Source organism: Xyrauchen texanus, chromosome 22 (assembly GCF_025860055.1).
Source record: "Xyrauchen texanus isolate HMW12.3.18 chromosome 22, RBS_HiC_50CHRs, whole genome shotgun sequence".
NCBI lineage: Eukaryota > Metazoa > Chordata > Actinopteri > Cypriniformes > Catostomidae > Xyrauchen > Xyrauchen texanus.
Genome location: NC_068297.1, coordinates 34,345,062 through 34,417,150, shown reverse-complemented (window position 1 = coordinate 34,417,150; position 72,089 = coordinate 34,345,062).

Sequence of the window (72,089 nt, the reverse complement as noted above, 5' to 3'; positions counted from 1 at the left end):
TTTTTTCCCATTTCTCTTCTTAAATTTTCCTTTATCCATGAACTTGTTAGCCAAATAACAAGCAAGAAAGTGAGCTTTTGTTTTTGTTTTTTTCACAAGCAAGCAATGTATTTTTTTATGAAGCTGCTTTTTCGTCATCCTTAAAGTTCTGGTTAGATATTATATACTGTAGTTGTGATAAAAATAGCATATTAATAGATGGCATTTTGCTTACACATCAAATTCCACTAACTAGCAATTTTATGTCTATACATTTTGTAGCTTTCTTTGGCAATTTCTTTGCACTGGATTTTTGAAAGAATAAATAATAAATGTGAATGAGAAATAAGAACAGTCTACAACAGCAAAGTTGTGTGATTGTTAAAAAAAAAAAGTTACAACCTTTGAAATTTTCCTTTTTTATCTTTTGTTTCTCATATTTTAAAATATGCATCTGAAACAATGTTTTATCTATGAGTTGTTACATTAAAGCAGAAGCTGTGCACTATAATTGCGTGTTTTTTTTTACCCTCAGCTTTCTCTCGTCTTGTTTGAAATGTTCTTCACCTGACATCTCATGATAACCTGTCACCATCATAAAAGTTTGCCATGCAATTTCTTATCCATTAATAGTTTCCCCCATTGTTGCCTTCTAGAATTCTTTTATGACATTGTATGGCTCTGTATTTTTAGCAGTGGTAACAATAATAAAAAAGTTTTTCTTGTTAAACGGGTCTGTTATGAGGTAACAAATTTAACAAAATTTCTTTTTCAAATTATTATAAAAAAATAATTGTACTATATAAAAAAAATATTTTCAGAACTGAAAAGTTCCTTCTACAGTCAATAATGAAGCATTTATTGAAACCAAGCTAGACAAAAAGCTTTTTCTGATATCTTACATTTTATTTCTGCCTACATTTTATTTCTTAAGTAAAAATAATTTAAATCATTTTAAATTCAAATTACATTAATATTATGCTAAATATAACATCTGTAAATATTATTATTATTATAATTGTTTTTTTACAGACAATTCAATCATGTTTTAATCAGTCACATCAGCTAGCTAACATAAAGTAAACCAATAGCAGGGAATGTTGCTATTCTGACTGCTGACAAAAGCTTTGTCACACTGCAGGAAAAATCAATTTTTTTCTCAAATCCAATTTTTTAGACTGACTGCACGAACTGCAGCTTATATGTGGACAGATCATATTTGTTCTGTTCAGACTGCAGTTAAAAACATGCAAGTACAACCCCCCCCAATATTTATACAATGATCAATGGAAATGTGTTAATTCTTCACACTGAAACATCCCCAATGTTCAAGCCAATTCTACGCCCTTGCTACCATCAGAATATTTAAATAAGAAACATTAACTGATTTTGTTTTATTAATTATTCTTAATTTAATTCTGTATGATGTGAGGGCATTTTTTTTATTTTCATTTAAATTAAAATGCTACATTTTGTTTCTTTCTTTTTCTTTCTACCCGTCAAAGATGATTCAGAGACAAAACCCTGCTGCCAATTGTCGCTATAGTAATGAACATAACTGCCCCACGCCTCTGGTTAACAGGTCAAATTGGTGCTCTGATTTCAGTTAATTTTGTGGTTATTTTTCATTATTTCAGCAGACTGTTGCTTCATACATTCAGATCAACAGCATTAAGTTAAAGAGGGTAAACCTTATCATTCAACTGAACTGTGCACAAGCATTTAGACACTTAATTTATGCGCTCATGTGCATGCATTGAATGAATGCGTGTCCTTGCAATCACTTGAAGCGCTTAGCCAATGTCAATGGTATGGCCATTTTAGGGGTGGCCCAGATAACACTGATTCATGATTTATTGATTTATTATCAATTAATTATTGAATGCCAAATTCAGAAATCACTTGAGTGCATCAGGTAGGCAATAGGTGCGTAAGAGTTTAGCAACAGATGCTTTGCCATTGTATATGTTTTTCATGAAGGCAGTATCCACTTATTAAAACATTCGCCACAGACAAAGGCTTAAAAATGGTAGAGGTGGAATATTATGCAATGGTTGTTGCTGCTATGGTTACGGCGTCCCAAATGAGATGCCTATTGTCCTATATATTAGCGGGCAGAGAAATGTCCCATATTTAGGCTTTGTGTACCATTTTGAAGCACAAAAGTGTCAGACAGCGAGACTCTTAAAGAGGACCCGGGACACCTATTGTCCTGTATTTTAGCAGGCAGTGAAATTTCCCATATGGAAGGCTTTGTGTCCTGAATTGAAGCATAAAAGTGTCAGCCAGTGAGAATCTTGAAGAGGACCACCATCCTGTGTTAATGTGCTCAAAATTCTCAAGCATCCCATATTCTGTGAGACATTCAATACCTGATTGCGTTGTGGCAGCTCACAGCCGGTGTGTGTTATCGCAAAATACATCTCTTTGTATGGGCAAAGTTAATGTCTGTATTATTGTAAAAGAGGTTTGCACTGCTTTGGCTGCTCTATAACATATACATGACATATGGGTGTATTCCTTTTAGAGGTGATCATCCTTATGCCCTGTTCCCATCGTAGACTTTACCTTTCATTGTGACAGTTTAGGAGGGCTGAAAGCTATAATAAAATTTTCTTTTTGTAATCATGTTTTCTTTTCAAAGTACCCTTTGAAGACATCATGCTGTTTGTAAAGCAATATAGGGTCCCAAACCACACATTTCTACACTATTCTACGTAATTTTGAAGTGAAGCAGTGCAAGTAGTATGTTTACGCTGAAAATGCAACAAAAGGATTATAAGATAATTTGAATAGCGAAACTACTGTGAAGATAGCACCTTACAAATGTAACTGAATGCTTTACTATCACCCCATGTTTTGTGAATATGGACATTATTTGAGATACAAATGTTGATCCAAGGTTGGCTAATGCACACTTAAGTTAGCGGCAACACATTGCAAGCTTTTGAAATTTAATTTCCATCAGCTGTTATAAGGTGTATGCTTCCATGTAGTAAGAAAAAGTGTATATTGTAAAAACAAAAACATAACAAAATCTGATTTTACAAGCCTGTTCCAAACCACCTAAAAATGTGGTTTGGATCAGGCTTGTAAAATCTGATTTTGTTATGTTGTTTTTTTTTTAACATTGTTAGTAATTGTTGTGATATAAGCATCACTGTATAATTTTGTAAAAAAAAGAGTACAGACTAAATAGCTTACCTAGAGAACTAACCTGTATGGTATATTATGCATACTTAAAAGGTTTTTTTTTTGTTTTTTTTGTTTTTTATCAATGACCAGGGCTTTAATTTAATTTAATTAATAAATTAATTAGCATTTTTTGTGAATAACTGTCAATGTTTTATTTTTAAATTGGGAATAGATGGAAAAAATATGTTAACGGGACCTCTGATTACCACCTGCAGAATTTTAACTAATAATGCATATTTTGACACTTGTCACAAATGATTCAATTTAAAAAAGAAAGATCTAAGTTGTAAAAAAGATGGCCCACCCGGAACTTTTTCTGACCCACACAATATGGAAATTCTGGTGTCAGTACTGATTTGAGTCAACAGCAAACCCACATTCTTGTTGAAAGAGCAGCAATCCAATGTTGCTCATTTTACATGCATATGGGGCTTTTCAGGCACAGCACAGAGGCAAAAACTGTTTCATTCAAAAGGTCAGAGAGAGAGGGTGGAAAATGGTAATGAAAAACTAATTCATGATATACAGAATATATAAAAAAGCTGGACCTCAGGGAAAAAAATTAAAATAAATTAGCAATAAGGAACTAGAGGCTGTGATATATTATGAATATAGTCACGGCTGAAGGTCGTTGTTAGGTAATATGCGACGCGGAGTGCCTGCAACCCCTTCAGCAGTAACAACTGCATGTTAACAATATGGCTCAGTCTCGATTGTCTTATTGCTTTAACACAATGGTTACCATATAAAACATTTTAAGTACACAAATGTATGTAAAATAAAATGCCTTCCTTCGACTAAAAGATATATTATGTGTTCAATCCAAAATGTTATTGAACCACAAACCTGAATGTTTAATAAAAAAAAAGTGAGTTTTGTCTTTCTCAGGGGAATATATAAGTGTGCACAATAATTAGGCAACTATTAGTGTGCACAATTATTAGACAACTAAATTACAAAAATAATTTCTCCCAACTCAATTGTTTATTCTCAATTTTTAGAGAAGGTGCAACAAATAATTAACAGAAAATGACAATTAAGTAAAATTTTTGGCCTTTCAAAAATATTCAGTGACCATTATAGCCACCTTTCTTTCTAATAACTGCCATGAGCCTTCCATCCATGGAGTCTGTCAGTTTCTTGATCTGTTCACGATCAACTTTCACTGAAGCAGCAACCACAGCCTTCCAAATGCTGTACAAAGATGTGTATTGTCTTCCCTCACTGTAAATTTCACATTTGGGAAGGGTCCGCAAGTTCTCAGTTGGATTTAAGTCAGGTGAGGAAAGGGGCCAAGTCATTATTTGGGCATCTTTGAGGCCCTTGCTGGCTAACCAATTAGTGGAGTACTTGGATGCATGTGATGGAACATTGTCTTGTATAAAGATTATGGCCTTCTTGAATGCTGAGGACTTCTTCCTGTACCACTACTTGAAGAGAGTACATTCCAGAAACTGGCAGTAAGTTTGAGAGTTGAGTTTCAGTGCCTTCAACTCAAAAAGGTCCAACTACCTCATCTTTAATGATAGCAGCCCATTCCAGTACCACTCCTCCACCTTGCTGGCACCTGACTCAAAGTGGTGCCCTGTATCCATTAGTGATCCAGCCACAGGCCCATCCACCTGGTCCATCAAGAGTCACTCTTATTTCATCTGTCCATAAAACCTTAGAAAAATCTTCATGTATTTCTTTGCCCAATCTTGACGCTTCAACTTGTGAATATATTCAGCTAGGGCTGTCGCGATAACCGCAATATTGTAATACTGCGCTATTGACCAGCCAACCGCAGAGGAAGGAAAGCAACCGCAGAAACCGCTGCAATCGCAGTGTTCAGTTTTTTTTCTTCCATAAGGCAGTGGCCTTTTTGTTTTACAATTTATCACTGGGCATTTAATGTTAAATAAATTAATAATTATGCAAGAGTGTTACGACATTTTCCCACGAACCATTGTAGCTCTATCTGGTGTTTAGTTTATTTTGAATAGGCCTACTGAAACGATGGCAGTCGCTCTCGTCCCAAAACCTAATGTCACATCGCCAGTTTGGGAACATTTCGGCTTTCAACCCAATGAAAAGGGCGAGCCAGCGAATTTAGATGAGCCGATATGCAAAATTTGCGGCAAAAAGGTTCCTGTGACACGCGGCAATACATCTAATTTGAGGTGTCATCTCGCTAACTGTCATCCAGCCATTAATGCACAGCTGGCCCCTCAAGCATCAGGTCGCGGAGCAACATCAAAAAGAACAGCTGAGACCGGTACCAGCCGACAGTTAGGAGTAGCTGAAGCCTTTGGGAAATCTGTAAAATACATCCGTGAAAGTAACAGGCATAAATGCCTTACAGACGCTGTTACCCAGTATCTAGTTCAGGAGATGGTTCCATTCAACACGGTGGAGAAACCTGCATTCAAGTCAATGCTTCAAAAATTTGACAAGCAGTACGAGTTGCCGGGCAAAACCTACTTTTCAGAAACTGCTGTGCCAAAAATGTACAGCACGGTAAAGACATCGATTAAAAGCAAGCTTATGAATGTCGACTACTTTTCTGCCACAACCGATATGTGGTCAAGTGTCAATATGACTCCTTATATGAGTCTAACGGTTCATTATCTCAGCATAGAATGGATTCTGAAATCACGTTGCCTCGAAACAGTGTTCATGCCCGAAAACCACACGTCCGACAATATTTCGGATGCTCTCCGGCACACATTTGAAGAGTGGTCCCTGGATGAGAAGAAGCTGGCCTGTATCACTACAGACAATGGGGCTAACATAGTTGCAGCAGTCAAAAAGTTGAACTGGCCGTGGCTGAACTGCTTTGGTCACAATTTACATTTGGCAGTTACAAACGCAATGGCAAGCGTCAAAGACCACACAGCCCGAGCAATGGGCCTGTGTCACACACTGGTTAGTACATTTTCTCAAAGCTGGTTGAAGAGAAGTGATCTAGCGAAAGCACAAGCTGAACTTCAAATTCCTCAGCATGGCCTCATACTGGTAAGTTATCAAATTTAAACTATTTGCTAACTTATTGATCATGTTATTAGCCAATAAATAAAAATGAAATTATACAAATTAAACAAAATAGCCTAATGTTACAATACTTGTCTTTTTCTGGATTTAATGTATTTTTCGTTTAAAATAAATATTTTGAAACGAAAATTATTTCAAAAGGTAAGATATATTGAAGAAAAAAACATATTTAGGTTTCAGCTCGATTTAACGTCCATAAAATGTCTGTGCACATTTAGTCTAATTAATATGCATTATTTTGCAGTCGGGATATTTTGAATTTATTTTTTGTTTAGTAAAAATAGCCTATATTGAAACGAATAAATAATTAAAAATGTAGCCTAGTCTATAATTTATTTTGGTAGGCTAATTAGTAGATGATGTCCTTGGCTAATTTCTATTCAATGATTTAACGGCCAATACTCTGTTCAGTCCTGCGCTACGAGATGGGGCACCAAACAGAAAATGGTGGAAAGGGTTTTAGAGCAAATCCCGGCTATCAGAAGAGTTTTGGATGACCGGAGACATCAACATCTAAATCCAAGCTGGCAGGACATCGCTGTCCTTGAGTCCGTGAACGCATCACTGAAACCCGCGGCTGAATTTACGGATCTGCTGTCTGGCGAGAGCTACATTACAGTGTCTTCAGTCAAACCCGTCCTGAAACTCCTGACAGAAGATATGCTTAAACCATCATCTGAGGATACCACCTTAACATCGGACAAAAAGCACAAAATGTGTGGTGTTTCGCGGACGACCCACCGGAAGGCCAGTCCACCCCTGATCGTCCCCAAAGTGCATTAGCCCAAGCCCCATTATGCCAGATTGCCAGTTCAGCCCTGATATTGTCACGATTCCCCATTGTCTGCTCTGTGTTTCTCCCCTGTCACCTGTTCTAAACTACACTTCCCATAATCCCCTGCCCTCATCGCTGCCAGTGTCATTGTTCACACCTGTGTTTCATTTAATCATTATCCTTCTGTGTATTTAAGCCCTGTTGTTTGTTCATTCGTTGTCGGTCGTTATAATGTTATGGTTGTCCTCTATGGTTCTCCTGCCCATGTTCCATGGATGTTTCTCATGTTTATACTTTGTTTTCCCCTTGTGGATGTTTTGTTTGTTCCCTGTGTTTTGATTTATTCTGAGTTTTCTTATTTATTTAATAAAGAGCTGCATTTAGATCCTCACTCCTCGTCTGCCCTTGTCTGAATCCTAACAGATATCCAGTGAAAGGACACTTTATAATTTTTGGTTTTTCTCACCTAGTCTTTTATGAATCCTGAAGATTTTGACACCCTACACATTTGCATACTGTTTTTAGACATATAATATAGAAGGAAAGTATGCATATTAGAATGCAGCCAGAGCCCCTGACGTAATGGTCAGCTTTTCGTGCTGAACAGTGATATTGATAGAAGCACAGTGAAGAGCTATCCATTATATATATATATATATATATATATATATATATATATATATATATATATATATATATATACATGTGATATGATCACTTTAAACTACTAAATATAATTTAAGGGTTTAAAGAAATTCTCACCAAAATTATGCTAATCTATCTCCAAAAATGTTAACAAAGAAATAAAAAGGTTACTTCATTAAAACACAACTGTCAAATTAAGAAATACTGAAATTGACAAGCTACAACTGTTTGGAGGATAAGGAAGTGACAGCTCTCCCTTGCATGTCTGGCTTTCTGAGTAGAAGACCCATGTCTACTGCTGGAGCACCTCTGAGCTCCTTTTTTGTCAGCTGCTGAATATCAAACGTGCTCTGCATAACAAGCAGCCTGGGATTCGCTGGAAGTGCGAGCTGCAAAAATCCTGATTTCATGAGAAGAGAGACAGAAGGATTGCCTCCAATCAACATACAACCCTTGCTTTGTCTCAGGCCACTCTTTAATTATCATGCAAGGCTGCTTCTGAAAAGCAGTTTGGCACAAGAAATGAAAAAATATATTAAGTAATAGAATCGTCTCAGCAGTGGTTAATCAATACCTGACAAGTTGCAAATATGTTAAGGAACTAAGAGTTTGACCTAAAAAGGTTAAAATATTTCTGTGTTCAGGGTTGGGTGGACCTCATTTTTGGGTGACCTATAGCAAAGAAATACTGAATTTGTTTTTTAATTTAGAGCATAGCTTTTTTTTGACTGCCATTTCTCTCCCTGCAGTTGTGAATTCACTAGCCATCAAACTCTTTTCAGTATGTGTATTATTCATTTTTAGCTAAGGCAAGCATCACTATTACTGTTGTTCATGATTGGGGTTAGATTTAGGACTAATACAATATTTACAGATAAGGTTTGGGTTGATTTTAATAGAAAACGTAAAGCCATGGGCAGTGGTAGGGGTGAGCTACTGGAGCGTTAGCCAAGAATGTTTTTAGTAAAGCTCTTAATGTTTTTTCATGTCCAAAAAAATGGTAATGCCATGGTACTTTTTGATGTGTTTTAATGTAGGCTACAAAGAATTTTAATACTCTTTTGGTTGGAAAATGTCTTGACCGCAGTAGTCGTTCAAAAGCGGCACACATGTTGAACGTAATAAAGACTTTCTTCATCACTTGCAAATGATAGGACACTTTTGCAGGTTTGGTTTCCATTGATTGTAGTTACATATCCAATTCAACCAGTGTTATCTTTGTTTTCCATGTTTTAAAGTATTCCCTTAGCATGTTGGAGAGTGACAGCCCACTTCAAACGATTCAGCAGCATGCCCGCGAGCTTTATGAGTCATTCAGATTGAATTGCGAACCGATTTTCTTTGCTATCATATGTGTCCAATTCATTGCAAGGAACCGACTCAAATAAGTGACACATTTTTCTGAATAGGACTTCTTTAGTTCTGATTCAAAACTGGTGATATCAATAGCCTTTGTCTACGCTACACCATTACTAATAAAACAATTACATATCTACTGAAAAGCTACTTGATTTAAATACTAGCGACTTAGTAGTTAAGCTAAAAGCTTCACTAATTGTAGCGAATCTACTGTCTATCACTGAACAAAATTATATGAAATTTGTATACAGTACTTTGGCAGATCCAGCAACAATCTTTTCTCATGATCACCTAATTACAGTCTGTTAAGTTCTAAACTATCTAAAAAAAAACACAAATCAGTTATATAAAACTATCAAGAGCTGCAAACTTCTGGCAATATATTTCGGCGAATCACAAACTAATCTGCATGTGAAAATAATGAGTGGCAAAGTTTGTGGCTAGTTTATCAGAGCTGCTTTATAAATTTAATATAGTTTTTCCAGCAGAAGTGCTTGGCATGGTATGAAAAGGTCATGAGAAGATGCAGTTTGTGTTTTAATTTCTCAAAATAATGAAAACCCTTAACATGACTGATTGTTATATATATATATATATATATATATATATATATATATATATATATATATATATATATAGTTCAGGTATGTCATTTTTGTCTGCCAGTTGTCAGAGATCAACCAAGCTTGATTCCACCCTCCACACACAACGAGCACTCTCTCTGGATTACTAATCACACACACCTGTTCACCATTAGCAGCCTCATCAACAAGCACTATAAAACACTCACCATAACCCCAGTTCAGTGTCAAGCCTCCAACAGGAACAGACCTTTCACTGTTGTCTTCTGAGCCTCTGATGCACCCTGGTTGCTAAGACGTAACGTATACTCACCTGCAAATCTCTAACCTCTGTGTCCTCGTTCTGTTGTCTCCAGGACTCCTGTTCGAATTGCCTATCGTCAGTGATCCTGTATTCTTCCAATCCTTCAGTGAGTCCTCCGAACCTGCTTGCTAGTGACTGCATCCATAAGAGAGAAGACTAGTATCAATGAACTGTGACTACTGGTATCTACATTCCTGATGTGGGTGTGCTTACCTGTTTCCCGTCCTGCACCGAGTGATCTTCACCGTATCTGCACTTGAACTCACTAAATACTCACCTAGCACTCTTGCCACTTTGAATAAAGCTGTGTTTGGATTCACTTACCTCTGCCTCCTTGACAGAAGGCTTGACCGTACACCGCTATGAATCCTGCACAGCCCGAAGACGGCGCTTCCGCAAACCTCGCTTCCTCTCTGGTTTATGTCGCCAACTCCGCCTCCCGACCAGCGCCCTTCTCAGGCCGGGCGGAAGATTGCAACGGGTTCTTGCTGCAATGCTCGCTCGCCCTTGAACAACAACCTCAATTATATCCAACAGAAAGATCAAAAATCTCCTTCATTATCCAGCAGTTATCCGGATCAGCGTTAAGGTGGGCTGAGACGTTGTGGTTTCAAGGGACTTCGGTCACATCCTCATTGCAGAGTTTCATAACTCATTTCAAGGAAGTGTTTGGGTGTCCGGCAGGAGTTTCATCTGTCAGCGAGCAGCTGTTACGGTTGCGTCAGGGTAAAAGATCCGTTTCTGATTACTCTCTGGAATTCCGAACTCTAGCATCAGCAAGTGGGTGGGACGAAAAAGCTCTCCTTGCTGAAGAGGATTGAACCCCACACTTCATCTCCAGCTTGCCATATACGATGATACTCTAGGACTTGAAAAATTTATGCAGCAGACTCTCCGAGTGCATCAAAGATCCCAGAACTGTTATCTAGACATTCAGCAACCAGCCTCCGTACTTCATCAGGTTCCACCTGAATTCTACTCAGAACCGAGGTCAGAAAAGATGCAAGTAGAAACCCATCGACAGTCTCAAGCTGAGCGCAATCGCCGCCGAGAATTAAGATTATGCTTATATTGTGGGATTGAGGGCCATTTCCTCCGTACATGCCCGTCACGCCCTCCTCGTCTACTTGTAAGTTCAGTTCTTAACCACCCTTTAGTATCAACCTCGTTAACAATATCAGTAACCCTGAAGTCTCCGAATTTCCACACTTCAGTCGCGGCCATCGTTGATTCCGGGTCGGCAGGCAATTTCATATCCGGAAGTCTCTGCAAGAAACTCAAACTTCAGAGATCCAACACATCCAAACCATACTCCATCCATGCAGTAACTGGCAAAGTTCTCAACAGGGGGTACGTAACATCTCAGATAACACCCATTACATTATGTGTTGAGAACACTCACCAAGAATCGTTTGAACCGTTCATTCTCGAGAATAGCCAAACTGACATAATCCTTGGTTGTGCATGGCTCATCCGCCATCAACCTACCATTAATTGGAAATCTGGCAAGATTCTGAATTGGGGTTGCAACTGCCCTTCGACTGACGTTGCACTCCCAGTCCCGTCATCCACCGAGCCCCCAGAACTGGTTTCAGTGAGATCAACTTCCATCGAAAGCCCGACTGACAACCTGTCAGTGACTATTCCTCCAGTGTATTCTTCATTTGCGGATGTGTTCAATCCTGTTGCAGCTTCCAGGTTACCACCACACTGACGATGGGACTGTGCCATTGACTTGATTCCAGGGGAACCCATTCCAAAGGGTCGGGTGTACTCCTTGTCCATTCCTGAACAGACTGCTATGCAAAAATACATCGAGGAGGCTCTACACCAGGGGTATATCAGACCATCCACCTCGCCTGCTGCCGCCAGTTTCTTTTTCGTCTCCAAGAAAGATGGAGGGTTAAGGCCATGCATAGATTACAGAGCGCTCAATAAGATCACAGTCAAATTCAGTTACCCACTCCCTCTTGTCCCATCCGCCCTCGAACAACTTCGAGAAGCCAGAATGTTTACCAAACTTGACTTAAGAAGTGCATACAACCTAATTAGAATACGAGATGGGGATGAGTGGAAGACAGCATTCATTACCCCCGCAGGGCATTACGAATACCTCGTGATGCCGTATGGTCTGGTAAACGCTCCTTCCGTCTTTCAGAGTTTCATGGACGAAGTGCTCCGAGACTTCCTGAATCGCTTTGTGTTAATCTACATCGACGACATTATAATCTACTCGAAAGTCCCAGTACAACACCAACGTCACGTCTCCCTAGTACTCCAGCGGCTCCGGGAATTCTCTCTGTTCTTGAAGGCAGAAAAATGCATGTTCCATCAGACCACTGTCGAGTTCCTGGGTTACCGCCTCAGCGAACGAGGAGTTGAGATGGATGACCACAAGACCAAAGCCATCACATCCTGGCCCACTCCACAGTCGGTAAAAGAACTGCAAAGATTCCTGGGCTTCTCAAATTTCTACCGACAGTTCATAAGTAATTATAGTATGTTAACAGCTCCACTAACTTCTCTCCTGAAGGGAAAACCAAAAGCTCTTTCTTGGAACTCTGATGCCGAACACGCCTTTCAGTCTCTCCAGACCGCATTCACCAGTGCGCCCCTGCTCCGTCACCCAGATCCTGAAAAGGTTTTCCTCGTCGAGGTAGATGCCTCTACTACTGGGGTAGGAGCAATACTGTCGCAGTGCTCAGAACACTCTTCCAAACCCATGCCCTGTGCGTTCTTTTCACGTACGTTATCCACCGCTGAGAGCAACTATGACATCGGCAACCGAGAACTCCTGGCCGTTAAACTCGCCCTAGAAGAGTGGAGGCACTGGTTGGAAGGGGCAAAGCACCTGTTCATCGTCCTTACTGACCACAAAAATCTCCAATATTTGAAGGAAGCCAAAAGACTCAACCCACGTCAAGCTAGATGGGCCCTGTTCTTTACTCGTTTTCACTTTCACATATCTTATCGTCCAGGTTCAAAGAACATTCGAGCAGATGCCTTGTCACGTCTCCATGCCCCCAATGCATCCCAGGAAGAGCCCGAAGCCATCCTGCCAGCAAAATTATTTGTTCACCCCATCCAGTGGGACCTCGACGAACAACTCCTCGAAATATCACAGCGCTTCCCTGGTCCTCCAGAGTGTCCCGCTGGAAAGATCTATGTACCCGAAGACTTACGCATTTCTCTCATCTCCTCAGCCCATTCGTCTGTTGGAACAGGTCACCCAGGCATCAGTAAGACTTACTCGATTCTCCAACACAAATACTGGTGGCCAAACATGCAACACGACATTATGACATTTATCCAGGGATGCAGTCTCTGCACCATGACTAAGGTTCCACGTCATCTGCCTACTGGGAAATTACTACCACTGCCCATCCCACATCGGCCCTGGTCCCATATTGGGGTAGATTACGTCACAGACCTTCCAGCCTCTGACGGCTATACCTGCATCCTTGTTGCCATTGATCAATTCTCTAAGGCCTGCAAGTTAATTCCCCTAAAGAAACTGCCCACAGCCTTTGACACTGCAGAATTAGTAATGGAGCATGTCTTTCGTAATTTCGGCATTCCAGAGGATATCGTGTCCGACAGAGGGCTCCAGTTCATCTCCAGAGTGTGGCGAGCATTCTTTGCTCTACTGAACGTAACAGTAAGCTTAACATCAGGCAACCACCCACAGTCAAATGGCCAAACCGAACGAAAGATCCAGGATGGCAGCCGTTTTCTTCGTACATTCTGCTATTCCAACCAGAACATCAGGAGACGATACTTAATTTGGGCAGAGTATGCCCAGAACTCCCTCCGGCAGGTGTCCACTAACCTAACTCCATTTCAGTGTGTTCTGGGTTACCAGCCACCACTATTCCCCTGGTCTGGTGAGCCATCAGAGGTACCCGCGGTCAACACATGGTTCCAAGACAGTGAAAGAGTATGGAATCAGGCACACCATCACCTTCAGCAAGCTATAAATCGCCAGCAGCACTTTGCAGATACCCGTCGCCACCAGGCTCCCAATTACCAGCCCGGGCAACTGGTATGGCTTTCCACCCGAGACATCCGTCTAAAGAAACCCTGTCGTAAGCTGAGCCCAAAATACATTGGTCCATTCCCCGTCGAAAGACAAGTCAACCCAGTCACCTACCAACTACGCCTGCCTGCTCAGTACCGCATCCACCCCACATTTCACGTCTCCCTCCTAAAACCCCATCACTTACCTGTACCTGTTCCCTCTGCAGATCCTGTCCCTGAAGACAACCCCCCGATACCGTCCATTGAAACCAAGCCCATCTACACGGTAGAGGAGATATTGGACTCCCGACGTCGGGGTGGTCGACTCGAATACCTGGTGGATTGGGAGGGTTACGGACAGGAAGAGAGATGCTGGGTACCTCGTAATGATATCCTCTATCCCAATCTACTCACGGAGTTTCATGATCGGCATCCTGGGAAACCAGCACCACGACCTGGAGGCAGACCCCCACGACGTCGGGGTCCAAGGTCCGCTGGCGCGGACTCTGGAGGGGGGGGGGTAATGTCAGAGATCAACCAAGCTTGATTCCACCCCCCACACAACGATCACTCTCTCCGGATTACTAATCACACACACCTGTTCACCATTAGCAACCTCATCAACAAGCACTATAAAACACTCACCATAACCCCAGTTCAGCGTCAAGCCCCCAACAGGAACAGACCTTTCACCGTTGTCTTCTGAGCCTCTGATGCACCCTGGTTGCTAAGACGTAACGTATACTCGCCTGCAAATCTCTAACCTCTGTGTCCTCGTTCTGTTGTCTCCAGGACTCCTGTTCGAATTGCCTATCGTCAGTGATCCTGTATTCTTCCAGTCCTCCAGTGAGTCCTCCGAACCTGCTTGTTAGTGACTGCATCCGTAAGAGAGAAGACTAGTATCAATGAACTGTGACTACTTGGTATCTACATTCCTGAAGTGGGTGTGCTTACCTGTTGCCCGTCCTGCACCGAGTGATCTTCACCGTATCTGCACTTGAACTCACTAAATATTCACCTAGCACTCTTGCCACTTTGAATAAAGCTGTGTTTGGATTCACTTACCTCTGCCTCCTTGCCTATATCCTGACACCAGTGTGTGTATATATATATATATATATATATATATATATACTGGCAGCCAAAAATGACATACCTGAACTTAAATGGTTGTATTTTCTGAACCCTTTGGAGTATGGACACAGTTGTAGTATCTTCTGAAAGAAGTCACTTTGGGCTTTATTTACAGAATAAATATATGTTGTAATTTTTTACATTTAGAGAAGCTGAAGTTTATTGTAAAGGAAATATTTTGTGCTGAACATGTTTTTATAATCTAAAAAAACAATAATAAAAGTGCCAAGACAGCATTTCAAAGTTACATTTCAAATTTGAAGATGATCTAACAAAAAATGTGGTTCCTGTACGCTTTTTTCTCTAAAAACTAGTAAAATTAAGGCTCCGCTTTTCAAGACGGCACAAAATTTGACCACACTTCCTGGTTATTATGAATAAAACTATGCAGTATTTTAAAAAATAGACTTTGTAGAAAGGCTCATTTTGTTTACAGGACTCTAATATATAAGATCACATACAGATTTACAACATGATTGCTGCTCAGATTGCATAGTATGTTGAAGAACGATGACAAAGGGTAATTCTTTCAGGCGAGATCGCACGTAAACAATGGAGTGTATATCAATATTTCTCAGATTTATCACTTTTATGGACAAAGTGCTATTGGATGTTTTTCAATGAACGCTTGACATGGACAATTGACCCAAGTGTGGTGAACTGGATTCATCTATCGATCAAATGTATGAAGTCCCGTTTTGATATTGCATGTTTTCATTTGTAGTCCTGGCACAAATAACTAAATTGCTGTTTATGGAGCATTGCTATCGTGAAACAGGTTATCGGATATCAATGTTGAACCCTTTGACCTTTGAAAAGATGTATAATTTGTTAACATTAATTACATTTATAGACGCTAAATTCTATTGTTAATGTAAGCAGAGTGACGTCACTCCCAAGGGCAGTGAAATTGTGTATCTACAGGTTAAGAGCCATAATACTCTTTTCTAATTATTTGTTGTCCAATGTCTGTGTTTCTTTGCCCACTCTAAACTTTTCTTTTTGTTTTTCTGTTACAAAAGTGGCTTTTTCTTTGAAATTACTTGAAAATACCCCTGAGTCTTCTCTTCACTGTTGTACATGAAACTGGTGTTGCGCAGGTAGAATTCAATGAAGCTGTCAGCTGAGGACATGTAAGGCGTCTATTACTCAAACTAGAGACTCTGATATACTTATCCTCTTGTTTAGTTGTAGCTGGGCCTTCCACATCTCATTCTAACCTTGTTAGCACCAGTTGTCCTTTGTCTTTGAAGAAAATACACCTTTGTATGAAATCTTCAGTTTTTTCACAATTTCATCTGAATGCGATATATCAATGCCTGTTCTAACTGAGAGAAACCTAGGCTGTTTTCTTTTTAGCCTAGGTTTCTCTCAGTTACAATAGGCATTGATATATTGCATTCAGATGATAAAGCATGGTGAAGCTTGCAAAACATTATTATCTTACATCATTTGGGTCAAAAACATTGTTCAGGCATTCTACTAATGTCTCTGAATTCTTTCCTTTGCAAGGGATGTATATCACTGTTACCATCATGATTTACCAGAGACGTTTCACCAGTGATGCTGGTAATGCACTCAACAGAGACAAATAGACTCTCATTAAAAAAATGAACCTCCAATGACAGCAAGAACATGTGACGACCGTATGTTTCTTTGAGCTTGGATACACCCAGCCTGCTCTCATGAAATTTACTTGACCGTGGCTAAATTTTTGCAAACCAACATAACGTGCTGTATTACACTTTTGGCTGAAGTTTCCCAGTGAAACACCCAGCAGGGGGGCGCCAAAAGTGAGTCAATGATGTTGTAATCAGAAGAGGTTTTTAAGATTAATTTTAGATTGAGGTTTTAATGAGTAAAACATACTTCCCTAAACCTAACCAATAGTGTCTTAAAAGATAAATGAGAGGTGAACGAAACAGACATCCGTACCTTAAACCAACACCTATTAGTGGTGGTGATTTAATTCATTTCAGTGACTCAATTCTTTTGATTCCATTCACCAAAAAGATTTGTTCCGATTTGTTAATTGATTCGTTCACTGACCATATTATCAAATTACTCCATTGTGCCTGCAGATGGTGCCAAATGACCATCTTTTAAGTAATTGCATTGAGCCGAATGCAGTTAGTCTCCACCAGAACAAGTCAAATTATCCTTCATCAAAATTCTACTAAAGACTTCAGCAATGCAGATTGTTAAAGAATCATAAGCCTTTCCCCACAAATGACAACAAAGCATGTCATACTATGAACTGCTGAGCACAACCTTTAATAAAGATATAACAAAAAAGGCCAACAATACTAACCTAAAAATAATGAGTTTCAATAAAGTCAGTTTGTGATTGTAATGTGTGATTATTACTATTATTTATAATTAATTTGTCCCCAATTCTCGTTGAACAAGATTGACGATATGAACAAACAACATGCAGCTCCTATGAATTCATAATGACTGATTCATTCATGTCGGTTGTGAATGAGTTTACCATTACATTCAGTTTGTACATGACACAAACAGAATTACTGACTAGTTAATTGAAGACCTGTATTCGTTCAATGGTTTCAACCAAGCATATGCTCCTGGCCCGCTGACTAATACAATTGGCTCATGCTGAAGTCAGTCTATAAAAGCAACACAAAGGAAGAAAAATTTAATTTTCATGTCCACAAATGTACAAAGACACTTTAACTATATAGTTTAAACACCATAACGGTTTTCACCACAAATGGCTGGATGTATTTAGATATTTTGTCAAATGCTGGGCTTAATTATTACCAAGACAAAGAAAAAGTTTTAGAAAAGGCTAAATATCTGCAAAAAAGCACAACATTTCCATCCGTAATTCATGTCAATTTTACTGTACGTCTTCAGTCATTTATATGTAGCCAAGTGGAGAAATTTCATGCAATTTAATTCTAGTCATAAATTGGATGTGGCCCCTTTAAGAACCAGAGTTTTGTCCAAGTGAGCTCCAGGTTGTTCATTGGTTGATATTTATTTAGTTAAATATCACATTTTACACAAAATACTTGTTACTTGTTCTAGTGTTTGTTATGGATCTTTTTTGAAGGATGCATATGGATCGCATGTGTGGAGTTTGACCACGTTTTCTGCACGTGAGAAATGGGCATGTGAATTTAGAATGAATGCGCAGCTCATTCACAGCGTTTAATGATTCATAGCGATTCATAGCATAGTGTTTTCCAGTTTAGTGAATAAGTGTTCACTGTTATTTGTGATAACATGTGCAATGATAATTCTAATGTTTTAAAATGTTAAACTTGTCCTTAAAGCCTGATTAAAAATATGTAAAATGCTTTGAGTGATTTAAGCATGTGTTATATGCATAAAATGCTTTGAATGATATAAGCATTATAAAGGTGATTTATGCTGAAGCATATGAGAAGGCTAGATGATGTTAATTCCCTGCCACATACTATTTTGTGCCTGTACTGGCGTTTGGCTGCTCTAATAGTGTTACGGAGGGCATAACTGGCTTGTTTATGCTCCTCCGTGTTCCAGGAATTAAAAGCAGAGGTCCACGCATTAAGTGCGTGCAAACATCGCTGTTAACCCATGGTTTCTGGTTGGAGTAAATCTGTATTGTTTTGGTTGGAACAACGTCCTCTACGTACTTCCTGATGAAACACGTTACTCTATCAGCATAAACCTCGATGTTGTCATCAGAGGCGGACCAGAACATCTCCCAGGCCGCGTGATCAAAACAGTCTTGTAGCAAAGAGTCTGATTGGTCCGACCAGCACTGGATCGTTCTGAGGGTGGGTGCTTTCTGTTTCCGTTTCTGTCTGTAAGCAGGCAGAAGCAGAACGGAAGAGTGGTATGATTTTCCAAATGGTGGGCAGGGGAGGGATTTGTAGCCATCCCAAAAAGGAGAATAGCAATGGTCCAATACCCGGTCCCCTTGTGTGTTGAACCTGATGTGTTGGTGGTATTTTGGTGTGATTGTTTTAAAATTGGCTTTGTTAAAAGTCCCTGGTAACAATGAACGTGGCCTCAGGGTGCGCGGTTTGCTGCTCACTTATACTCCCATACAGTTCCTTGAGTGCCCGGTCTGTGTCGGCTTGTGGGATGTACACAGCTGTGATAATGACCGCTGTAAATTCCCTCGGTAGCCAGAATGGTTGACACTGAAACATGAGAAATTCCAGATCAGTAGAGCAGAAAGACTTGATAAAATGTACTTTCCTCTGATCACACCATGATTTGTTGATCATAAAACATACACCACCACCTCTGCTTTTACCTGAGAGGTCTTTCACTCTGTCCGCTTGGTGCACGGAGAACTCTGCAGGTTCGATAGCCGAGTCTGAAATCTCCGCAGACATCCAAGTTTCTATAAGGTGTCGTGGAATATTGCGAAGAGTTTCTCTAAGTTGAAGAAAACTTTCAGAGTCTTGAGTTCCAGATGCCAAAGTTGTAGTTTATTGATCACCAACAAACAAGAGACCAATCAGCTGATTGTTCTGACTCTATCCTCCTGAGTTCTCAGTTATATACCTTTTTGTTATCTTCTTGCCCATTATCTCTGACCAATAGAATAATTACTCTTGTCTCTTTCCTTCGCCACCAATATGTTCTATTTTCCTCACTAATTAAATATTGGTGGAAAATCCCCCATCTAATTATTTTTTAAAAAACATACATCAACTGGTAACTCCACTTATTTTTGACATAAGTCATAGTTCATGGTAAAAGTGCATCAATTTTAGAAACACCTGTGTATGAGACAAACAGCCATGTCCCCATCACATACCTTTTACCTTTGCCCTACATTTCAGTGTACCCTCATAATGAGGCGGCCTTGTTTGTTCATACACAGTATCATTTGATTAATGAAAGAAAATACAAGCTCCAAAGATATTTAACTCATCAAGGTAAAACACCATGCCAGAAACATATCATATAAGATATATCTAACTTATTAAAAGTGTTTTCGTAAGAAGTGCATCCTGTATTTTAATGAGACACACCATATATTTTAGAGATACGTGTCAGCATAAAGGAAATACACCAAAGATATATGTCAGAATACTACTAATTAACAGAAACAGCAAAACACCAGCTGCAAGAATACAAGACACCATTCATATAATAACTGATTAAAGAAGTACATCCTGTATTTCAAGGTTGTATACCATTCTTTGTGTTCTCTGCAGCATCAACACTTTTAGTAACCTCATATGCTCTCTCCTGGCTCACACAAAGGCCTAGAAACTCATATAAGTATTTTGATATCTAAGAATGATTATTATACCATCTAAAAAATGATTATTCTACAATAAAGGCAGATAACGCAGCAATCCCTTGTCTTTCATTGGAAAGAGATCCACGTTCTCAGAGCTTGTTGTCCAGAGATTGAACATTTGCCAGTAGAATACTTGGTAGGGGAGGGTCGATTTGTGTGACGTCTTACTCTGATGAGAACGCGGCTCTTTTTCCCCTTTTCTTTCTGCGTTTCCATGGCTGGACTGCCCAGACTAAGGGCTCCACTGGCGTGCTTGTAAACCACGAGTCGGCATTGAGGAATTTGAGGTCCGGTTTTCGGTGTGTAATTGCAGAACCAATATCCAAAAGCGTTTGTCTGTCGTATACAAAACAGCAGACAAAATCCAAGACAAAAAAACTAAAAACTGTAAACAAAACAAACAATAAACTCCAGTGTTAACCTCCAGTGTTACCTCTCCAGAGGTAACTCGCGAAAGTTGCCAATACTGCCTCGCGGGTGCGTGGTCTTGCTTTCATGTAAGGCACACTTCTCTCTGCATCTACTCTGTTCAGTGAGACTGACAGAGAAAGAGGTGAGTAGGCGAGAAGGCGGAGCAGCAAAATCAGTTGACCGCACGGCAGCTGACATAGACGTGAATGAGCTGCACATGTGAAAACAGCGTTTTCAAGGACAAGTCATGAATCTGTATGGTTTGCTCCTTAGTTTTACATTGAAAGAATTTAATTTGACTGTTTATTTTGAAATATGCACATAGTGGTTTGTTATAGCTGAACGCTGTGTGAGATAAAGTTACCGTCACTTCTAACTTTCTCTCTGAGTGATTGATAGATATAGGGAATTAATAGGGTATTACAGTATGTACGGTGAGCACACAGAAGCAAACACATGTAAAGGGGACACTATGCAAAATGCAAATGAGACGTGGTGACATCACAAATATGTCAATTAGCATATGACGTCATCTAGCGACATTTAACGACTTTTCGAGCAGGCTTTATCTACTTTCCATTGAAACTAGTTGGCAACACTGATTACACTCTCTCCAAGTATAGAACCATGTAGGTTGTTATCACAGCACTATAAGATCTCTGTCGCAAGTGATTGAGTCATAATTTTCCCAATGTTCAGTGGATGAACACCCTTACCGGTGCCCGAAGTTGTGTTTACGATATACAGCTTCACAACATAGGGAGCTAGGTTACTGAATAAGAGAAACATCGGTTAAAGTAAATCAGTTAAGAACATCAAACAATGTCTAAAATATCCTACATTTATTTAAATTTCAGTTAAAATAGCCCTCACAATCCCTCATATCAACCACATTAAACACAGGCTCACACACATACATACACATGTGGATGCACACACACAGACTCGAGTCGTGACAAACAAATAGAGCCGCATTCCCACGACTTGATCAATACAGTTTCTATTATCCATTTTTTTTTTTATGTTTCAATGTATTTTGCCCTAATCATCTTCACATATCTATAGTGGAAAAAGCACAGCGCTACTCCTCCCCCTGTCTTTGACTCTAACACAAATTCTCTTCGTAGCAAAGTCAGTGTTCCCCCTTGATTCACTGCGCTTATAAATAGTTGTTTAGCAATAGAAAATATATTTACAAGAATGGTGACACTCACTGCTGCTGAGACTTACACTTTGTCAATTTGAAGCAATGTTATTCCTGAAGATAAACTTCCACTTTAAACACAGGCAATTCTCATGATCTCTCTCAGTTTCTCTCTTTCTCTCGCTCACACACACACACACACACACACACACACACACACACACACACACACACACACACACACACACACACACACACACACACACACACATGTTGGTGCAGCTATTATTATGAGGACTCTCCATAGACATAATGATTTTTATACTGTACGAACTATAAATTATATCCCCTAACCCTACCCCTAAACCTAACCATCACAAAAAGATTCCTCTGTTTTTACATTTTCAATAAAACATCATTCAGTATGTTTTTTAAGCTATTTGAATTATGGGGACACTAGAAATCCTCAAAAACCATTTATAGCATAATACGATTGTAATTACCAGTTTGCAACCTATAATAAAGTCCTTGTAAACCACTTAAAACTGCACACAGGCACACATGCACTACCTTGTTACTCCAATGCCGAAAATCAGTGCATCCTCCATTGCTAGTTCTAAAGTGACACTTTCAAACTAGGAACGAAGGCTTGAGCTGTATCAAAGCTAGATACACTTCATCAATATAGCAGTTTCTATATTATCTGAAATATCTGTGGGAAAAAACCTCTCCCCCTCTCATACACTCCCACACACGTGGACACACAGACATTATACACATACGCACTCTTACACGTGAAAGAAAAACAGCCGTCATGTCAGCGCACTCCTGCATCTCAATAGGGTTGAAAAAAGTTGTTAAGGTTTAAAACGGAAATATGGTGACACTCGCTGCTTTTGAGAAGTGCTTAAACTTACATCTTGGTGATTTTGAAGCAATGTTACTTCTGATGAGAGCTGCAACAAATAAAGGTAATAAAGAAGTTTCTTTCTTTCCCTCAAACACAAACTCACACATACACATGCACAAACGCACTACCTCATTATCCAGTAAGTCAACGAGTAAAGCAGCGCAAGCCTCGCAATCAAACAGAAAAGCATGCACATGTAAAACAAGCATTGTAAAACATGTTTATTTATTTTTGCATTGTAAAACATGTTGATTTGTTTGTGCAAAGTATGTACAACATAGTGCGGAGTATAATGTGCACATTATGCAATTTGCTAAGGATGTTTAAATCATGTTTGTAAATATTGTTTCTGATAGATGGGAAGGACATTGTTTGTCATTTATTGTTTGGGTAACATGTTGTGAAGCATTGTAAAAGGGGACTTACCAGGTAGGCATTGCCAGTTTGAATGGGCAAATCGGAGCACTGGTAGAGTGCATTGTTCAACAATTAATAAAATTATGCCAAAAGTGATATGAGCTGTATGTTATAAAAGGGTGGTGAGCCCATGTAGATGGGGGTGTGCAGCTCTGGTGTGAGATTGTGGTGAGTATTGAGCTCATGTTAGTAATTTTGCCTTTTTTTTATTTTATATTTTTTTTATGTTATCATATTTGTTTGTGTACAGTCCACCTGCCGGCAGCTTAAAATCAAGACTCTATTAAACTCAAATCCACTGTGTAAAGCCTGTTCCATCCATCCATCCATCCATCCATTTTTTGGAAGCCTGTTCCATCCATCCAACAAACTGCTTAGACACACTATATTACAGTACCACTTACAAATAAACTTCATCCATTACAGTGGCCACCATCTTGGATTATGATGTTTACAGTTGAAACATTTTACATCCTTCAAACTTAGTCCGATTTGCCCAAACAATAGCTCAAAATAATCTCCACATCGTAAAAATATTTTTTAAACTATTAAAAAAACATTTTTGCCTTTGTTTAAAAGTTACAACATTGCAAAATTAAAGAGGTCGACATAAAACAAGGTCGACGACGGGCTCGGTTTCGCTGAGTAAATCCCCACAAACCATCAGCCCCCCGGCACGCTTGCTTGCTTCCGTCCAAGCTCGGGGGGAGTGCGGCTCGCCTCGCTGCCAGCCGGCATTCTCCCTTGAGCCCCCGGAGTTGGATTACGACATAACCGCTGCATTGGAGAGCGTCACAGCGGCGTCTGATGCTGATGATTGTCTGGGCTGCCACCTTTGGGTCTGCTCGCCCAGTCTGAGGCTGACGTGCAGAAGTCCGCTATGCTTTCCCAGGCCGCCGTGAGCACGAGGCTGATGGCACATCTTGCCGCGGCGCCGCCAAACCAGTGCGCCCTGCCTGCGGTTAAAAAACTGGTTGCTCCGCCTCAACCCGGGCCCAGCTCTCAGCCCCAGCGTCTAGCACCTCGCAGGTGGTGTACGCCCCCCGTCTCCAGGACCCCTTCCAGGACCAGGAAAGCTCCGAAGCACTCCTGAAACGGGCAACCCAGGCAGTCAGACGTTTGCTACGGAGCTGGTACCAAGACCACTCCATACCCCGATGGAGGGACGGGAGGAGAATCCTTGTTTCATTTGCCGCACCACCTTCGGAACCCACATACTCAATAAAGAGCGATTTCCTCACTCCTTCGGTCATCCAGCTGGTGCGCGCCGTTCTCACGGTGGATGTACAAAGTATTTAAAAAATACCAAATTTGAATCTCAGTAGGGCTGGGTTAAAAATATAGATTTCCCGATTTTAATCGATTCTCATTTTGAGTAGTCGAAATCGATTATAGATATTGATTCTTAAATCCCAAAAATCAATCTTTTAGTCTGTGCTGTTTTCAGTTGATGTGTGAGCAAAACTTCCCATATAATAATCGCAACAAGCTTTGTGCTTTGTTACTTTTGATATGAAACAATCTTTCTCATCATCTCAAATTTAACACGAAATTCAAACAATAAATACCCTTTTACACTCTTTAATGTGGCGTGACAGATCGCTGTAGCTGCCTCAGTTCAAGCGGCAGACCGGAGCGCATGTGAACCGATAATCTCTTCCTCTTTACTACTAGTTATAGAATGAAATAAACATTTTATAATTATATAATTAAAAAGTTGATATAAAAACGACCTTATTTACATGTAAAATGTTTGTATACAACTCAGTTTTTATTTGAGTGTTGATTATTATATCTAAAATAAATAGAAACTGAAATTGGACTGTTGTTAATTTTAACCTTTAATATTATAGTAATGTACCAATTGACAGGGATCCCTGTGTAGTTTACAGCATTAGTTGAGAGATTGTTTTCCTTAAGAAAGATTTGCATGTACTGTACCTGATATATATCCAAATGAATAAATATTGAATTGAAAGCTTGTGAATCGAAATAGAATCAATTTGTTAAATCTGTGTCAATACCTGCAACATTTTAGCTGGCAATGGCAACGACGATGGCACGATGCCGATGACGTGAATTGAAGAACCCAAGTGCAGTTTATTTACAATCGTGACAACCCTAAATCAAAACATGAACTAAACTAAATATAATCATGACTAGACTTAAACATGGCTTGACTTAAACATGGCTACATACTGTATAACCAATGATCAAACAGAACACTAAACAAGATAACAAGACTAATAACCTAAAACCAATTACAAACTAGAACTAATAACAAGGTAATCAAACAATGAACCAATGAAAACAAGTCACATGAACATGGGGGGAAAACAGGACATCACGTGGCTCCCGACGCCCCAACACATGAAAATACACACATAAAACAGAGTTCTGTAGGGAGCTGGAGGGATGGGTGGAGCCATGAGAGGCTCGAGGGGTAGAGCTGATGGGGCTGAGGACCAAGGTGGAATAGGGGGCCTGGACTGTGGAGCAGAGGTGGGGGAGCAGAGGGAGGCCTAAGACATGGCATGGAGCGGACTGTGGTTCGGCTGTGACATGGCATGGAGAAGTCTGGGGCCTGACTGTGACATGGCCTGGTGCTGACTCTGGCTTGGCTGTGACATGGTCTGGAGCTGACTCTGGCTTGGCTGTGACATGGCCTGGAGATGACACTGGCTTGGCTGCAACATGGCGTGGAGCTGACTCTGGCTTGGCAGTGACATGGCCTGGAGATGACTGGCTTGGCTGTGACATGGCCTGGAGCAGCCTCTGTGGTCACCCTCACCTCGGCTACTCAGACCACATCTCTGTTATGCTAATTGCAGCATACAGACCGCTTGTCAGACACACAAAACCGCTCCAGAAGCAGGTGAAAACCTGGCCAGCAGGAGCCATCTCTGCTCTTCAGGACTGTTTTGAGGGTACTGACTGGCACATGTTCAGGGAGGCTGCAACATATGTCGACTCTACCAACTTGGAGGAATACACAGCATCAGTGACCAGCTACATAAGCAAGTGTATTGATGATGTCACCTTCTCCAAGACCATCACCACTGCGGAGGTCCCAGATGTGTGTAACATTCTTTCTTCTGCAGAACACATATTAAGATTTTTAAAAGAATTGTTCATCTCTATAGGTCCTCACAATGCAAGTGAAAGGTGACCAGATAAAAAACTCATAGTCTTAAAAAATAACTGCAGCCAGAGCTAGGGAATGCCATAGAATGAATTCCAGCAGAAGTTCCACCCACATTTGTTTCCCCAGTAAGACCTCCAGTAAAGGTGGATATCATCAGTGCATTCAAAACATTAGAATACTTGCACATAATCTTTAAACATGGTACAATATCAAACAAATGTATGCCAGTTTTACAACTACTAGGTCCTGTTGTGCACAGCAGACAAGGACATTTCCACATTTTAAGTTCAAAATCCCAAACTACACGGCACACGAGAACATAGCCATTTGCAGCAGGAGTAAAACCTATCTTGTAATGTTAAATGGTTCTGACAACTGTTAATATTAAACTGTTTGGCAGAAGCTTATAAAAAAACAAACACATTACCATAACACATATGGGTGGCTAGGTGCTCCAATAGTTTCCATAGCCATTGATCATGATGCTTGGCATTGATAAATATTTATAAATAATTATTATAGTATTCAGTGTTGTAAATTATTTCTCAAGACCTCAACAATGCAGTTTTTACTAAGAGATATCCAAAAACAAAGAAAAAAGAAAGAAAAGAAAAGAAAGAACAACCATTATCTCTACACCAGGTGGTGTTGCAGCACCCCTAATCCCAACAGCCTTGCTTCAAGCCTCGTAAATTCATGCTTCAAGCCCTTGCTTTTCTTATCATTTACTCACCCTCATGCCATCCCAGATGTGTGACTTTCTTTCTTCTGCAGAACACTAATGAAGATTTTTAGATAAATATCCCAGCTCTGTAGGTCCCTGCAATGCAAGTAAATATTTGCCAGAACTCTAAAGGTCCAAATATCACATAAAGGCATCATTAAAAAAATCTGTATGACTCCAGCAGTTCCTTCCTTGACATCTAATTCATTAGTATCAGTAAAAAATATTAGCATATAAATCTGTTCTTGACTCATACGCAAAACACCAGATGGTGCTATAGGAAGTGTAATCGAGCTTGAAATCACGATCGCCAAGGAGACAGTTGTCAAGATTTTCAGTGAAAAAGGAATAACATTTTGGTCTGTTCTTACCCAAAAACAATTGGATTGCTTGAGAAGACATTAAAACACTGGAGTTGTATGGCTTACTTTTATGATGCCTTTATGTGATCTTTGGACTGTCAGAGTTCTGGTCACCATTCACTGGCATTGTATGGACCTACAGAGTTGAAATATTTTTCTAAAAAGTTTCATTTGTGTTGTGCAGAAGAAAGAAAGTCATTCACTTCTGGGATTGCATGAGGGTGAGTAAATGATGAGAGAATTTGTATTTTTGGGTGAACTAACCCTCTAAGTGTCCTGCTACTCTTTTACTGAGAGAAAAAACACTCAAAATGATTCAGTTTTTCAGTGTGAAGCTATAGTAGCTACCATGGCTTTCTGTTTTGATTGAATTGTCATTGTGTTTTCTGAGTTGTTGTTTTGTTTAAGAAAAACACCACTATTACGTTTCCATAACTTTTCAAATTAACAAAAATTTTTGGAACAATCGATTATGACTGTAAAGAGAGTGAAGATGATAAATTTACTGTCACTCTCATAGCAGCTGGGTTAGAAACCTCATCCCATCTGTGGTAACCAATTTTTTTTTTTTTACTCATTCAAGGGTATTATAATACAAAGTATGTTATAAATGTGCACAAAATAATAGTAATAATAATAAAAAAAGCAAATATAATTGTTTATTTTTTTATTCACGTTGCTTAATATAGGGTGGAAATGCATCATCAAAGTCTTTGAAAAGGGTGTGACCCTAGAATCCATCCTGGTTAAAGCTAAGGTGACAACTAATTTCTGATTTACAGTTAGAGTTTTGGTTAAATCCAAAATTCCAAAAATTAAATGTAATCTGAGGGGTGACTGTGGGTCTGGCCTATGTCAGGAGTTCAGTAACAGGGTTTACTCATTTAGCCTGGCCTCTGGAGAATGTGCATCTTAAGTTGTATTGCATTTATTCTATTTTTATTACATAATGAATCATATACCCTATAAACAATTGATTATATTGAGGCTTGATTACAAGAAGATCACAAGTAGTAATGTAAGAGAGAGAGCGAGAGAGAGATTGTAGTTATGATTTTTTGTTATTATCTTTTTTTATGGTTTGTAAAAGTATGGACAAGACATCTACCTCATGTTATCAATGAACTGAAACATGAATTTACTTCAGCTAGATGCAGCAATAGTGTGCTCTCTTGTGCTCTTCTGTGCTCTTTCCTAATGTTTCACAGATGGTAAGGCCCTGCATTCCAGCAAGTTTGGGGAGAAGGCCTCTCTTCCCGAGAATGAGATAACACCTACACATTGCATGTCTAAATAACTCATGTCTCTGAATTATTTACTGTTACTGTGGTCTTTCATAATTGACTGCCATAGTCGAAAACAACTTCCAAGTATTTGAATTGCTCTCCTAGTTACCCCTTTGACATAATAGGAATAAGGAGCAGCTATAATTGATAGTTAAACGATAGCTTTGATATCTTATCATAAGTTGTTTCAACCAAGAATTGGACCTCAATTCATATTGTGGCTAACAATTATTGTTTACTTGAAGACAGAAACAGTCCATATTTGTAATATGTAAAAATGTTTGAAGTAGCTGACCTACCAGAATGCTAGAAATTGTGGTACGATGACACCCTAAATGTAATTTGTATATGACTATAATTGCTTTGGAAAGTTTGTAAAACGGCACTTAGACATCCTGTCTTTCTAACTGTTGTATCTCAATGACTTGAGATGCCTATTGAATCTGCAGAAACTCTCTCTCGTTTATTTATTGCAAAACCTGATTCTGAGATTTTATTCCTCAGTATTCATTCTGGGGACCCAGCTGTCGCCCCATGCAACTAAAGTTAAGTTTGTCTGTGTCTGTGGTGTGCCACAGAGGTTGGAAACATGCAATGGTTGATCTTGCTTTGGCTTAGTTTACAAAAATATTTGTTAGCTTAGCAAAACTAGATGGGGGGTTCGGCAGCCATTCTGATTTTCAGTACACCAGCATGGTTGCTTGTGCGATATTCTTGAATTAATTTGCATTTGTTAAATTTTCTTTTGTCAAATATTACCTAAGTAACAATGATCTAATTCTTTGATATTATTTTGCAAGAGGGAAGATGATGGTTATAATCTCACAGCAACAGCAAATCCTCGTTTAAGTATAATTTGGTAGATCTTTAGCACAGCATGCTTGGTTTACTGATATGGTGTCATGTCCTGATTCATCATGTGTTGGGTGTGGACATGTAGCAGGTGGTAGCAGCTTCAAAAGGAAGTAGCTCAGCAAAGTGAGTGTGGCCGAGTGCTGAATGCAGAAGTACTCAACATTGGCTTTAATAAAGAGAGAGAAAGAGAGAATTTGACATTTAAAAACTCTTTAATTGCCATAGGATTAAAAACCTTTAAACATCTCTAAGTCTTCAACTAATTAATAATATGCTAATTCTATATTTACATGGGAATAATTAAAATCAAAACAACTTCAGTTGACCCACCAGTTTTCTTTTTCTTGAAAACCATATTCAAGTCAAGTCAAGTCATTTTTATTTGTATTTCATTTGTGTCTTTCACAACACACATCGTTTCAAAGCAGCTTTACAGAAGATCAGGCATTAATAGAAGATAAAACTGTAATGTCTATGTAGGGCCTTGCCCCACTAAAAATGGCAGCAGAGACAGCATGGCCCTTTGTTCTATGATCGAAGGGGAGACATTGAACTCGGTTTCCAAGAATGCTTCACAGCCGGACGGGAAGTCCCGCCCATGGACTCAAACTCAAACATCATTGGTCAAAAGCGGCCTATGACCGATGACGTCATCGTCTTAACAAAGCCAGCGCTCAGATTTAATTTAGCTCTCTCTGCTTACAGCCTCACTGCCTACAACTTCACAAGCTGTGCTCTAAAGAGAGACCACGTTTTTTCTAACCTCACATTTGGCCACAGTAGAGTAAGATTAAATTAGCTTTGTTCCAGTCGTGTAGTATACTTATTACAACCGGTTCATTTCATTTTCACTGCGAGACAAAAGTGAATTTATTTAGAAAACGGAAAAGGCTACCAGCTTCCCTTCTCAATCATTTTCTATCAATGTTGACTACCTCCCGCGTTTCCCTCCATCACTGGACCCGAGAAACAACGCAGAGACGTGTCTTCTCGCTGACCAGCGTAAGACAAAGGACCGAATCCAGATCATTTTCTCCTGACCGCTCAACGCAACAGGTATTCAAACGGACAACCCTGCTGAAATCACACAGGATTTCCCAAGTAAAGCTTGATATCTGGGCAGATTTAGTTTAGAAACTGTGACTTTTCTTATAAATGAATTCATATATATTTGATTGCTGAATGTTTGATGTTTTGTTACATTTGTATGTTTAACTACGATCGCTGATTGCTGTGTTGATTTCTGCGATCGTCATTTTTGGGGAAATGTTATTTTATTGAGTGATCTGAATTAATGATTCAATCGCGCTGTTACCAGTGTGTATCCTCTGTTAAATTGCATGAACCGGTTTGTTCGCTCTCTCTCTCTCTCACACAGTGAAATTCACGGAGCAAGCAGCACCGCGGTTTATGTACGAATCAGGCTGGCGAATCAATTCTCCCACCTGTTTCGTTCAGTTCCTTTGTGTGTCTGCTCATTATCACCCACACGTGGTATTAGCTCCGTTGCGCTGGATCTGATCCAGCCATCTTTCTTTCCCTACACATTCAAATAATCGTTGGCTCCGCCCTTTTCGACCTAGTCCTCCATTTTGAACTAGTTTCCATTTTGAACCTAGTTCTACACGTGGAGTTTAGTCCGCCATTTTGTGTCTTTGTTACCGAATCGAGACACACACACACACACACACACACACACACACACACACACACACACACACACACACACACACACACATACACTAGCATATAGCTCCATAATTTAGTTAGGATTTCCACTTTAAGTTTTTGTGTTATATTCATCTAGTATTGGCAGTGTTCATTGCTGTTTGATTATAATAAATCTTGTTATATTATAATAAGTACACCTAGTTGTTTGTTTGAATATTGTGTTGAAGCCAGCCTCTGGCACGTCAAGAAATCCTGTATTACTTCAGTATTGTTAAATTGTTGTTGTTAGAAGCCAACTGTAACCAGATTACTGTTGGATTCGTATGGCAATAATTTTGACTAGCTTCTTCCCTTTTTGATTATTTTGATTATCAACCAAGATACTCAATCTTCAGGGTGGAATTTTATGAGACTTGATCAGTCACATACTATCATTTTTCTCTTGTCAAAGAGTGGTGCCCGAGGATAGAATTTAACGAATTAAATTCTATTATTTAATTTAATTATTAATTAATAAACATTCATTATTAATTATATCTGATAATAAAACTGATCTAAACAACCAGTGCACCCTACATCTATAATGTCTATGAGTCATCATTGTGTAGTTTGATAAAATACAATTGTGAATTGTGTTTAAAAATAAGTAATTAAATAATAATTGTATTTATAACCCCAGTGAGCAATCCAAAGGCGACCATGGCAAGGAACACAAAACACCATTAGGTTAATGGAGAAAAATAAACTTGGGAGAAACCAGGCTCACTGTGGGTGCCTGTTCCCCTCTGGCTAACATCATGAATATAATGCCAATATTACTTATGTATAGTGCAAGTCATGGTTTAAAATGATTAAACTGAGTAAGTGTTAAGGTACAGCATTGAAACAAAGATTTTGTATGAAGTGTAAGATCAATGACTAATGTCTTTGAAGTCCATCCTGTATTAACTGCAGAAGTTCACATAGATGCAATTGTCCTTGTTAATTGGCTGATAAAGGGTTTTGTTGGCAATTCATTGATAGTCGATGTATTCCATTTCAAGAGTGTAGTCCATCATTAGACCGAGGTGATGCAGGCAGATATAATAATAATAATAATTCCTTACATTTATATAGCACTTTTCTAGGCACTCAAAGTGCTTTACAAAGCATAGGGATGATGCAACGGCAGCCATCGTGCGCCAGAACGCCCACCACACACCAGCTATTGGTGGGGAGGAGAGAGTAGAGTGATGTAGCCAATTCAGGGATGGAGATTAATACGAGGCCATGATAGATAGGGGCCAATGGGGGGAATTTGGCCAGGACACTGGGGTTACAGGGGATTTTTAATGACCACAGAGAGTCAGGACCTCGGTTTAACGTCTCATCCGAAGGACGGAAGATCATTGAGGTGCAGCACAGTTCAACCTTGCCGGCAATTTCAGTGAGGTCTATCCTAAGTCCAAGGTTCAGGCAATGGCATATGAAGTATCCCATGTCTTATGATTGGAGTTGGCATCATTTCATCCTCTGAAGTCTATCGTAATAGACTGAAGTAATTGCTAATTTTGCTTGACCAAACAAAAAATTCAACAGGACATGGAGCTCTTTCTTACTAAGTTGTATTTAGGACCATAAATAAAAAACAATGATGTAAACACTTTTCTGACATCTAACCTTTTAAATAGCAGAACCTCTCACAAATTAAAAAGATTATGAGTTGCCTGTTGTCCACAAAACAGACACCCCTCCCCTACCTGTGGATCAAGGTGTACTCTGTGTCTGTTTGTAGCTATACCATGCACAACCCGCCACTGCAAATCACCAGTCCTTTTGTCAATAAGGGGTTTATACAAGGTCCTCCAGCTAACTTTTGGGGAAGCATCTTGTGGCAGTGGGGATGTGGTCGAGCGAAAGTGGTGAGGGTGCATACACCTGAGCCAGATTATGTTTAACACCTGTTTCTAAATGCAGTGAGTTTAGGGAGAGTGATATAAAAATGTTATGCATATGCGTGTTGCAAAATGGATCACTTTGTAGTTTCTACAATACAAAAGTCTACAGGAGAGGAGGCAGATTCAGGGCTAAAAAAGGAGGAAGTATGATCATGAATATTTAAAATTGGGATTTTCGTGGACCGATGATGTGCCGCTGCCACAGAGTCATTTGCAAAGAGGTGCTAGAAAATGATAATATGAGACCCTGTAAGCTCCAGTGTCACATTGAGGCCAAGTCTCTGGCCAAGCCACAGGAATTTTTTGCCATTAAGCTGAAAGAATTGCAAACACAAAAGAGAGTAATCCAGACTTTTAGCTCCGTTAATACTAAGGTGACTGAAGCATCATATCGCGTTGCTTTACATATAAGACCCCACCTTATATGTTTCCCCACCTCTCTCGAAAGGCTATGAAAGTCATCATCCCCTTCACCTCCACTTACTTATGTGAGTGCGGGTTTCAGCTTTGACCCTGCTTAAAAGGAAATACTGATTAAGGCTGCAGGCGGAGGACAATTTACGTTTATTCCTTTCTACCGTGCAGTCCCGCATCGATCACCTGGGCACATCAATAAGTCGGACTCATTGTTCATTGATGTAGAGATGATGAAAATGATGAGGCAAAATCGGCAATCAGATTTTCTTCTTTTTTTGCTTAACGAAAATAAATTGCTATGCATTTGATACTGTGTTAAAACAGAGCTACCCATAGCTGATGTTGTTTGATGTCTGATGCTGATGTTTTCAAAGTTGATTGGCTTAAGTAGCCTAAAATCTCCAAAATATCTCCTATTCAATTGATATAGCGTTAGTAGCCTGTGGATGTTAATGAACATGCTTCCATTGTAGTTACTTGACCGTCGAGGCTTATCTGTTCAGTGATCAGAAAATAGAGCTGTCCATCATGCTGATTTTCTTCTATGTCTGATTTTGTTGGCTCTTTGGTTATAGGGCTGTTGAGAATACTTTGATTAGTTTTTTTGACTGTGGAGGATTCTGTGCAGAAGGTTAATTTTAACAGCTTCCCAATTGCTTGAATGTGGTAAAAATGTGTTGCAAAGTATGCACAAAATATATATGTATATATGTTAAAAAAATATAACCTATTTCAAAATGAAACTGAATATTAAATGGAATGTTGATAGCATAATAATAAACTTTATCTTCATTAAAAAACGTCTGTTTTATCTAGGGTCACTTTCCCCAAATTTGAAAACCCCTGCTCTAGACTATATGCCCACTAAACCTTGCCCTCCTTCTTGCCTGGGCAGATAAAGATAAAGTGCTTTCAACCAATGTTGTCCCGACCAGAAGAAATCAATTAAGTGCTCTTGAATGTCTCTTAGTAATTGGTCTGGAGTTTCAAGTATGGTCATCTTATGCCACAAAGACAAGCTAAATTAAAACTAAATTATTGCAGATTAGAACTCTTCCCCTATATGAAAGCTGGGTAGCAGCCAATGCCAGTGAGACAACCGAGCGCACACTTTTTACACTAAACCCTCCCAAATCTGTTTTCTGTACCCTGCAGTACCTAAAAACACTCCCAAGAATTTAAAACACACCACAGAGCATCACTCTTTTCCCAATTAACTTTAGCAGATGAAGCCTTTTCATAACACTCTAAACTCCCTTTTACAAACTCAATAACTTTTTTGTTTCGTATTATGACTGTGACATCATCAGCATATGCAGATACCTTTATTGAATGTTATAAAGTTTTGGTATTAACTTGCAAACCAGTTAACATTTTCGTCAGTCTGCAAAAAAAGGGTTCAGTAGCTATACTATAAAGCTGTCCTGAGAGTGGACAACCATGTCTGATTCCCCTCTGTAGCTTTATGGGGATACTCAGACCACCAGCCATTTTGACCATACAAGTAGCTTCAGAGCAAACAAGTCTTATCTTTGAGATACAATTTTTACCAAATCCAAAAACTTGTAAAGTTTCAAAAAGAAAATTGTGATCTACTCTATCAAAAGGTTTTTCTTGGTCTAATGACAGAGTACCCATGTTAATATTGCTGTAAAAAGCATAATCATTAAGATCCCACATTAAATGTAAATTATCTGTAATAGATATATATTTTACACAGTATGACTGATCTTTATGAATTATTCCATGTAGTACTCTATTTAACCTATCTGCTAAACATTTAGACAGTATCTTCAGAACATAATATTGCCACAGGTCTCCAGTTATTTTACAAAGTTAAATCCCCTTTCTTAGGAAGTAATGTAAGAACTGCTCTTTGGCAGCTTTTACAGAGGACTCCTACAATCTTTTACAACTTCAAAATAGTTAGGTTCAATAATAGTCCAAAAGCACTCTGCAGGAAGTCCATCAAATCCAGGTGCATGACCTGAGGAGAGGCTTATAACTGCATCAATTATCTCCTCAAAAGTGAGTTCAGTCTCTTATGCTTGTTTCTGCTCTGAAGTTAGGTGAGGAAGATCTTTTAGCAGATCATTTCTATTTTTAGTAAATGTATCTCAGCAGCATTTACTGTAGGTTAGAATACAAATCCACAGCGATTCGATGCATTTGAATAGGATCTTCAGTATCATGTCCATTTATGTCCTTTAGGCTGTACATACATCTTTCTTGTCCAACTTTGTGATCTAAATTTAATCTAAAAAGAAATAAGATGTTGGGCCTTACATGTCCCTTAAAGATTATAACTTACTCCTCATAAGAGTTTCTTTAACTTTTACATTTAATATTGAGATCAACTGCCTTCCATTTCTCCTGAAGATCAACATCATTATTTGCTAACATCTTTTCAGTGACAACAATTTATTTCTCAAGCCGCTCTAAAGTCTTTTTTAAATACAATGTAGAATGGGAAGTATACTGTTGACAGTACCTTTTACTGTATAGCTCTTTTTTAAATACAATGTAGAATGGGAAGTATACTGTTGACAGTACCTTTTACTGTATAGCTGTATAGCTCCACACATCAGAGAAGCTAAAAGATTCAATAATGCTGGTTAACACAGTAGTACACTGCTCATCTGATTCCTCTCCATTTCTTTCTACTGTGAAATTAAGGGTGCAAATCCAATCTCCTCTTAAAACAATTAAATCATTGTCCTGTTGTTGTGCTAAAGTAGTTCCAGTATATTAAATAACAGAATTCTATCAGTCCCTCTATTGGGAGAATAGATATTCACAAAAACAAATAGAATATTGTTCATTTCCAATCTTACTACAAGTAAACTCCCTGTTTCTATTTAATTTTTAAACAAACCTTAGCTTTTTTGGCTGAGGAGAAAAGGATTGCAACTCCTGCACTTATATATGTCCCATGACTAAAACAACATTCTCCTTTCCACCATAACTCCCAATCAACCTCATTCCTAGGGTCACTATGTGTTACTTTTAAAAAGATTACTTTGAGATTTTTCAAAGTTAGCATTTCTAATAGTGCATTACTTTTTGCTCTGTCCCGCAACCCATTAACATTAAGAGACCCCACCCATACTATCCTCACAAGGAAGAGAGAAAAGAGAATGAAAATTTTAAAAGAAAAGAGAAAGTTGCAAACCAGAATGATTATTTGTTCCCCTTCTGTCGCTCTCTCCACGTTGTGTCAGAGAAGCGACACTAGGGGTCTCTCTTGAGTGCCGATATTCACCTCTGGACTATGAAAAAAGGCCAATGAGAGTTGGCAACCAGTATTTGCATGTCCCGCCCCCAGACATACGGGTATTTAAGCGGCGCAAATACGGGAGTTCATTCAGAAAATTTCTTCGGAGCCGATGGTCGTGCGTGCAGTTACACACCAAGTTCCTGTTTAATCCTCTGAAGCTCTGCATGCTGTTGGATCTGACGCCGCACAACAGCGGCTTTCTCATTCGTGCTGCGGCTGTGCATTCTTGACCCTGGAAGCCGACAGCGCAGACAACTCGAAAGAGTTATTCTAAAGAGTGAATTTCGCTCTAAAGAGCAAAACACAGCGCCGTTGAGCGTCCTTCTCAGGGCGCGTCTTTTTAAAGACGATTTTCCGCCTCTGTGTAGTTTCTGGATCGTTGATTCTCCCCACCTCTGATGGCCATAAAAACTGCCTTGCATTCCTGGGTTGCGATCACACGCAGGCAGCGTTTTTATGAATGGTCTATGTTTTCAGTACGAGAACATAGCCATGACAGCATTGCGGTCGTAGGCTTTTTCTTGTAGTGAGAAAAAGCCGGTTCAGCCGCCCCCCACGCCTCGCCTCCTTCCTACGGGATTGAGGCAGGTGCCGCGGCGATGAAAGCGATCTGGGGACAGTGACGGGCTCCGTTTCGCCGGGTGAACCCCCTCGAAACCCCCCACCTCCCCGGCACACTTGCTTGTTTCCGTCCGAGCTTGGGATGAGCATGCTCTCCAATGGGTTATGTTTTCAGAGTGAGAACATAACCGCGGCAGCGTTGCGATCTCTGCTTTCTCTTGTAGTGAGAGCGAGCCATTTCAGCCACCCCCCGCGCCTCGCCTCCTTCCTACGGGATTGAGGCAGGCGGCGCGGGCGATGGAGAACGATCTGGGGAGAATAACGGGGCGCTTTCGCCGGGTAAATCCCCTCGAAAACCTCCCGCCTCCCCGGCACGCTTGCCTGCTTCCCCCGAGCTAGGGATTAGTGCGGTCCGCTTAACAGCCTACCGCCGGTCCCTCGAGCTCCCCGGCATTGGATGATGATATCACCGCTGCATCGGAGACGAGTCCAGAGGAGTCGAGTCCAACATAAGACCTCATCCTCAGTCACGAACCCGCCCCCCTTTGTGCTTTGAGTTTATTCTCAGCACCAGAGCCTCGGGACGCCACGTTGCCTCCCGACGCCGTATTATCTGTTCCGCACCGCTGCGAAGCCCCACCGGGTACGTCCAAAAAACCCGTCCCCTTGGTGCCCCTAGCACGGAGTTTAGAGGCGTGGCTTTCACTGCCCAACCCGTCACGCTGGCTGCACCAGACCATTCGACTCGGTTACGCAATTCAGTTTGCCAGGTCTCCGCCCCCCTTCATGGGCGTACATTTTTCCGCAGTACAGGGCCAACATGCCCTCTCCCTGCGCAAAGAAATCGCCTCCCTTCTATTAAAGGACGCGATAGAGCCTGTCCCTCCAACCGAAACGAAGAAGGGTTTCTATAGCCCTTACTTCGTTGTACCCAAGAAAGGCGGCGGCTTACGACCGATCTTGGACCTGCGAGTTTTCAATCGGACCTTGTCCAAACTCCCGTTCAAAATGCTCACCCAGAAACAAATTCTATCTGGCGTCCGGCATCTAGATTGGTTTGCAGCGGTAGACCTGAAGGACGCGTACTTCCACGTCTCAATTCGCCCTTGACACCGTCCCTTCCTAAGGTTCGCGTTCGACGGCCAGGCATATCAGTACAAAGTCCTCCCCTTCGGCCTGTCTCTGTCCCCTCGCGTCTTCACGAAAGTCGCAGAGGCAGCTCTTGCCCCGCTCCGAGAAGCCGGCATACGCATACTCAATTACCTCGACGACTGGCTCATACTGGCCCACTCCCGAGAGTTACTATGCGCACACAGAGACCAGGTGCTCAGCCACCTCAGCCGTTTGGGGTTTCAGGTCAACTGGGAAAAGAGCAAGCTCTCCCGGTCCAGAGCATCTCTTTTCTCGGTCTGGAGTTAGACTCAGTCCCAATGACAGCACGTCTCTCCAACGAGCGTGCTCAGTCAGTGCTGAAATGCCTCGCTTCCTTCAAGCCAGGCACCATGGTCCCGCTAAAACATTTCCAACAGTTCCTGGGGCATATGGCATCCTCCGGCGGCGCGCGCTGGGGTTGATGCATATGAGACCACTTCAGCACTGGCTCGGACTCGAGTCCGAGATGAGCATGGCGCGCGGCACGCACAACATAAAAGTTACCTCTGCCTGCCGCCAAACCTTCAAACCCTGGACAGACCTCTGCTTCCTAAGGGCAGGAGTTCCCTTGCAGCAGGTGTCCCGATGCGTTCTGGTCACAACCGACGCCTCCAAATTGGGTTGGGCGCCCGTATGCAGCGAGCACGCAGCCGCAGGCGGTGGAACCGAGGCCGCTGCGCTGGCACATCAACTGCATAGAGCTGCTGGCTGTTTTTCTGGCCCTGCAGAAGTTTCTTCCGTTAATTCGGAACAAACACGTCCTAGTCAGGACAGACAGCACCACGGTCGTAGCCTACATAAACTTCCAAGGCGGAGTACGCTCCCTCCACATGTCACAGCTCGCCCGTCGTGTCCTCCTTTGGAGTCAGCAGCGACTGGAGTCACTGCGCGCCACTCACATCCCCGGCAACCACAATGTGATAGCGGATGCGCTGTCAAGACAAAGCTTGCCTGGCGGAGAGTGGAGGCTCCACCCCCAGTCAGTCCAGCTGATTTGGGACCGGTTTGGCAAGGCTCAGGTAGACCTGTTTTCCTCCCAAGAAACCTCCCACTGCCCGCTCTGGTATGCCCGGACAGAGGCTCCCCTCAGGGCAGACGCGTTGGCACACAGCTGGCCTGCGGGGCTGCGCAAGTAAGCATTCCCCCCAGTGAGCCTTCTTGCACGGGTGCTATGCAAGGTCAGGGAGGACGAGGAGCAAGTCATTCTGGTAGCCCCTTACTGGCCTACCCGGACTTGGTTTTCGGACCTCACACTCCTCACGACAGCCCCTCCCTGGCGAATTCCCCTGAGGAAGGACCTTCTTTCTCAGGGATGGGGCACGCTCTGGCACCCGCATCCAGACCTCTGGAACCTCCACGTCTGGCCCTTGGACGGGATGCGAAAGATCTAGCTGGCCTACCACCGACTGTCATAAATATAATCAATCAAGCCAGAGCCCCCTCTACCAGGCATCTCTACGCTCTAAAGCGGCGTCTGTTCATGGACTGGTGTTCTTCCCGAGCCGAAGACCCGCAGAAGTGCGCAGTTAGGTCAGTGCTCCTGTTTCTTCAGGAGAGGCTGGAGAGGAGACTGTCCCCCTCCACCCTCAAGGTGTATGTCGCCGCTTCATCGGCCCACCACGACTACGGTAGACGGCAAGTCTCTTGTTAAGCACGACTTAATCGTCAGGTTCCTAAAAGGTGCCCGGAGGATAACTCCCTCCCGGCCTAACCTGTTCCCCTCCTGGGATCTCTCGGTCGTCCTTTCGGGACTCCAGAGACCCCCCTTCGAGCCGCTTGACTCAGCTGGACTCAGGGCCCTCTCTCTCAAGACTGCCCTGCTGATCGCGCTCGCTTCCATCAAGAGGGTCGGGGACCTGCATGTGTTCTCTGTTAGCGACGCTTGCCTGGAGTTCGGTCCGGCAGATACTCTCGTGATCCTAAGACGCTGACCGGGCTATGTGCCCAAGGTTCCTACCACCCCCTTCAGGGATCAGGTGGTGAACCTGCAAGCGCTGCCCCGGGAGGAGGCAGACCCAGCCCTTTCACTGCTGTGTCCAGTACGTGCTTTACGTATTTATCTGGACCGCACACAGAGCACTAGATGCTCTGAGCAGCTCTTCGTCTGCTTTGGGGGACAGCAGAAAGGGAATGCTGTCTCCAAGCAGAGACTCGCCCACTGGGTTGTCGACGCCATTTCCCTGGCTTCCCTGGCCCTTGCGGGTCCGAGCTCACTCCACCAGGAGTGTTGCGTCCTCATGGGCACTGGCTAGGGGCACTGCCCTAGCAGACATTTGTAGAGCAGCGGGCTGGGCAACACCTAACACTTTTGCGAGATTCTACAATCTCCGAGTTGAGTCAGTATCGTCCCGTGTTTTCTCAGGTACCGAGCCCGTGAGAACTTCGGTGGCACGCCTACGATCTGACCGGGTGAATCAGCTTGCACCTAAGCCCTTCCCCTAACCAGGGAAACAGTGCGCCTTCATTCCCAGGAGATCTCAGGTTTGGGACACTGGTCAATTCCTCCCTAGCCCTCGTGGGTCGCAGTTCAGCGGAGGAACTCGCTGACCCAAACCACTCGTGGTACCGCAAGCTACCCTGTACTGGTATAGGTGCTCCACAGGTAAGGCCTCCTTCGGACTCCCCTGTGTGTAACACCATGGTTCTGTCCCCTCTGGCGAGCTGACTCCCGTGTTTCCCTTAGGCAGTCATGGCTGCCTCGGCTGCCAGCTGTATGTTCCCCCTCTATGAGGCTGGATCCACCACCGCACCGACTTTTCCACATAGGCCCTAAGCAGGCCTCTGATGGTTTTGCCACTTAAACTTGCCTCCCTCTCGGGTAGGCGTGGCCTCCGCAGGGTCTTCTCCGCCCTGAATAAGGGCTAAGACCCCCTTCCCTCAATGCGTGTAAGGGCCCGGCCTTAGTTGCTCTATGCGAGAAACATAGAGAGAAAAGAGGCCCGGCCAGGCTTGGCCCGTTCCCAGGTTGGCGGCCAGCACCTTGTTCCCCTCCAGGGTAACGATAAGGAATCCTGATGGCTTAAATGGGGCATTGGGGAAGAGTGCGTGCAGCCTGATACAGTTGGTCGTCCTGCAAGTAAGAATACCTGCTTGCTCCTGTATCAGCAGTTCACGTACACGGCTCAGCGCATGGCACTTTTATAAGTGGACCCCTAGTGTCGCTTCTCTGACACAACGTGGAGAGAGCGACAGAAGAGGAACGTCTAGGTTACGTATGTAACCTCCGTTCCCTGATGGAGGGAACGAGACGTTGTGTCTCCCCTGCCACGTCGCTGAGCCGAGCCACTGTTGTGGCCGGACCATTTCCGGCTCCTCAGAAAAATCCTGAATGAACTCCTGTATTTGCGCCGCTTAAATACCCGTATGTCCGGGGGCGGGACATGCAAATACTGGTTGCCAACTCTCATTGGCCTTTTTTCATAGTCCAGAGGTGAATATCGGCGCTCAAGAGAGACCCCTAGTGTCGCTTCTCTGACACAACATCTCGTTCCCTCCATCAGGGAACGGAGGTTACATATGTAACCTAGACGTTTTTTCCTCTAGTTAGCCTCTTTGCCAGTCTTTTTTCCTTCCCTTATTGCAGTTGTACGTATGCTTTTTAAGATGGAAACGTTTCTGTGGTGATATTTACTTCTATTTTTTCTTGCCCACATATCAGAAGCAACAAACTTTTCTAGGTCAGGAAAAAATCCCCTACTTCAACACCAGCCTTTCCTTTGGTCTCATCTAAAAACATTAATTTGTTCTACAGTGTAAAGTTCCTTTTCAGATCCTTTGGATTTCAGACACATCTGGTCATTGTTCATCATCTTTTGAGCCTTAATCAGGTCACTGTGAAAGTACATCTAAGTCATCTCCTTGGCCTTCCCTCTGACTCATCTGCATGAACCATGTTATTAAACTGAACCACACTCTCAGTATCATCCTGTTTATCAGTCTCATCAGGAACATTTACACTCTTATCAATAGCAACACTTACACCAGCATTTACATCATAACTACATCTTGGCTTTTTACTGTCCACTGTATTTACATTGTTTTCTTACATAGACATATGTAGTCTCTTCGGCTTGTGCTTCAGTTCCTTTTGTTTTTTCATTACTCTCCATATCTCCAGTGTTATTTACCGCAGATGTTGTCGCTGACCATTAACCAAATGTTTGTGCAGACATGAAAGCGGTTTATGTCCCAGGTCTCTGCAATCAAAACATTTTAAATGCTCAGTACTCGCCTTACAAGAGTTCTCTACATTATTAACGTGGAAAGAAACTTTAAAAAATTGTTCTGGGAGCTCTACACCTGTTGTCTAAATGACAGAACATGTTTAAATGAGCTATTTTTTCACCCTAATGGAACTTTTCACACAGGGCTTGCGATTTTCCCAAATCTAGGATTTTTTTTTGTAATTTGTTTGTTGGATTCAAACAGCGGCATTTTGGAAATTGTAAAAACACCACTACAACTTAGTTCATATGTGACGTAGGGCTGGGTGATTAACACATTTTATTTTTCAATTACGATTTCGGCTTCCAACGATTATAAAAAAAAGATAATTGAGATAAAACAATTTTGAGATAAGAACCCTGAAACTCACGCGTGTTTGCTGCAGCTAGATTATAATGTGATGCTCACGACCTAGTAAATAATAATATATGTGCCACATTCACTGTGTATCTTATCATGAAGAAAATCACCGATACGCAGCTCTATTAATAAGATAAGTGTTTTTTGTGAGTTTAAGATGGATCGAAATCCAACATAAGGGTGAGTCTTAGCTCATTATATACTGGAACAAAATACGGTTTTGATTAGACTTTTGGCTTGTTTTCCAAAATAATATCTAAAACTCTGAGACAGGGCGGAGGGCGGGGCCGGGTGGTGATTCTGCACACCCGGTCCCTTATAAGGCTAATTAAGCCTCCGAGAGGGATAAAGGCTGACTGCGGATGGTGATGCAAGAGAGAGAGAGAGAGATCGTTTATGGGCAGCTGACTGTCATGTGTGTGTTTGTGTCTTTTGTTTAAGTTTTTCATTAAACTATTATTTATATTGTCAAGCCGGTTCTCGCCTTCTCCTTTCCCTTTATATCCCTTTACACTGGTGCTGAAGACCCGGGAAGGAGTAGGGATACGCCGTGGTAGAGTTCTCGCCACTACCATCCACCTCAATGGAGCAGCCGCGAGGGAAGAAGGGGCTCGCTGCTGACCGCCTGGAGCAGGAGAACCACTGCCAGGCTGAGGACCAAGCTACGTCGTATCGGAGAACTGGCGAGTAAGTGTTTTTTTTTTTCATCTATCTCTCTCTCTCTCTCTCTCTCTCTCTCTCTCTCTGCTGCTCCACGTTGGCCTTTTCCCTCTCTTTTAAATTTTACAGTGTTTTTTGGGGGTACTACACTGTAACAGGAAGTATTTTAATTATTTCTGTTTCCCTTCCCCTGTCCCCTCCCAGATTCTGGAAGGCGGGGATGAGGGAGGAATGTGACAGGGTGGAGGGCGGGGCCGGGTAGTGATTGTGCACACGCGGTCCCTTATCAGGATAATTAAGCCTCCGAGAGGGATAAAGGCCGACAGATGGTGGTGCAAGAGAGAGAGAGCTCATTTACGGGCAGCTGACCGTCATGAGTAAGTTTGTGTCTTTTGTTTATGTTTTTCATTAAACTATTATTTATATTGTCAAGCCGGTTCTCACCTCCTCCTTTCCCTTATTCCCTTTACAAATTCATTTAAAACAACATACATTTACTTTAGGAGCTATACTGCAGAAGAAAAAAGTGTTAGCGGAGAATGTTGACTACAATATTTATTCAGGGCTCAACATTAACGCTTGTCCTTGACAAGTGGATTTTTGAAGAGGCAAGTGAAATTAAATTTAACAAGCTGACTGATTAAAACAACAATAATGAAAAAAATAACCGACTATATTTGTGATAGCCTAGGCCTGTGTCACTTATTAGAAAGTTGATATTCTTATTCTGCTGTTGAAATTAATCCAGAGCACATAATTTTATAATTTGCTAGTGATCTAGTAACAGCTGCACCCTGTTTGATTGACAGGCGGCATATGTGTGAGTGCTGAACATGCGCGTGTGTTCCGAAAATGCTCGCCCTAATGCACATGTCTAATGTATTATAATCAGTGTATTAATGTATTATAATCATACAGTGAAGGCCAGTAGTAGTTTTCTATTGTATTTAATTCTGAATGTTTACTTGAATACTTGATAGCCTGCTGCTGTTAAAAATCTTTAAAGCACTGAATTTTCTTAAAAAAATTTTTGTTGTTCAATAATTTTTTTATATATTTCTATTCACTGCATTTTTTTTTTATCAGTTATTTTATTACTGACTGTTTACTAGTCTTGAATAAATACTTAAGAATTTGAAACCATTCTTCCATAATTAACATATTAGTTAGTGTTATTATTTTTTGTGGTTTTGAAGCTGGTATTGAGAATCATAACATTTCACTACCGACTACTGAAATGTTGGTATTGTGATAATGTATAGCCTTTATTGTACATGGTAGAACTTGCTGCAAAACCACAATGAAAAAGTAGATCTCATTCAACTGAAGTATGAGCACCCCTGCTGTAAATGATGGCAATTGAGGCTTTTCTTTATTTTACCTTTATCATATGCAACATAAAAGAATTACCATATGACAATAGCCCCCTCCCCTACCCAGTGCAGTTTACATTTCAAGTTCAAAGAAATCCACTTATTAAAAGTTCAATAAATGCATGAATAAATGCATACTCGTGTTATATAATCGTGATCTCAATATTAATTAAAATATTTGTGATTATTTTTGCTATAATCGAGCAGCCCTAAAAAGACAATGCATGCTTGATGCCAAACATCATCAATGCTGCAGCATAACAGCTGATGGGGAGGGGAAGATTTTTAGTGAATGACCACTTAATTTTGGTCTGTTCCTCACATAAATAAATTATTTTGTCTTTTTTCAAGTTTAATCGATGTAGTAACTATGAATTGTTGTGGAATGTAAAAGAGCTGTGTCAAGATTTAGACAGAACTTCTTGTGTTTCACAAAGAAAGAAAGAAAAAAATGACATGGCATAAGACACAATAAAGGTGATGCGTCTTTTATAGTCTAATGTGCATAAACACATAACAAAAGCCCTTTTTTTAAAATGGTTTGTTTCTTATTGTTATAAACAATTTTTTAAATACGTTTTAGTACCTAGTGGATTATATCTTACTTTGTCCACCATCATGGGATTATTTTCATAGCTGAGCTCAACGCATTGGATTTTGGGATTGCCTTGTAGGAATACATATGATGCAATGTTAGAATTAATCCAAAACAAGGTATTTTTGGAAGCAAAATAATTAGGGTATATATATTTTGGAACAGCCTTCACTTCTGGAGAGTGTCTATGATGCCTTAAAATGCTGTCTCCGGAGGCACAGCATTGGAACAGAGCTTGTGTCTGCTATAGAAGAATATTTACATGTCTTATTTTCTGGAATACACAAATTGCCATTCATGAAATCGCATCTCAATTGAGATCAAACACCTACAGTTCACAGCTGAGTTTTTCGACAAACTTACTATTTCAGAGCCATGCAACCCAAATCACATGGGCCAGCTGCCCTATAGGTCTTCATCCATCTCCTCCTGTGTGAAGCCCCTCTAGTGACCCAAAGATAAATTCAGTTTTGGGCCTTGTGAGGATATTCAAGGACAGAATAATATCGGTTGGAAAAAGTCAGCACTCATGAAATATGGAAAAGGCCTTCACTCATCAGCGGGAAGCCCAGGTCTGTGCATCCTGTCAAACAAGCGAATGCGCATCTCTTTATACAGGGGCTGTGACGGGTGGTACAGGTTTGAGTGACAGTTGGTGGGCATGAAGTGCATAGTCACAGGCACTATGCTAGCTCTGTGATGGAGGTGTGTGTTTGTTTACTTTTCAGCACTTGGTCCCACTGAGCTGCCTCCGTGATCCAATGTGCTTTACTGTGTTTGCTCCCGATAAACAATGAAGCTGCAGCCAGGGGTGGACTTGAAGAAAAATCAGCCCTGGATTTGACATAGAAACCACATTACAGGGGGGGAGGGGGGTTTTCACTGTCCTTTTCTGCATTTTGCGGCCCCCTTTGGCATAGCGCACTGCTGTTTTGCGGCCTGTTTCAGCTTATCGTCGCCCGTTTGGCCAGGTTCAGTCCTGTTTCATGGCCAGTCCACTGGATAAAGTCTCCATTCTCCCTATAGCCAGTCCGCCGCTAGCTGCAGCGATTCTTTTAAGCCCCTGTCCACCAAAAACGTTTTAGTGCAGCATGGGGTGAAAACAAGGAGAGCAGAGAACTCCAAATCTCTGGTTTCTGGAAAATGTGATGTTTTTTTCTATTTCTTATCTGCTGTCTGTATAATTCATGGTAGCTGTGCTAAAATTTGGGAATTCAAAAGCGAGAATAATTCATGACCTGCAGGAACTGGGGTATGAGACACCCCTGTGGCCTCACGGTACATGTCACATTATTTATGTAATTTATGTCAAATATTAACACATTTGTAAAAATGTTAATTATTCATCTCTGACCCACTGTAGACTTGCTGTAGCATGCCATATTTACTATTTCTAAATTACAGCAGGGCCGGATCTAGAAAATAATTCATGGGGTGAGGGGTGGCAACACCAAAGTAAGCACAAATGCATAGTTCTTCTGGATTAAGATAACTAGCTTCATTGCAAGAAGTACTAAATATTTTATTGAAGTCTCTATTAAATTACAAATGCCCATGAATTTGTGATAGTTGCATGACTACAGACAGGCCACAAGGTAACCTATTGCTATTGTTTTGCTAACATTAATTGCCAAATTTTGTGTCAATCATATCTCATTTAATGATTTATAGCCCAAAGAGTTTTCCAGTATAGTGAATAACCTAAGTGTAATACGTGTTATATGTGAAAACATGTGTAATGATAATTCTCTTGTTTTAAACTGTTATGCATGTCCTTAAAGCCTGGTTAAAAATGCATACAATTATTTGAGTGATTTAAGCATGGGTTGAATACAGAAAATAATTTGAGTGATTTAAGCAAGTACTTAAATGCATAAAATGCTGTGAGTGTTTAAGCATGTATTGAGTGTGTGTTGAGGTATGTGGGTAGGCTGATGCCCTTTTTGTACTTTCATTTTACATTAGCCTCTACCATATTTCATTTCCATGTTTCATTTTCATCCTTTATTTCATTTTTGTATTTCAGTGTACTGTATTTAAGTTTTTTGTATTTTCTTTATTTTAATTGTATATATGGCCCCATCAACAACTGTTTTTTAAAAACATTTCCCTAAACAGCCATCAGATAAAACCCCTCAAAAATTGTTTTGTATCCTTAGTTGTTATTTACAACCCACCGGCTACATATATAACAAAATATAAATCTCCAGAGTACCAATACACTGTCTATTAAAACACATAAACAGATTTTAAATGTTCCATATCTTTACCTGTGCTTGTCACTTTTTACTCCAGTAAATATTTCTCAGAGATAGGTTTATTTTTCTAAGTCATATCTCTGTATAGCCACATATACATTTTAATTTAAGAGGGTTTTGCACTAAATGCAATACCTCTGCAACAGAAAACACACTTCTGTGTAATTAGACATTTAATTCTCCTTCTAGTCTCCCAATATCAAAATAATCTCACTTCAACAATTATATACTTTTACACATATAATTTAAATATTTTACATTTAGAACTGGCAATCTAAAGTCAATGAATAGATCACTACTGGCTTGACTATAGATTTACTATATACTACTAGATAATGGAAAAGGCAGAAACAGGATGAAAAGAGATTAATAATGATATATATATATTATATATATAGGAGGAATTTCAAACATTGATTAATAGTGATATTAATCTATGACAATATAATTATAATACAAAGATAATAATGATCCACTACTACTATTTAGGGAATTTTAGTAGTATAAATGCACAGGGATGGATTAAAGTGTCCGCGTACCTCCACCATAAGATGTAGGATTTGTGTAATGGAATTAGCCATGTTCAACCACTATTATAAGAAGGATAAATGATAAATGATGAGACTAGAAATATGAATAAAATTCTCCACCATTAATAATGTAAAACAATCATTGTATTCACTCACAATTTATATGTAAGGAATTAGCTTAGAGTAATACTATTCTCATTGCAATTGAAAATAATATCACAAATATGTTTAGATATGGTTCGAGCTTCAGAGCACAGATCTTTTAAAAAATCAAGTGATGAGATTATTTATCGAAATAGACCACAGTCAAATTATATTTGAATTAGGGCTGTCGATTAATGCATTAATTCAGTACTATTAATTTTCAAAAAAATAACGCATTAAAAAAATGTACGCAATTAATCGCAATGTCCCCGGACCGCAATAAGGAAGATTCCTAAGAAATGCAAGCTTGTAGTACCACCTATTTGCCCGAGTGGGCAGTAAGTGAAACTTAAATGTATGAGCAACGCGCAGTTTATACAGTGAAGAAAACAACCATCCAGCAGCAGCACAACACAAACATGCATTATGTTCTTGCGCTCAAACACTTGATGGAGCGCAAATCCGAAGGGATCTCAAGATGTGCTCTAAGTGTTAAACTATATTTAACTTGACACAGTGATCTAAAACATTTATGTTTATGACGCAACGCACCCGAGACACTACACAAGCATGTCTGATGCAGGTGTACACTGACGGGTCCTTAACTCTTTCCCCGCCAGCGTTTTTAAAAAAAAGTTGCCAGCCACCGCCAGGGTTTTTGACGATTTTCACTAAACTTTAATGGCCCGCAGAATATTTTCTTCCATGAATATATGAAGATGCTATATATCAAAATAAAGATCTGGGCCTCTGCTTTTAGGCAAAAAAAAAGATTTTATTTTATCTTCATTTGTTCTTTTTTATTGCGACTTGAACAGAGGTAGGTTTTGTCAAAAAACAACATTTCAGACAAAAAGCTGAGAAAAAGGCATGTTTATGTCTGATATTTTGAGCTTCTCATACTCCACTTCTTCATGTTTGAGACGATCGCAGTCCGTTTCTTTGATCAAAGAGTTTCAAAACATGCGCAGGGTTCTTCCTTACCGTATAACACCTAAAACACGGAAACCCGGAAAATTCCGTGTTTGGCGGGGAAGCGTTTTTTCATAAAACACGGAAAATTCCGTGTTTGGCGGGGAAAGAGTTAAACAAGCCCTCATAATATATCTCAAACTGATTGACAAATTCACTTGCGAAATGGTTTGCTGTGAACTGTATGCCAATGATTAGCTTAGGTTCAATAATATGGTAGTAAACAATACATTGTATTCTAAAGCAGCTTTTTGTATTGTCTTATCAATTATTAACTCTTCTGCCACAAGAATGTAATGCATTTTAATTATCTGAATATTTATTTTAAATCTTTATATATCATATATATATATATATATATATATATATATATATATATATATATATATATATATATATATATATACAAGACACCATGTAATTAATTCGATTAAAGATTTTAATCGATTGACAGCCCTAATTTGAATACAAACAAGAATTTATTGCTAATCTAAACCCATAGACAAACATGACAAACAGGCTGGTGAGTAAATTGTAACAGAATGTGAATTGAATTATCTGTACAGAGAAATTGAACTTTCTGGAGTCTATAGACAATGCTTTGAGAGCAACTAATACTTCATTTTTGTTTACTACGATTTGCAATCCGTTTACTCAAATTATATTAAAGATACCAGCACTTTCAGCAAAAGTTGGAGATGTACTTGCATTTTCTTGCATTGCTTTGGTTCTTTGGCTCTTTGTAGCAAGTTCTGGTTGTTCAATCAATGTTCTGGACCTCTGTTAAGATCATGGACATCGGATAGTTCTTTGTCTGTCGCATCAATGGATGGGTGATGGAATGACCAGGCGGGGCTTTGAAGCAAGGCCTCCAGCAATGGAGACTCACGACTCCCATTCACATGTGAGTCATAGTGGAGAGAAATGAAAAGCGTCCTCGTAACTTTGCATTCTGAGCCTTCCTGGACCCTACAGTATGCTGTAATGAATCAGTAACTTAGTCAGAAGCAGCATGAACCATCTCTTGTAATGTCTGTGATTTAAGGACAGGTTGTGTTTAAAGTTATTGACAAGGCATTCCCTTTAAGTTATTTAATATGTTATAATTTATGACTGCATTAAGTGTGTTTTGAATATTGATTTAATTTATTTGAAATATTTTATGTTCTCATGTATCTCAGAAAAGCTATGGCATATCTGTATGTAACTTATCAGAGCATATATTTGTATTTTCAGTTTCATACCATTCATGTGATAAAGATACACTCTCAACCTCACTTTGTGGTTCCGGGAGTTATTGTGTGAAGGTGTTTAACTTGTTTAATAATTGAGTGAGGAATCAATGAGGCCAGTAAAGTGAAAGGGGAGAAAATTATGTAACCAAGATTCCAGATGTCCAGCCTACGGTGTGATACAAAATGCCCATTCAAACACAGCAATAGCAGCTTAGTACCTTGAAGGAGACTGGTGTCTCATATATATCACATCAGTCAGAAATGCCAGCAGGGCAGCAACAAGGGTTCATGCAAAGGCTGAGGCTGCCTTAGCCCGAGCTTCATTTTCCAAAAACTTTATTGAAATAAAAAACAGAAAAGGCCCGCTTAGAATCCACACTAGACATTCTGCAGAGAGATAGAGAAGCAGAGGCGGCCTCTCGACAGCCTGGTTTCAGCTTCCTATTCTGGTGAGCATGATCCAGCTTCCTTAGATTCTTTGCTCTTGCTTTTTGACCCTTCAGAAAGTTAAAGAGTGGCTTGGCTATTGCTGAATAGTTTGGAATAAAGTGCTGGTAGTAATTCACCATTCCCAAGAATGATCGTATTTTCTTCTGAGAAGGGGTCATTCCATCAAGTGCCATCAAATCCAAACTACTTATCTTAGAGATGCTTTCAACTTTGCTTGGGTCCGTGGACACACCTGTCTGATCAATTATATGTCCAAGGAACTTTACTGATTTCCTCATTAGGTGACATTTTTTTGGAGCCAGCTTAAGATTGTATGTGCGAAGCCTGCCAAACACAATTTCCAAGCGATCAAGAGCTGTTTTCTCATCTGGGCTGAAGACAATCAGGTCATCCAGATAACACAGGAGACTGAGAAAGTTTTCGTCCCTGAATATGTTGGTCATCATACGCATGAAGCTGCCAGGACTGTTGCAGAGGCCTTGAGGTTAACGATTGGTGTTGTAAAGGCGGTAAACTTGTGGTCCTCCTCATGCAGCAGCATATTGTAGAATCCGGACGTCAAATCCATTGTGTTAAACAGGGCATTACCGCCAAGTGCTGCCAAAAAATCTGCCTGATGTGGAAGAGGGTGCGCGTCTTTCAGTGTTCTCCTGTTAAGCCAGCGGAAGTCAGTGCACACACGCAGGTCCCTATTCTTCTTCCAGACCAAAACGAGAGGAGAAGCGTACTCGCTGGTAGATTGCCTAATTATCTGCTTCTGCTCCATTTCAGTCAGCACCTGACACAGTTTTTGATATTGACTGGGTGCTACTCGTCTGAATGGAAGCCTGAATGGTCTGGTGTCTAAGCTGTATTCTAAGCTGGTCTGGCTGTATTCTATGCATGAAATCCCTTACTTCCCCACAATCAAGTTGGTTAAGTGAAAAGATGTCTTGGTAACTCAGAATCAGGTTGAGTCAATGTTAAGACTGTCCAGACCAATTTAATTTAGTCGCTTGCTCACAGATGGCAAGTCGGCAGCATCATCAAACAAACTTGTGGGGCAGTTTACCAGGAAAGGATCGACTGTATCGGTGTGGTCAATATCTTCAAGTGCAATGCACTAATAGAGGTCTGCGATTTTTGCATTCCGTCTCAATAACACTGGACTGCCTGATGTATTGATAAGCTTCAAGGCGACCCATCCGTCTCCCCACAGAGATGTGATTAGTCTAGCCACCATAACGCCTCTGGGAGCAGAGTGAGAAGATGTACACTCAGTCATTACTGCACTTCCTGGGGACACAACAGCAGATATGGGCAGCTTCCCCATACCAAGTACTTACAGCCTGGCTCAAGACAGACAACTGAGTTGCATCTTACTGTTCCTATCTTCCTGGATATCTCCTCTCCTCTCCAGCGGTTCAATCCAGCAAGCATCGACAAGAAGCTTTCACACTCAGGGTCTGCTGAAGTTGGACTAGACACAGCCAAAATTTTTGCCAAAATCCATCACTCAATTTGAAGTATTTGAGAAGGTGTTTAATAACATTAGTCCCTAGTATCAGCTCATCATGTTGTCCAGGAACAACTAAAGTAGGTACTACCATATTTATGGCATACGCTTCCATGTCAAGATTGAATGATGGTTTAGGTTTCACATGCAGCCCATCCACAGCCTACAAGGATGACATCAGTTTTGAACTCGCCACATTCATCCACTGCACCAGCTGATCTCAGTTTCATCTCAGCAAACTCACTTATAGTGCAGGCCATCGAACCACTGTCTAACATTGCACTCAATGTCACGGTCTCTCCAATCTTCACTTGCATATAAAAGAGGCTGTCACATCCACCCACAATATGTGTGTTCTGATAAATTGCTTCTGAATGATCACAACTTCCTTTGGCTAAAAGGTATGCATCGTAAGACTCACAATCATCAACGGCTAGGGAGTTAAAATGAGGACCCGCACTGCCTCCCTCCGAATATGGGTCTGCTAGTTTCCCTCATGTTGTGTCTGGGCAGAGGAATGTTTAGGACAATCCTTTTTTGTGTACCCTGTAGAGAAACAGGCAAAACACAGTTTGTCTGTCATGCAGTGTGTCAATGTGGTGTGTCTGCTGTCATTACAGACCCGACAGTTACCTCTGACAAAACTGCGCTGCTGTCTAGAGCCACATCTTGGGTTGGAAACATCACAAAATTGCACCCGATCCATAAGCTGCTCCATAATTTCCATCATACGAGTGAGCAACTGACTCTCAAACTGTTGTGTGTGTTGGGTTATCACTGAGGCCGGAGATAAACAAGAGGTTTGGCATGCCTGATGGTGTGCCTGCCTGGGCACTGATGTATGTTCTGGCTGGCGGCATGCCTGGGCATCAGGTAAAGAACTGAATAACTGGAGTGGAACAGCAGGCGACTCTCAGGGTGATGATATATACTGTATCAACTTCACTACACAAATGCAGTGTTGAGTAGTGAAGTTGATATATATCAACTTCACTACTCAACACTGCAGTTGTGTGGCTCTGTAGATTCACACTAGCATTTCCACGGCTCCTAGATTCTCTCTGATAATCATCAATTCTGGTCTGTATTTATCTCGCACTCCATTCTTGAATAGGCTTGCATCTGAATATGCTTGCCAAACTAGGGTCAGGACAGAATTTAACAAACATCCGTGTTACCTCCTCTCCTATGTTGTCAAAACGTTTGCCTTGTCTTCGCAGTCCCTCATCTGCCAGATCAGCAGCTTTGTTAATTCAAATCCAGTAGTCCACAGGATTCTCTTTAGCACTGGGGAGAGTGGCATAAAAATCTGCGAGTAGCAGACAAGAGGGCACTTCACTGAAATATTGAATAAGAATACTGTAAATTAACTCAGGGTTCTGCCTGACATTGAGCGTACCATCACTGCGCAGGCTGACCTTAATGACATCCCTTCCCTTTCCAGCAAGTCTACTCATTATCTCTTCAGCTTGATCTTGAACAGGGCACTTTTGTTTTCTTAAAGAAGCTTTTGTCCTGTCTACCCATTCCTCAATGCCATACCTATCAGCGCTATCACCCCTAAATGTGTCATGCTCTGATTTCATGTGCACTGTTACTTGAGGTGTCATCACTTGTGTATGTGTACACTGGTCTGTACATGCTGGTGTCTGAGTGTAACTGAGTGAATTGGTTTTGTAATCATCATTTGCATTAACTAAGCTAGCAGACACCAGTTTTGTAACTATTGACTCGCCAATATGCGAACCTAACTGGCCTACCATGTCCGTGAGGTGTTCAAAAGCTACTCTATCGACGGCAGGTGTCGAAGTGTATGGATCCTCACCTGGAAACAGCCCAACAGGGATACCACCCAGGGTCTGACTTAACCCAATACCCCTACCGTTGCCAGCATGTAACTGTGGTCGTCCAACCCCCCGGTTGACACCCTCACTGAAAATATCTCCCTCAGAGCTACCAAGTAACCATGTACCCTTTCCTCTAGGAAAACCCATGTTACCATAACATGTTGCATCCCGGTCACCATCACACTCAAGTTTTTCAGCCATAATGCTATAAAAAATAAAAATAAAAAAAGGTGTATGAAACAAAAAAAATAAAATAAAAAAATAACAACAATACTGATTATGAAGCAGCTCACTATTTGAAATTAAATCTTGAACATGACGACAGTTAAAGCTGAACTATGTTCCATGTGTCCATGCGTTGTGTATATGTGATAAACTAATGTACAGTCCCAATCACGATGTGCAAGTATGTATACAGTATACTGTCCTCATCCAAAGCATCGAAGACTTGACAAACATGACCAGCACACAGCAACCACGGTCGATCTGCTTCGAGCTGATCAAGGGATCCAAAGAGTCACGGCACCAGTGTAACGGATGTGGACAGACACACTCACACGTGGAGTTCTTCCAACTTTGGTTTATCTTTTTGACAGAAAAAGTACAAATCAGGTTGGCTGACAACAGATTACTGCAGACATTCATAAAATACTACAGCATTTACACTTGAATCTGCTCCACAGCAGAACTCCTATTACTAATAGAAAATAAACCGTCAACAACTATTATTATTGCGTACAATAATAGGAAAACAACATAAATTGCCAAATACCTTTAATTAACATTTATAACTAAATGAACACAAAAGCAACATACCTTTTTGACAGAAAAAGTACAAATCAGGTTGGCTGACAACAGATTACTGCAGACATTCATAAAATACTAGAAAAATTGACATTACACATTCACTCAACTCATAATATAAATAATTGTCAGAATGTTAAAACACTGACCACAGAAATTAACTTGTTCCCACTCATGAGACGCACAAGGAAATTCAATACATTTATAACCATCTCAACAACCATGTTTAAGTGTTAAATGCATTATATATATGTTCAAATACATTTATGCAAGAAACTGCGTGGAAAAGATTAACTTAAAACATATTGTTATCACAATTATTTTGTTATTGAGTTAGAGTGCAAATAACCGTACATACCTACAGCATTTACACTTGAATCTGCTGCAGTATGGCAAGAGAAGACGGACAAAATACAATGTCTGCAGTACCATAAACAGCCACAGGTGGGAAACCCTTGAACCCCAATGAATAAAACCAAATGCCTTATTTTATGGAATTCACACATCAAAACTTTAAATTAAATATTATTTTTTTATCCTGTTACACGGCTCTAACCAAAGCTGCTGTAATGGAGGCTTCAGCCGCAAACTTAGAGTCAAGAACTGAACACTGTACTCAGTTTTTACATGAGCACACAGAAGAGTATGTGAGTAAACACAGTGCTAGCGGTGGCAGCATGCATTTGCCCAGAGAAAAAGTTTCTGATAAAAGACACAGAGCCCCCTGACTCATCATTAGAGACAGAGCATATGATGGAAAATAAATTACCACCAACAAATTGTCATTTAATGCCTAATGATTCCATTTCTAATGAATGTGATGACCATCTTACTGCCCCCCAGTCCATCACTTCCTGCTATGAACACTCCTGCTAGTCCGTCTTATTTATTACACTCCAGTCATTATCCAATCAGTCCGGCTTGTCACTCTTGGCAAAATATCTGGCAAGAAGCCAATTGGTGTCATCAGGCCTTTATAGATTTGATGATAGACCAGATCATTATCTAGCATGGAAATCATCATTCATTGGACTATTGAGACTCTGGATCTTACAGCAGGAGAAGAGATGGATCTCCTAGTTAAATGGCTAGGTACAGAGTCAGCACAACATGCTCGCCGTATTAAGGCAGTAAATGCAAGGAAACCATCTGCCGGGTTAGATCTTATATGGGAAAGGCTGGAAGAGATGCACAGTTCACCAGAGGCAATAGAAAGTGCTCTGTTTAGTAAACTGGAAATATTCTCCAAAATAGCACCCAAAGAACACCAGAAGCTAATGGAATTAAGTGATTTACCTTTATGCATTTGGCAGACGCTTTTATCCAAAGTGACTTACAGAGCCCTTATTACAGGGAAAATCCCCCCGGAGCAACCTGGAGTTAAGTGCCTTGCTCAAGGACACAGTGGTGGTGGCTGTGGGGATCGAACCAGCCACCTTCTGATTACCAGTTTACCAGTTATGTGCTTTAGACCACTACACTACCACCACTCCACTTTTTTTTACTCTCTGTACATTGACACTGCCAGGGGAGTAAACCCCATAGTGGAGAAGCTTCCATACGGGCTCCAAGAGAAATGGATGATGAAGGCTCTTACTATAAAAAGTTTATACAAGGAATACATAGTTGCTTTCCCCCCATTCTCTATCTTTGCTGATTTTCTGCGCAGACAAGCTAAAGCTCACAATAACCCTAGCTTCCATCTCGACTCATCGTCTACTTTCCCAAATAAAAGAGATAGATTCAGTGAGAGTCATAGCATTGCCCATAAAACAGTCTGTGCAGAAAACAGATGTCATTCCCTCTCCTAAGTCTACTCCCGTTGCTGAGAGCCCAGACAAGCAATGCCCTATACACCACAAACCACACCCACTACAAAGGTGTAGAGGCTTTAGAGAAATGACAATGGATGAACATAAGAGCATTTCTGAGAAATCTTTTTTAAATCCTGCACATCAAACATGCACGTAGCTCAGCATTGTGTTTCAAATGTGCAATGCACTGAATGCAAAAGTGACATGCACCCTTCAGCCCATCATCCGGGTCAAGCACCATTGCTTTCTAAGCCCTCTCTTTCCCCGACACAGCATGGTGGGGAGTTAGGAGAAATGTCTGACATTTCTGTTTCATCTAAATGTACAGAGGTATGCGGCGGAGGCTTTAGGGGAAAGTCTTGCTCAAGATATGCCTGGTTAATGTATACCCAGACGGTGATCGCAGCAAAGGCAAAAGGATGCACGCCGTGCTGGATGACCAAAGTAATAGATCACTCGCACGGTCAGAATTCTTTGGCCTGTTCAACATAATAGGCCCTACCATCACTTTTATGTTAAAGACCTGTTCAGGCGCAGCTGAAATAGCTGGCCAACGTGCTGCTGGCTACACAGAAGAGCCTGCTACGAGTTTTCCACTACCCATGCTTTTGGAGTGCAACATGATTCCTTATAACAGTGATGAAATTCCTACTCCGGCAGTAGCCTTCAGCCATCATCACTTACATTTTACATTTACATTTATGCATTTGCCAGAGGCTTTTATCCAAAGCGACTTACAGAGCACTTATTACAGGGACAATCCCCCCAGAGCAACTTGGAGTTAAGTGCCTTGCTCAAGGACACAATGGTGTTGGCTGTGGGGTTCGAACCAGCAACTTTCTGATTACCAGATTACTAGTAATGTGCTTTAGACCACTACACCACCACCACTCCACTCCACTCCACTTAATGCTAATAGCTCATGAAATACCACCTCTTGACGAAAAGGCCGAAAAGGCTAATAGGCAGAGACCTACTGAGAGTCCACAAGGGCCGCAGAAAAATTGATGGGCCACATGATGCTGCATTTGTGCAAAAGCTGGCATTCGGGTGCCCAGCACATATTCGACCATTTCCCTCTCCAAAGCTCAGAGTTTAGACCTACATGTTTTTTCAGATGCTTCTGTCAAAGCCAATTCTGCAGTCACGTATCTCCAAGTTACGCTGCCAAGATGGATCTAAAGAAGTGGGTTTTGTACTAGGAAAGTCGAGACTTGCCCCTCAGCCTGATCTTACAGTTCCCGGACTCGAGCTGTTGCAGAGGTCATATGTGAAGAAATAGACCTAGAATTCAGTTCAATCAGCTTCTACACAGACAGCAAAGTTGACTTGGGTTATAGTCCTAATAAATCACGGTGCTTCTACGTCTACTTAAATAACACAGTACAAAGAATCAGGCAATCTACTGAACCTAAACAATGGCATAATATGCCAACAGATGAAAATGTAGCTGATTATTGTTCATGTTCTGTTCTGCTTCAAATCTCCTCCCAAACACGTAGATTACAGGACCTCCTTTGCTTTATTGCAGTTCAACTCAGGCATCAGAAGAGCAAACCAGTTTTGAGCCAGTAATAATTTAGAATGAATGTAAACTAGAGGAAGTTGGCCAGCTGATTTATCTGAAGGACTTGTTGAGTCTGGACAACGAGTAGACACTTTGATCATCAACACAATGAAGACACAGTTGTAATAAAATTTATGAAATTATTAACAAGAGATTTGCAAGAGTAAATACCACAACAATTAATAATGATAATAATGAATATGCACTGCTAAAGGATAATAAACTAATAGCCAAAAAGGAAAGTACTGAATTAAATAATAATACAAATAAATGATTTGAACACAGAATGGATAAATGCAATGCTGCTGAACTGAATGTAGCAATGGTAGAGAATTGTATGGGAATGCTGCTTATGGGGAACCACCTAATGACTATGGCAAAATGGTGATAAATAATGATTATTTATCATTAAACAAATAATATACCTATTATTTGAAACAAGCTGACCACAGGTAACTGTTATATAATCAAGTTAGAAAAACATATTGTGGCAGCAGGGGCGTGGTCAAGCGCCTGTCCGGGAGAGGAAAGCGGACACACCTGTCTCTAATTCCAGTGAGCACGAGGAGAGCGGCATAATTTATCTCAGGTGTAAGCGCTCTTACCGCTTTCCTCTCCCGGATGGGTGCTTGACCACGCCCCTGCTGCCACACATATGTTGCAGGTATAAACTAAAGCCAAGGTCTCTAGAAAGAGGTTTGGTAAGTTTATATTTACGTTCCACACAGCCGGGTGATCAGTCCGGCAGTAGAGACATCTTCCACTGGCGATGCAGGTAGAGTTCAGTGGGAAGGGCGCAGTGTTGAGATCCAGTAGTTGTTGCCATGCTGGACAGGAGGATGCTGAACTTCGGTTAAACCAAGAGGGTCCTTGAATAATGGACCAGGCAGCTGGGTCAGCTGAATCTTCACAGGGTCCTTTACAGGCTGGCTGCGTCACAGATGAGCCTGCGGGGCAGGCAATGTTCTATCTAGGAAAGATGGCACCGGTGTTTGTGCTGTCTGGTGCTCTCCATGTTTGTGGTTGTTTGGATGTTTATATGTTTATACTGTATGTCTTTAACTGCTGGTCGCTTCTGACATACGATCCCCAGACGCTCCTGGACATTCAAAACACATTTCTGGATAATTATCAGGCGGATTTGGATTACTTTATTAATAATCATAGGGAGAACAACTTTGAAGTGGATGTTTCAGACGAGTTATGCCGGTGGCCACTCGATGTTTCCCGCAGACAACGCAGAAGACATGGGAGAAGATGCGGGAAATGAGGCGGGATCACAATCAGACTGAAAGCACAGTTGCAGGCTAGTTATTTATCTAGCCCTGCTTCCTATGCATGGAAGAGTGATGAGACATGAGTGACGAGACATGTCCTTAGCGGCACTTTTGTATGGCGCCTGCTGGATTTACCCTTCCATTGGCTTCTACCGAAATCCTGAACACGTCCTCCCTAGACCCCTCTGCCCAGATCGGTCTTCGCTTCAATCGTGGTGGAGTAACTCCTGCAAACCTCCGCTCCTTGGAGAAAGGCACAGACTCCTCCAGCGTCATTTCTCCTCCGAAAATGGCTTTAATCAATGCATGTTCCCTGGTCAACAAGACATTTTTACTAAACTACTTCTCCACGCACAAGTTGGACTTCATGTTCATTACTGAAACCTGGATAAAGGTGGGAGATTTAAGTCCTTTTGCTGATCTGGTTCCTGTAGAATTTAAAAACTATTTTAAATCTCTCTGCCAGACCGTATCGTGTACTGGTTAGTCTAGCTTCAAAGTGCAGCTATTACGGCTGGAGTGGAATGGACCGGTGATGCCAGCTGTGGTTTATCGACCTCCACACTCAGTGAAAGACTTTATATATGAATTCACCGAATTCATGGGATTTATTATTACAAAATGTGACCGCTTTTTATTGGTTGGTGACTTTAACATCCATGTGTGCTGTCACTCCTTTAGCAAAGGAATTCCTCAGCCTTATTGACTCTTTTAATTTAGTCCAATGGATAAAGGACCCCACACACATTTATGGTCACACTCTAGACTTGGTTCTTTCATACGGATTGTCCGTTGCTGATTTATCAGTCTCAGATATGTTGTTATCCGATCACCTGCCGATATTATTTTCTATGTCTCTCCCTATGCTCACTCAAAGAGCAACTCTAGCTGAAGAACTGGTCCGTTATTATTCTCCTAATTTCTGTGAAGATTTTAATCAGCGTTTTAATATATCCAGCACATCACTGTCCCTCGAATCTCTGCTACCCGATTTGAATGCTGACCACCACCTCAGGTTGCTAAATTCTGTATGGTTGGACGTTTTAAATGATACTGCACCTCTAAAACAATGTAAATCTAAATGTATATCTGAACCATGGCTCAACTCCATTACTCACTCTTCTAGACAAGCATGCAGAAGAGCTGAGCAAAAATGGAAAAAGGACAAACTTCAAGTTTCTTTCAAAATACTGAAAGACTGCTTATTGGTGTATCACAGAACTGTAAAATCAGCTAAAGCTGCTTACTTTTCAAATTTAATTACAAATAATCACCATCGTCCCAAAGTTTTGTTTTGTATTATAACTTCTGTTTTGAACCCCCCTGTTAATGTTATACCTAATCCTTCTGTTGTATTATGTGAAGGTTTCTTGAGATTTTTTTGTAACAAAATAACTAACTTACAATCGCAGTTAATGCCTTGCACTGAGGATCAACTAAATTATATGCAGTCACTAGCCTCATAGGATGCCTTCGACCCTATCACGTTAAACACAGTTATACAAATAACAGCCAGTCTTAAACCTTCCCATTGTCCCTTGATACTATTCACCCTCAGTATTTCAAACAAATAGTAGACTTAGTAGGTCCTGGTCTGGTATCCTTTTTGAATAAATGTCTGTTTACAGGGTCCATCCCCAAATCCCTCAAAATGGCAGTTGTCACTTCTTTACTCAAGAAGCCTACACTAGATACATCTGTTTTAAATAATTTCTGACCAATCTCTGTCTTACCCTTTATTTCCAAAATAATGGAGAAGATTGTGCTTATGCAGCATCAGGTATTTCTTAAGAACAACCAAATCTTTGAAACCTCTCAGTCTGGTTTTAAATCTTCATATTGTACAAAATCTGCTCTTTTTAGAGTTTTAAATGACATTTTAGAAGCTACAGATACAGATTTAGATAGGGTCCCTGCCATACATTGGTCCCTGGAATGACATCTTAACTGATGTTCACCACACTACCTTAGACAGTAGTGGTCTGCTCAGAATTGGTAGACGGATTTACCATGCAGGCCTTTCGTTGAAAGAGAAAAACCGTCATCATCCCTGGAGGCAATCATATAGAAAATCATCTTGTAAGACATTACCAAGAGAAAGACCAACATCAGGGAAGGCATTTTACAGAGGGAGCTGTGAGAGCAAGCAGTCTGTGGGCAGTAGGAGTTAAAAGAGTCATCAGTAAAGTGCTTCATCAGTTTGTTATCTGTAGGAAATTCAGAGGGAAATTTAAGCAGCAACAAATGAGCTATCTGCCAGCAGAACGGCTCCAAGTAGACCCTCCTTTCTCATATGTTGGAATGGACATATTTGGACCATGGGAGGTAACAGCAAGGCACATAAGGGGAGGTCATGCAAACACCAAGAGTGGGCAGTACTATTCACCTGCTTAAGTACATGGGCAGTCTACATAAAAGCTGTGAAAGAAATTAGATCTTCAAGCTTCATTAATCACTGAGGCACTTCTTTGCACTACGTGGTCCAGCCAAACAACTACGCTCAGACTGTGGCACCATATTCATTGGCACATGTAGAGAAATGGACAACGTGCAAGAACTCTTACAAGACCAGAGGTGCACTTAGATCTTTAATCCTCCACACTCCTCTCACATGGGTGATTGGAGTAGCACGTTGCATTTTGGATTGCATGTTTTTATAAGCTGGTAAAGCACAGCTTACTCACAAAGTGTTAACTACGTTCTTAACTGAGGTCACAGCTATAATGAATGTGCACCCTTTGATGCCCGTTTCATCCCACCCTGAGAGTCCTCACATTCTAACACCCTATATGCTGTTAAATATATGCTAAAATGCAAGTGGAAACATGTTCAATTGATGGCTGATTAATTCTGGTACAGATGGCGCAAGGAATACCTGAGCACTTTGCAGTGTCATCAAACATGGCCACATAAGAAACCTGACATCAAAGAGGGAGATGTAGTTTTACTTAAGGAGAACCAAGCTAGAAGGAATGCATGGCTTTTGAGCATCATAGTGTCCTAATAAAGATGGGAAGATAAGGAAATCTGAAGTGAAAATCATTCAACAAGGTCTAACAAAGATCTATTACAGACCTATCTAAGATTGGTCTTCCTAATGCCCGTTAGCTAAAGGTTTTTATATATAGTTTGGTATCTCAAAGATACCAGGCGGGGAGTGTTTTTAGTGTGATGGAAGCTGTAAATAATTCTACAATTGTGCTTCTAAGTTTAAATAACCCTTACATATTGTAGACCTTGTACCCATACATTTACATAGGTACACAAACTCCCCCCCATTATAAAAAAAGGAGAGATCATAAAAATGGTTCCTTTCAAGTTGGTCTCTCGATGCTGCAACAGTAGTTGACGCTATGGGAACAGCTCCCAGGAGTGATGATCTCTGAAGCCCATATGGAATCCTGCCAATCTATTGGCAGGTGGTACTTCAAGTCTTATGTGGGCATAAAAACTGGAGCATTTTGCCGTTTAGTCAGAATTTTTCACTTCAGGGTCGCCATTAGATCTTGCATGCTCTGCAAACCCAACTCATTGCTTTGTTATTCTAATCTGCACATCTAAATAGTGAATTGTATTATTTTCTTTGTCTTTTATGACTTAGTTGCGGTCTATTATCATACAGTAACACACTAACAGAGTGACCGATGTACAGTATTTCGGCATGAAATCAGACTTTTTCCTCAAAATCTAAACACAAGTAATCATTGGTGATGCATTTAGGCTCAAGGTGTAAACAGTGATGTTTCTCACCTGACCACATGTGATTGGATCATCCAAGACATATCTTAAAACCAGGTATAAACACAGTACCGCCACTCCCTGTACGCATATTACGCAGTCTGCGTAAGGCACCAACTCCTTAGGAGGAAACCATAAACTCCACCGGCTGCCCTTACTCCCACTTTATATGTTATTCAAGGAGCGGAGCACAGATGATCACCTTTCACCTTGTACTCCCCCCATGCCTAACAACTCATACATATAAACATACATCTTTCAGGGCTCCCGATTGATCTGCATGTGTTCCCTGTTCCTTCTCTGTGTATGTGTGTGTGGCCATATATTTAGCCCCCAGCCGAACTATTTTGTTCCTATTTTGGGGAGAACAATAGAGAGAAGGCCACGGCTGGGCCAGCCAGTCCTTATACTTCTGAGCAGTTAGCCATTCCTCTAGGTAAAGGGGACCGCATCATACCTGCCAGTGTGTTGGGGGTAGTTATGCGACGGCTTGTTGCGCTCGTCTCGCACTGCCAGTCTGCGTAACTCGGTTCAGCTCTTGTGGCATTTTCCATTGGGACCCCTAGTGTCAACTCATCGACACAATGTCGAGAGAGTGACAGATAGGGAATGTATCGGTTACTGATGTAACCTCCATTCCCTGATGGAGGGAACGAGACATTGTGTCCCTCCTGCAACAACACTGAACCAACCGCTGAAATGGCCAGGTCTTTGGCTTGGCTCCTCAGTGCAATACCTGATGTGTGTTTGCAGCATCACTCCTTTATACCCGTATGTCCAGGGGAGTGGCATGCAAATTCCACACGGCAATTTCCATTGGCCTTTTCTCAAGATCAGAGATGTCTGGTCTCCGCAGGAGCGACCCCTAGTGTCAACTCATCAACACAACGTCTCGTTCCCTCCATCAGGGAACGGAGGTTACATCAGTAACCGAGACGTTTTCGTTCTTTCATCCCAGTTAAGCAGTACAGACAGTTATTCATTTATTTGCTTAGGCACCACCCACAAGTATAAGCACTTTATGTTATTCTTTCTCTGATTCCATTGTTTACTGCCCTTTCATTCAACTCCTTACATTTATTCAACCTAAATCACGCCCCCTACTAAAAATGCCCAAGCATGCTTACCAAAAAGAGTAAGTCAATCAGAAGCTCCTTTCATTCATGCTATCTGATAGGCTAGAGTTTAGTTTGTCAACACATTCAAGTTCACATAACTAATTTGTTATTTAGTGATAAAATGGTTATATGCCGTGAAAGCCTCGATGACCTATGCGGATTTGGCAAAGTTAATTTCAATTAAAAATCGAGAAATAGAGGCTATCAAAACTTCAACAAGTGGGCAACTTTTACAAAGTGACAGCAAGGAGAGATGCATGGATTTTGTGTTCAAGTAAAGGTAAATGAAAGTATTTATTAAAAATCTGTGTTATTGATACTAGGCCATAGATACTAGGTCATTGTTTCTGGTTAGTCTGAGGCTATGAAGTGGTGATCTGGCAATCAAAAAAAGCCTTGAGCATTCAGGTTAAGATTGTTGTCTTTTGTGGTCAGATTAGTTAATAGTCCATTCCAGTGGGTTTCAACTGTTGGAAGAGTGACATGTGAGTCCTATGATGCTGAAACTACTGTATTAATTGGCAATCTTTTCATTTTGTTGTATGTCAAAATAAGCTCTTCTGGCACTATGGTTCATTGTATGATTTAATGGACATAAATATTATTGTCCTAAATTGGTCATTAAGTTCACCACTGTGACAACTGTTTCCATTGACTGGTGGGTTCTAAAGCAGCAATTTAAATCAGTAACATTTACGCGACATTACACTCAACCTTCCAATGTGTTTTGGGCTCAGCTTTTAATAATGTGCATTAAAAATATGTAATGCTTGCCCAGTCTCAAAGCCCATGGCACATGCCTGCTTAGCACAGAGAACTGTCATTTTAAAAATAATTATTTATCATTAAATAACTAATTATAATTATTTAGATAATTATTAACCAATCTTTTAACCAGTTATTAGCTGTGGAAATCCGGAACCGGAACTAAAAATACTGCTTCTGCTCAGAACGAACAAAAATGTAAAAATTTTTTGTTTTCTAGCAATCGTGAGAATGATTAGTTCTGTTCTGTAGTGTTTGGGATGAGTACAAGAATTAAACCATTTCTTGTTGGACGGTTTTTCTCTCCATTAATTACAAACATATTTACAAAATATTTCTTTAAGAATTAATGAGTCATGTAATTTAGATGGTGGTTTGCTGCTTGTGTAATATTGACAGGGTTTTAGCTTTGCAAAGTGCCAGAAAATATTACCCCTTATGTTTGAATAAATATTGCATACATGTTTCATGGCCAATCAATTCTTCAAGAGAGTTCAATTCATATTGTGTTTCTTTGTTGTTTCTCAGTAGTTTTCATGTCAGTACAACATAAAATATTGGTGCTTTAAAGTTTTGAAAAATGTAAAGTGCAACCACAACTATATAAGGAGACACAATTGGGGCGTACACAATGATTTCTGTTTGGTTATATGAAGCAGAAGACAGCAGAGATCCTCTGGCGCCTTTACCTCATTGTTTCCTCTGGTACAGCACAGATAAACAGTGTCACCTGATTTTTGCACTTGGCCTATCAAAATGGTTTTGCACTTTCAACTACCAAACAAAATGTGAAAACTGAAGATAAAGAGTTTCAGATTGTACAGTACCAAAATATTAATCAGCTGTATAAAGATTTGCAATATTGACAGACTACTATATTCCCCCAGACAGACTGTGTTACATTTGGCCAACTGTTATACCTTTCACATGTTTATTTTGCTTAACAAACACAATATGCATATCTATAACTGTTTACAATGAATAAATAATTAAATGAACTAAAACGAAACTTAAAAACGTATAATTTAAATGAAATTTGCTTTGAGCAGTGGCATCTCCTGGCATAGGTGATACAGGCAGTTCGTGCATGTGGTTTTTAAAATGAAGTGACGGTTGAGTGAAACAGCAGGACATCGGAAGTTAGAGATCTATTCTATCAAGTTTTTATAATGCTGTGTAAAAGTATCTGATTCTCTCTTAATTTAACTGATATTCACATGGGAAACTTTAATTCATTTTCTTGGATTTTAGAAAAAATAAATCGAAGTAATTTCTTAAATGCAATACTGTGAATTATAAATTTGATAACTATCTCTTTTTAAAACCGGAGTAGACTGTGAAACCATGACATCCCTATTCGGGACTCAGACACACTCTTTCAGATTAACTCTAGACTAAAGACTTATCTCTTCAGCAAGGCATACAGCTCATTTATCCCTCAACTCAGCTGCATTAGTCAGGTCTGCCAGAATGGAAACACTTCTCATATTCTATAACTTTGCATTAAAGTGAATGGCATCTACGTTAACATTATTATATTTATTTCCCTTTCACAACCTCCCATATGAAAGAAAAATACATGAGGCTGATGTTACATGAGCCTGCCAGATCCAGCTCCGGTTCTGCCTGAAGTCCCACTACAACCATTACAGTATGTGTCGCTGAGTGATGAGCACTAACGGCAGATTATACTTGCCAGACATCACTTCAGTCTACTATGATGGACTTTACAGTGGATGAACTGCTGCCAACAACAACAACAATAAGACATGATACTTCACTGACCTCTGTCTGCATCATAGTCATAGGATGGACTACACCCTCTGAAAATGAAATACACAGACAATAAATGAATACCAACTAAAACCTTCATCAGCCAAATAACAAAGGACAATGCTTCCCTGTGCACGTCTGCGGGTAATTCAGAATGGACTTCAAAGGCTTTTAAACATTAATCATACTGTTCATGTAAAATCCTATTGTTTAAACATTGGCCACCAAAATCTACTCAGTTTACTAATTTTAAACATGATTTGTACTTCACATACTGTATATAACTAATATTTCACATATTCTTATGATAAGAGCATAGCATGTCCCACATTCCTTTTTATGTTAAAAATCAAGAAATTCATAGTAGAAATATTGAAAAAATAAAATCTAAAGGAAATGTGTATACTCAAGCTTTTTATTACTTATATTTTCTCAGGCTATTTATTACTTATATTTTTAAATAATAATAAATAAATATAATGATAAATATACATATCAAATGAAATCTAGGGATCTGTAAGATATCAAACAATACATAAAGTCAATTTTTTTAATTATATTTTCTATAAAAAAAACTGCTATTAAAATTTGTGTCTTCACTTTGATTCTACTCTGTCAGATTTTTTTTTATAATCCGGAAGAAATTAGACAATTCCATGGTCAGCTATAACTCTGTGTGGACACCACTTTCCACTTTCTGCTTACGGTGAATGCAACAGCAAGACACATGGTCTGGTAAGTTTTACATATTTTTTTATATTTTAAGTCTCTGAGGTAACAGCTTCAACATGTCAACACCATCAGCCCATTGTGATCATTTCTGTTAAGAATTGTGAAATGATTTTGACCTTTTAGATTAGATTATAGTCAGCTTCAACTGAGGAAAAACAATTATAATAAAACAAAATGGTTCCAGTGTACAACACATGGTTAAGATGGAAAAATATGCAATTTGCATTATATTCATGCTGTTTTGCCAGAGAGGAAACTTGCTCCCCTAGTGATCCAGACTTCCCCCAAGGTTATTTTTCTCCTTTAACTACATCTTAAGGGGTTTTGTGTTCCTTGCCACAGTAGCCTTCGGCATTCTCACTGGGGTTCTAAAGACAAAAAATAGTTTTAAGGCATTATCTACAATCACATTTTTCATCAGACCACACAATGAAGACTTTAAGACATTACAGACAGTAATTACAGCTTAATTTCCTGTTCCAGGATAATTTTCTGGAAAGCTGCATTGAGACCATGTGTTGTGAAAAGCACTATACCAATAAAGATGAATTGGCTTGAAAAAAAAGTTTAAATAAACCTGAAATCTTTTATTGGTTTAATCAATCAATACTGATTTACATCAGCCTCTCCAGATTCCCTCACTGCCACTAGTTTATTTTTCTATATATTTGTTTCTTGTGCAGTTTTGGGCTTATTTTGTTCCCTTTTCTTTCAGAGAAAAAAGTGTTAATAATAATTTGAATTTTATTTATGTTTAATGTTCAAACTGGATGCTGGTGTTGCAGTCTTCGTTTATTTTGCGCATCTCAGAAATCTGAGCTTTTCAAAAGTTACATTTGCTAAGATACTATATAATTTTTGCCGGGGACTTTAACACAGCCAACTTTAAAACAATCGCACCAAAATACCACCAACACATCAGCTTCAACACACGAGGGGACCGGGTTTTGGATCATTGCTATTCTCCTTTCCGGGATGGCTACAAATCCCTCCGCCGCCCACCATTTGGCAAATCAGACCACTCTTCCGTTCTGCTTCTGCCCGTTAAGTGCCGCGCGAACATCGCCGTTAACCCAGAAACGACTGCGATGTTCGCGCGGCACTATCTCGCTTTTAATTCCGGGAACGTGGAGGAGCATAAACAAGCCAATTATGCCCTCCATAACGCTATTAGTGCCGCCAAACGCCAGTAAAGGCACAAAATTGAAGGACAGTTCAACACCACTGACTCTAGAAGTATGTGACAGGGAATTAACATCATCACGGACTACAAAGGTAATTAAAACTCCGCCGTGAACACCGCAGCCTCTTCTGGATGAGCTGAATACATTTTATGCTCGTTTCGAGGACAATAACACTGCCCTCGTTGAGAGAGCTCTCGGCTGACGCTACAGATGATGGTTCACTCTCCATCTCTGTTGCGGATGTAACCCGATCCTTCCGATGGGTGAACATCCGTAAAGCCACAGGTCCAGACGGCATTCCGGGCCGCGTCATCAGAGCTTGTGCGAACAAACTGGCTGGTGTTTTTACGGACATTTTCAACCTGTCTCTCTCCCTTTCTGTAGTCCCCACATGCTTCAAAATGTCAACCATTGTGCCTGTACCGAAGCAAGCCAAATTCACTTGCTTAAATGACTGGCGTCCTGTTGCTCTGACCCCCATCATCAGCAAATGCTTTGAGAGGCTAATCAGAGATCACATCTGCTTTGTGCTGCCCTCGTCACTGGACCCATTGCAGTTTGCCTACCGCAACAACCGCTCCACTGATGATGCCATTGCATCTAAAATACACACTGCTCCCTCCCACCTGGAAAAAAGGAACACAAATGTGAGAATGCTGTTTGTAGACTACAGCTCAGCATTCAACACTATAGTGCCCTCCATGCTTGATGAGAAACTCCGGGCTCTGGGCTTAAACAGCTCACTGTGCAGCTGGATTCTGGATTTCCTTTCAGGCAGATGTCAGGTGGTTAGAATGGGCAGCAACATCTCATCACTGACCCTCAACACTGGAGCCCCACAGGCCTGTGTTCTCAGCCCACTCCTGTATTCCCTGCACACACATGACTGTGTGGCAACACATAGCTCCAATGCCATCATTAAGTTTGCTGATGATACGACAGTGGTAGGTCTGATCACTGACAATGATGAAACAGTGTACAGAGAGGAGGTGCACACACTAACACAACCAAGGAGCTAGTGATGGACTTCAGGAAGAAAGACAGAGAACACAGCCCCATCACCATTAATTGAGCACCGGTGGAGAGAGTCAGCAGCTTCTAGTTCCACGGTGTCCACATCACTGAGGAACTCACATGGTCCGCCCACTCTGAGGCCGTTGTGAAGAAGGCTCACCAGCGCCTCTTCTTCCTGAGACGGCTGAGGAAGTTTGGAATGAACCACCACATCCTCACACGGTTCTACACCAGCACTGTAGAGAGCATCCTGACTGGCTGCATCACTGCCTGGTACGGCAATAGCACCGCTTACAACCTCAAAGCCCTGCAAAGGGTGGTGCGAACTGCCAGACACATCATCGGAGGTGAGCTTCCCTCCATCCAGGACATCTATAACAGGAGGTGTGTGAAAAAAGCTCAGAGGATCATCGGAGACTCCAGCAACCCGAGTCTGGGCTGCTCTCACTGCTACCATCAGGCAGGCGGTATCGCAGCATCAGGACCAACACCAGCCGATTACATGACACCAGCTTCTTCCCCCAAGCAGACTTTTGAACACTTGATCTCTCACTATCAGCAATCAGCACTTTATTAATCTTCTTAATCTTAATCTTATTATCTCACACTGGACTGTCAAATATATTCCCCTCAATACAACTACTGCATATATATATTTTATATACTCTTATTTTTTTATTTTTATTGTATGTGTATTCTATATTGTATGTATTGTTTACTGTACATTGTATATTATATTGTGTAAGTATGTGTACATTTGATATGTAAATTGTGTAGTGTAAATATGTTGTTTATTGTAATTGGTATATGTCTCGTCACTGTCATGACTGCTATGTTGCTCGGAACTGCATACAAGACTTTCACCTACTGTTGCACTTGTGTACATGGTAGTGTGACAATAAAGTGATTTGATTGATTTTATTTTATTTATATTTTCAACTTTTTGAAATGTCTATGTTAATGTTTTAAGCATTCCGATTGAGATATATGATAACATGTCTCTTTGTCTCACTTGTTCCTCAAGCAGACCCTTTGTGAGGTGAGGGAGGGGTGAAGTTTCTGATCAATAAGAGCCATGTCTTTCTAAAGCAAAGCAAATACAACTAACATGCAAAGAACAAGCACAGACTGTTGTGTAGGGCTGTATAGGCCTGGGATATCATCTCAATGATATTAATGGCAATATAAAATTAAGCAATATCATGAATATCAAAATTATTTAATACACTTTTTATTTAACAACATAATTTTTTATAAAAAAGCACATTATTAGGCTAATTAAATGATCCATCAGGGGCAGGGCTGCACAGTTGTCAGGATATAAACAACGAGGCAGAGGTAAGTGAATCCAAACACAGCTTTATTTTAGGTGGCAAGAGTGTTAGGTGAGCAATTTGGCAGTTCAGGTGCAGATACGGTGAAGATCACTCGGTGTCGGACAGGCAACAGGTAAGCACAACCACTTCGGGAATGTGGGAATCAAGTAGTCACAGTACAGTGATACAAATCCTCTCTTTTTAGAAGCAGATACTTGAAAACGGGTTCAGAAGACTCACTGACGAATCGGAGGGATACAGGGGCACTGACGATAGGAAAT